General features: G+C 34.2%; 1 protein-coding gene across 1 annotated transcript; it reads left to right on the top strand.

Moving 5' to 3' along the window:
- Nucleotides 1-48,028: 48,028 nt before the first annotated feature.
- LOC149571112 (caffeoylshikimate esterase-like) lies at nucleotides 48,029-63,433 on the top strand. The gene is made up of 8 exons (XM_089812674.1): nucleotides 48,029-48,608; nucleotides 52,115-52,144; nucleotides 52,670-52,796; nucleotides 52,927-53,073; nucleotides 62,366-62,496; nucleotides 62,631-62,768; nucleotides 62,954-63,052; nucleotides 63,131-63,433. Exons 1-8 carry the CDS (start codon nucleotides 48,342-48,344, stop codon nucleotides 63,353-63,355), a joined length of 1,164 nt encoding a protein of 387 aa, XP_089668800.1. The 5' UTR covers nucleotides 48,029-48,341; the 3' UTR covers nucleotides 63,356-63,433.
- Nucleotides 63,434-72,089: the final 8,656 nt, after the last annotated feature.

Genomic DNA, 72,089 nt, shown 5'->3' with positions numbered 1-72,089 from the left:
ACACTATAGTAGATCTATTTTCTCACTTCTGCAAATAAAATCAATACTCAATTCAAAATCTCGTACTTATCAAAATCTTCCTATGATACCTTCAACTCTCTTAAGTCATGCCAACAATTTACATAATCATTTTGATTAACAACAAAATATGAGACAAGATATAATTCAAAATGAATTACAAGAAAAATTCAAAAGTGCTTGTCATTGAATTTCATAAAATTGAAAGCTAGCACAAGAAGAGACAAGATCTAAATTAGGTGACCAAGTCTTTCTTCAATTGTATTAATTTTCTTGAAATAATACAACCCAAGTATCAATTTTGGTGAAAATAAATTTACTCAAGATAGTAATAATGCACTGGAACTCTAAACTTCCATTCAAATGAACTACACAAGACGATTTTTGCTACATAATAGTAGACCAACCTAAAAACATGAATATAACAAGAATTCCTTTTCAAAATTCAGACCCTTATCTAGCCTTTGGAACTCATTTATATAGATGAGTTACAAAAAGCTTTCGATGTAGAGATACTGGACACATGTCACATTTTCATTTGACATTTACAACTTGTTACATATAAGAAAAAATAGGAAAGAGACAACTGATGGAGATAGTTTTAAAAGTGAACAGCTGGCAACATATGTGTTCAAGATCATCTCTCTATTTGAAATTTATGCGTATCCATAGTAGGTGAACAACAAAAGTAAGATACCCTATTATGATGGTTGTCTTTCCTCTATTTTCTTTTCATGAATTTATTCTAGCTCTATTCAATCACTATGTCCATTAGGAAATGCTTTCATTTCTACTACAACTTCCCAGATGGTAATGTCAATGTTAATGTTTGGACATGTGGCATCTCTAACCATATTCATCTCATTCAGAATCTTGACCCATCTTGAATCTATTATTGCCCTCATCTTTGCAACTGCTTTGTTTATGTCCATCTCAGTTTTGTATAAAATATCAACTTCATAAAAATTGGACACATCAACATCATGATTACAATAAGATGTGACTCTTTGATGATTCAAAATATCCTCAAATGATGTGGCCCACTCCTACCATTCCTTCAAATTTCCATCATTATCAGAAATAGGGGGAATAAATTCATGTGCACCATCAGCAATAACTTTTATCTTATTTTGAATCAATTGCATATTTTTAGAGAAAAATCCATTGAGATCCTTTACATCACCAATCATTTTCCTTGTAGGAATAATAATTTCCTTTGTTAACTCTTTCTTTTGGGTTAAAATTGGAACTATATTTTCAAAGAATTCAGTATAAGGATCCCTCCTTTTAAATAAAGGAGATAATAATGAAAGTCCCTCAGAACATCATGTTTTAATCCTTGCAAAGAAATATATATACCATGAAATTTGAGACATATTTTGTAACACATTTAGCCTATGAGATAACATTCCTTTCATTGTTTTAGAATCTATCTCCCTTTTACTATCCCCTTTGTCTATATCCATGACTAATGTGTGTTCAATCATCATAGTGGATATTGCTCCTTCCTCATATGTTTGAATTTATTTGTCATTGACCTTTATGATAGGTTTGGTAGCACTTTTCAAAGTTCCTATTTCAGCCTCTAGTTCCATGATACTTTTCTCCATCACATATGTTCTTTTCATCTCTTCCTCATATTTTTTCCTAGTGGAAACATAGTCTTTAAAAGTTTGGTCTAATTGTTCCTCAATTTTAGATTATTTTATCAGAGCTCATTGAAAACACCACCTGCAACAACCCTAACACCTCCTTACCATGAGTAGATATTACACTCTACAAAATTGCATATCCTTGAGATGTGTCCTTTACCTCCATAAACTTTGGTTTATCTTATTTTGGAGCTATACTCTAGACATACAAGATTTGAGCATCTACGTTGTACCCTTCTCCTCTCTGCAAACCACCTAGGCCTAAAGCTTCAAAGGAAAATGGTTTTTCTTTCTTTCTTATCTGATCTAACATGAAAGAAGAACTTAAGTCCCAATCATGCAATAGTAACATGTCGCTTCTCTTCACCAAGTCCCTAGCCTCTTCAATAATGAGATTTTCATTGCTAGGATCATAAGCTTGCAAATTTTCAACTAACTCAGCCACTTTTTCATTTGAGTCCTCTACCTGTAATGTTAGGGAAAACTAATTTTGCTTCAATTTAAATAAGAAACTCTTAAATTCATCACTCTTCACAAAATCATCATCTTTCAAAAATTCTTGGGCTTGGATAATTTTGTCATCCAACCTCCTTGTTGCAAGCTCCATCTCATTAGGAGCTTTTTCACACTCAATAGGCTAGTTGATGAGATAAGTTTTTCTCATGTCTGTGAAATACTAACTTCTTCCTAGTAGAATTTGCAAGGCATTTTCCCTTTCCTTTTGGGCAATATTAATCAATTTTTGTTGCTTCCTCCTTCCCTGTGCCCAAGATGAAGATTCAGGGTGATCTTCTTCTTCATCAAACTCCAACACAACATCCAGTTTAGGGGAATCTAGGTTCACCTTTCTTCTTCTTGATCCCCTACTTCAACTAGCATATGCGTCATTATTTCCTTATAATTTTAAATACACTTATCAATTCTATCAAAATGTTTCTCTTTGTGATAAAATCTTGGGAAAGAGGGATCACTTATCATTTTTCTTATACCCTCATAATGTCTTTACATTTCAACTACCTATCTCTATAGACATCTACATATAAATAGTTTTCATTAACATTCTCCTCCCACAAGGGTTTACTAGGAGGTAAGTTATTTCCTCTCATCTGCCTTAGTCAAGTACTGACTACATCATTTGGATCATAAATTCTAGTGACTAAGGATAGAATTTTATAATTTCTAAGAAACAATCATATCTACTACATCCTTGCTAATATTGAAATCCCCAATTTTAATTTTTTTGCAAAGGAAGGTACCCTTTTTCCTTGCAAGGCCTAACTATTCTTTGTTCATCAAAATCAACTACCAAAAGAATTTCATGATTCCCAATAACTCTGGAAAAAATCTAGGTAATACATGTGGTAGTTGTGGGCATGCATAAACCCTAATAATAGTATAATTTTCAAACAAGAAAAGGTCTCCCCAATCATGTTCCATCTTATGATCACCATCATAACACCTAGATGGCTTAAGGAGCCTTCTTAGATTTTTTGGACCTCTTTCTAAATTACCACTTATCACATTCAAAATAGGGAACACAAATTTATTGTAAAATTAAATATAATTTACATAAGGGTAAATTCTATTACATACCCTTTTCCATCGTTGCATTGGTAAAGTTTCTCCCATCTCCTCAATCTTCTTGATAAAAATTTGACTAATATGACCAATATTTTTGTACAGGATCAGATGCATTAGCAATGAGTAATGATGGAGCTTAAAATTTCCTAATTCTCCTTGTTGTATAGATATAATCTCATTATGTATAACTATAATTATGTATTTGATATAGTCATACTCAACATTTGTGTATTGATCATGAATTTTGATGGCCATCACATATGTCTCACCAATAGCATTCATGGTCCCATCAACTCTTAACACTAAGTCCAAACTAAAAATAGTATTTTTGAAATAACTTATAACTTATTCAAGAGGCATGAATTCACCCACTTCCTTTAGAATTTCTCCCTTATTCTTCTTGTCCATAGGAATGTGTTGCCCCATGACTCATCCAGTGAAAAACTCTTTTGTAAGTGGAAGGTATTTTCAATATTCTCCAACTCAATTTGTAAACCTATTGGTCCCTCTAGGCCAAATGCCTCTATAAATGATTCTTTGTCAAATGAAAAAAGCACAGTTCTATCTCTCTTTTAAATGAGTGAGTGGCTAGATTGTAAGCTTTGATCAAGGCTTTCACTAGGTCTACATCAACAAAAAATTCAGGCACAATTAGCTTACCCAAGTTTATGTACCATAGATTTGAAGTCAAAGGATTCTTAAGCCTATTTTCATAGAAGAACCAAAAAATATCAGTCCCATTTATGTCCAACACAATTGCATCTCTAGAGGAGTCATAAAGATCCCTTACCATGTGTGAATTAGCACCTTGTGCATTTGAGGACCCCCAGAGAAAATATACCCATTCATCTATGTAAGGGCTCTAACTTCTAGCTTTACCCTATGTTGAACTTGATGGATCTTCTTCAATCTCTACTTGTGAAATTAATGCATCTTCTTCTACCACCATTTGTAAATCTAATTGACCTATAGAAAATCTTTGCGAATTCCTCCTTTCTACAAATATCAAAGTTCTGGAACTATAGAAATGGATTTTTTTGTGATAGTTTTAAAAGATTTTTTGAGTTAGAAACGACATTCGTTGCATCAAAAACATCTCATGCATGAAATCTTTCAAATTATCAGAAAACTCTTTAATTCATATTTTAGGCTGTGATATTGAGACCAACCTTCTATCAACCCTAGTCGCATCCTTGCAACTATTAACTTCAAAACCTCACTAACTTCATCAAAGTTGAACCTTGCTTTATTTCATATATATTTTCCTTTCACAACTATATATTGATCATGTCCATTAACTATCATGATGTCGTACCAGACCGCTAATCTTAATAGTTGTAAATATTTATAACCTCGCACCCCCAACTACTAATGTTTCTTATACCCCTATGAAGTCACACTCCCATTTAATCTCTACTTCTCCACTATTAGTTGCAGACCTTAAGATGAGGTTGAAATGTTGCACTTAACTATATATTTCTCATTTTCGTAACATCACAGCCCAATATCTTGATATTCAACTTAAGTCATGAAGTCACACCAACCTTTTCATTGCCAAATTGTGACATTATCTTAATGTTTAAATCATTCATAGTTTAATATTTATTTTTTCTATATTTTCCCTTAACATTATAGTCTATTTTATTAATTGGCTATATGTGTTATATTATTCTTTTTATTTAATTAATAAATTTATTTTACCTTCATATTTAAATGCTATAATTTATTAAACTTATTTGAATGTATTATCTCTTCATTTTCCCTTTTAAAATAAATTGTATTTATTTTATTGTTCTACTTGCTTGAAATTCTTCTAAACCTTGATTAAATTAAAATTATTTAAATTCAATCCTCTATACCATTTTCCTTATCTTGCTTTCTTGCTATTTTTTTAAGTTTTGATAAAAAAAAGGTGGATATCCTCTAATCATGTGCGTTGTCACAAAAACTTGCACCCTTTCCTAAAGTTTTTACCTAAAGGCAACCTTGTGAAACATGGAAAAAATCTCCAAGATGTGGGACTTGAACTATGAGATTGAGTCTCTAGAGAAGGTTGGCTTTCTTACTATTAGGGTGCACCTCACTACTCTTTGAGAGGAAAAGGGAGAAAGAATGCATGAAAGAAAACTACCCAATCTAATCTAAAGGGGGTGATACACCAAAATCATTTGTTCAGTCATATCTCTACCTAACAATGCACTATTCATGAATATGATCTTAGAAGACATTGATTCAACCTTTGTTTTGACTCAACAACCACATACAGATCAAAAGCCAAGTTGATATTATGAGAAAGGGACTTCACTCCATAACATTCAAAGGGAAATAGTAGATACTTTTATGCAGATTGAAGAATGAAAACAAATACATTAACAAAGGTAAGAAGGTTTTACACTTATATTAATGGAGAATGAGGCACAAAAGAGATTGCATTCACTCATAGACAAAAGGGAATTACAATATTAGAATAGAATACTACTGCTAGAGAACCAAAAAAAGATGACCTACCCTAAGAAGGGTTACAAAATCTACTTTTATAGTGCAAGCATAACTTAGATAACTTCTACCCTAAGGAAAAACTCAACAAATACATTAATGGTTACAGAGAATAATCACTACAAATTTGGGGAAGAATCCAATCATGGTACACATCTAGATGCAGAAAAATCATTCTATTTACCAAACATAACCTTAAGAAGATAGAAATAGTGATCATTAACACCCTGACTAGGTAGATGGATAACTAGGAGGTGAAGGGAATGTTCTTTGAATTTATCAGGTATGGAGAATGATGAAAGTGGTTGTGAATGACCAAGACGATCATATTCACCATTAAAAGACATATCTTTCTTTGGTATTAGCATACCAAGTCAGCCATATCATTAGTCAACTAGAGTCAATCCTTAGGACCTACCACATAGACCAATCACATTTTAACATTTTGCCACCCATCCATTCAAACTCATGTTGACCCAAGTTTAAACCCTAGTCACAGCTTTCCCACCTTTTTACCTTTATTAATTGTTAACCTTGTGAAACTACAAACTTAACCACAACTGCTTACTCTCCATCTGGGCCTGTTGAGACATGTGTCCACCCATCATTATATCACCATGGATAATGACCTCACATCTTTTGTTAGCAACATAATGACAATGCTTGATCTATATTCAATCTGATGGTCCTGAAGATGTATTGACCCCTGTCAGTACCTCAACCAATGAAAATACTACCCTATGCCAACTCATCTTACATTCTTTCATTTGCTTGTGGCCCACAATGGAAATCAAACCCACACCTCCACATGTCACATCATTGTTATCTCACTATGCATTTTCACCATACATATTTCCTTAGCAACTTAGTGATGTGTTGATCTTGGAAGATCAAACAATCATGACAAAGTCCTAGTTGACCATCCTTGTCAGCACCTCTGATTTATCAAGTACCACCACATTATTAGATTGCCCTGACTCCTTCCTTACTATGCAGCCTATGCTTCAAACCAGCCTCACTTGTCCACATGTAGGTATGTTTCTATCTTGCTATGCAAAATGTATGTACATTTATGCATAGCAACAAGGCAACAACCATTGATTGATCTCCAATCTGACAATGGACAAGGTACGTAAAGAACTATCCCACTTTCATAAAGCACAAATGAAACCTCACCATTTGTACATCATTTTAAAAACTCCATCAACTGTAGAGAAGGAAGGCCTACCTAGGATACATGGCATGTTGTCACTATGTTGCTTTGTTGCTATGACATTTGATCATGCACTTTTTCATAGTGATATAATGATAGCTGTAGATGCAGATCTTATCGACGGTCCACCTTGCTACCTACTGATTGTTGCACATGACTAAAGAGAAAAGACCCCACCCATATGTGTGTTATATTGTCACTATGTCATTATAAATTTTTGTCATGCAACTTTTGACAATGACAAAGCAACGGTCATAAATCAAGATCTAATTAATGTGTGAGAAGATGTGGGCCCGCCAAAAAAAATTATAACACATGACCACTAAAAGACTTAGGAAATAAATATAACCTAAGGTTTAAATGTATTTTTTATAATATTGGGCTATTTGAATATTTTGTTAGGATTAAACCATGAACAAAAATAACAATTACATGCAAATATAACCAATAACAAAAAAAATAGATCACACAAAAAAGAACACAAGACAACAAGATTTAATGTGGTTCACCCAATCCCTAGGCTACATCCAACAAATAGCAAGTTTTATATTATTACGATCTACTGATTACAACCTGATTACAATCTGTAATCTCTTACAACTCAATACTATTGCAAGAACTAATTTTGCACCACAACTTAATGAAAATAGCTAACCCTAACCCTTTTATACAAGTAATTTTATGCCACTTTAGGGTTACAACATGTTAGCCATATGTCAGCCATGGCCCAAAAAAAAATTTGGGCTGATGCCCTAAACCCCAAATAATTTATGAAGTATGTATAGTACTTTCCTTATTAGTCACCACAAACTAACAATCTCCCACTTGGAGACTGATCCCATAGCAATACTACTACCAAATGGGGCTCCCACTGGATCAAACCACCCTGGACTCTATTGTTCTTTTATTCATGTTCAGTCTAGAAGACCAACTAAAGCTGAAGAGGAATTCAATTGCTCCCTTGTCACAACCTTTGTAAACATATCTGTTGGATTGTCATCTATATTTATCTTGTCCAACTTTAACTATCCATCCTCCAAAATGGATCGAATGAAATGGTACCACAACTATATGTGTTTTGTCTTTGAATGCAGAGTTGAATTCTTCGCAAGATGAATGGAACTCTAACTATCTATAAACAAATGATTATCCTTCTAAGGGTGTCCCAATTCTTCCAAGAAGAACTAAAGCCATATAATCTCCTTGGCTACCTCTGTACATACTCTACCTCTATAGTGAATAAAGCATTAACCTTCTATAACCTAGAAACCCATCTCACGGCTACCCCACCAATAGAAAAGGCATAACTTGTAGTACTCTACCTGGTATCAATATCCCCTACAAAATTTGAGTCAGCATAGCTCTATAAATTAGTAGTAGAGCCCCCAAAGTGTAAACACTTATTGGATGTTCCTCTCAAATATCTAAGAATCCATTTGACTGCATTCCAATGCTCAATTCCTAGATGACTCATATACCTGCTAATGACTCCCACTGCATGTGCAATATCTAGCCTAGTACACACCATAGCATACATCAAGCTTCTTACAACTGAAGCATAGGGTACCTTGGACATCTTATCCTCCTCTTCTTGTGTCTTTAGACACATCTCCTTAGTCAGCTTCAAATGACTAGGTAAAGGTGTGCTGACAGCTTTAGCATTCTCTATAGAGAAACGTTGCAACACCTTCTCAAAATAATCAGCCTGAGATAGCATCAATTTTCTATTCTTCCTATCTTTGCAAATCTTCATACCAAGAATTTTTTTTGATGCCCCCAAATCCTTCATAGAAAATGCATGTGCTAACTAGCATTTTAGCCCCTTAATATGATCCATGTTAGACCCAGCTACAAGCATATCATCAACATATAATCATAAAATAATGTAGCTATCATCATCCAACCTCTTATAGTAAACATAGTGATTTGACATCAAGTTGCTCTAAATGTAAATCTTCAATAGCCACAAGACTTAAAACAGTATGGATATAAGTCATCTTAACAATAGGAGAAAATATCTCATCAAAATCAATGCCCTTTTTCTGTGCAAATCCTTTTACAACTAACTTGGCTTTAAATATTTTATTATCTCCTTCCTCTTCTTTCAACCTATAAACCCACTTATTATGTAAAGCTCTTTTATCTGCAAGAAACTTTTATAAATCATATGTCTTATTCTTCAACAAAGAGTCCATTTCATTTTTCATTGTAGACTCCCACTAAATCTTAGTATCCACCTACACAGCTTCATCATAACATTCAGGTTCACCGGCATCTATTAATAAAATAGAATACAAAGAGGGAGAAAATCTTTCTAGAGGTCTAATTTACCTTGTTGACCATCTAACATTCACTGGTGTGTGTGGTATTTGTTGTTGTGGTTGTTTCACATCATGAGGAATGGTTGGAACATCATCTTTTGGAGTATCATCTAGCATGACATAATCATCTTCTTTCTTCTCATGTTACTGCAACAGATCTTTGTACAACACTTTCTCATTGAATATGAATCCTTGTTTCTTACAATTTTATGATTTTCAAAATCCCAAAGCCTATAACCAAATTCATTAATTCCATATCCAACAAATACACATTTCTTTGACTTAGCTTCCAGCTTGGTTCTATTTTTAGAATCTATGTGAGCAAATGCTTCACAACCAAAGGTTTTGAGAAAAGAATAACTCACCTTCTTACCAATCCATGCTTCATCTAGAATACCATAGCCCAAAGGAGTAGAGGGACCTCTTTTAATCAAATATATAGCAATATTGACAACCTTCACCCACATGTGTAAGGGTAACCTAGCATGCAACCTCATGCTCCTTGCACGCTCCATTATAGTCATGTTCATGCATTCAGCCACTCCATTTTCCTATGGATTTCTTGGAATAGTTTTCTATCTATGAATACCATTATTGGATCAATAATCTTCAAATTCATGACTGCAAAATTCACAACCATTATTAGATCTGAAACATTTTAATCTCTTACCAATCTCATTTTCAACCAAGCATTTCCATTTCTTAAAAGTTTGAAATACATCAGATTTTTGTCTAAGGAAATAAACCCATACTTTTCTAGTTTCATCATCAATAAATGTAAGAGCAACCAAGGGAAGATACCTGAGCCGATCCCCATACATTGGTATGCACAAGCTCTAATTTCTCCTTTTTGTTTTCCTTCCCAGTCTTCACAAAACTCACTCTCTTTTGTTTTCCATACAGAAAACTTTCATAAAAATCCATATTAACACATTTTAGACATTGTAAAACTTTCTTTGAATGAAGTATTTTCATACCCTTCTCACTCATGTGTCCAAGTCTATTGTACCATAGTGATGTATCAAAATTTACAGCAACTATTTGTTATCCCTGCTCAACTGCAGCAATTGTTCCTAAACATTCATTTTTCTCTGAAACAATTAAAGTAGAAGGAACAATATGATCTATACAAAGATATAAAGTGCCTATTTTCACACCTTTTGCTACTACAAAGGAACCTTTTGAAACCTTCCAATTTTTATCATTAAAAGTAACTACACAACCCTCATCACCAAGTTGCCCTACTAAAATTAAATTCCTACTCAACCTTGGAACATGTCTTACCTCATGTAGTAGCCAATGATTTCCATTTTGCAACTTAATCTTAATTTTTCCCTTTCCAACAATCTAACAAGGTTCATTCCCCCAAATAAACAAGTCCAAAATCCCCTTGGACATAATCAATAAAATAACATTTATGAGGTGTAGCATGAAATGAAGCACTAGAATCTAAAACCCATGAATCATCAACACTTTCTAAAGACAAAAGCAAAGCATCCTCTTTGGATTTGTTACTTACCACATTTGTCTCATTGTCTCCATTTGGGTTATCTACTTCATTTTTCTTTTGATTCCAACAATCTTTCTTTTTGTGCCCTGGTTTCCCATAGTACTAGCAGTTGTTCGGTCCTCTCGATTGAGACCTCCTCCCCTTTAACTTTCCTCTTGATTTCCCACAATTTCCAAAATTAATTCCTCTCTTAGTTGTTCTACCTCTACTTTGTGCATTCAAAGCACTTCCTGATGTAGATCCACCTGAGGTTTTCCTATGAGTTTTCTCACTCAAAACAACACCGATCACATCATCATATTTTAGGGTACTAGATCCAAGAACAAAATTACTCACAGCCATTACCAAGCCATTCCAACTTTCAGGCAAAGAACACAAAATTAAGAGAGCCCTAATTTCTTCATCAAAATTGATACCCACAAAAAATAACTAACAAGTAATAGTATTAAACTCATTTAAATGATTTACAATAGATCCACCTTCTACCATTTCATATTAAATAAATGCTTCATGAGAAATACCTTGTTTGAAGCAGAGGGCTTTTCATACAGTTTTGCTAGGGTTTGCATCAATTCTTCTATCATCTTCATTTTTTTAGTATTAAATTCCACTAATGGTGCCAAGCATAATTGAATTCTTCCAACTACTTTTTATCTAAAAGATCCCATTCATCAGTTGACATAGATCCCTAATTCTTGTTTTTTCCTTCCAACGGCTTCCATAAATCCTTCTGATAAAGATATTCTTCCATTACTGAAAGTTTTGCCCATTAAACCTATCAACCCTCAGCTTACCCTCATCTACCATTGTTCCCACTCAACAATGAGACTTTCCCATAGAGGATAACTGAAAGAACAACCTTGCTCTGATACCACTTGTTAAGATTAAACCATGGACAAAAATAACAATTACATGCAAATATAACCAATAACAAAAAATAATAGGTCACATAGAAAAGAACACAAGCCACCATGATTTAACGTGGTTCACCCAATCCTTGGGCTATGTCCACCAAATAGCAAGTCTGATATTATTATGATCTAGTGATTACAAACTAATTACAATTTGTAATCCCTTACAGCTAAATACCACCACAAGAACTAATTTTGGATCATAACTTAATGAAAATACCTAACCCTAAGCCCTTTTATACAAGTAATTTTATGCTAATTTAGGGTTACAACATGTTGGCCATATGTCAGCCACAACGTCAACCACGGCCCAAAAAAAATTTTGGGCCGATGCCCCGAACGCCAAAGGAATTATGAAGTATGTATAGTAATTTCCTAATCAGTCACCACAAACTAATATATTTGAATAAATATGACCATTAGACATGTTTGACAGAAAAAACCTAATTTTTTGGTAGAATATTACTAACAATTCTAGCAACTCAAAAGGGATACTAGCCCACAAAATATATGATTAGTGACCTTAAGTATCCATTAGGCTATGGAGTCATAAAAAATAGGAATCTACTCTGCAAAGCCATAACACTGAAGAGCTACAACTTCTATAGCAACAAAAAACTCTAAAAACTTTGTCTTTGTCTCCTTTACAACCTCAAAACTTGCAAAACTTGGCTTATCTCAAAGAGAGATAACGTGTGCTTAGTACTTCTTGGAAAAATTGGAAACCAACCTAATATATACAGGAAACCCTAACCCTCACTAGAAATAGGGTTTGAGATAAATTTTATTGATTGGAATTGGTAGAACATCACCATTAGTCTAGGGCAATTGGAAAACATTGGGTGTAATTCTGTCAGCCCAAAGGGTTGTCTATTAGAAACAATAGTCCACTAAGATAACTGACAAGGGGGTGAATTGGTTATCCAATAATTAAACCACTTATTTTATTAAACAAACTTAACCATTCGATCAAAGTAAATAGCAACCATACAAAGATGCACATAGACAATTACACCAGATATGTTAACTAGGGAAACCCTTGATCAAAGGGAAAACCCCAGTGGGAATGATGCCCACAAGATGATGTACTAATATAAATATTCCTTGTCAGAGTATAGACCCCATTAGGAGTTTTTTACAATATTTAGTACAATGAGTCCCTATTAGAAGACTGTGATTCCCTATTAGGAGATTCCAACCCTGATAAGTGTTGTGGTATAATGTATGCAAGAAGAACCCACTACCCAAACATGCAATTTCAACTATAAGAAGAGCTCACTACTCAAACAAGTAATTTACTAGTATCTTCTTCTTTCCTCTATATTCCTCTATCCTATCAATTGGACCAATCACTTTCAGACCTTTTAGACTAGGTCACAAACCTTGAATCCAAATACCAAACCTTGGATCACTCAAAAAAACCTTGGCAGTGAAGTTTCCTTCACTTCTGCACTACTCTACTCAACTTCACATTATGTACTACTCTGCTACTTTCCAAACATTTCCAAGTTACATATTTTCATATTATGATAAAGAAAAATATCCTTCCTTTATACCAAGCCCATAAAAAAATTCTTGAGTTGGCTATTAGTCCTTCTCAACTAATTATTATGGAACTTTATTAAGAACACGTTACACATAGCGATAACATAAATCTTCTGCCTTACAACTTGAATAAATTTTTGTACACTCAATATTATGATGATCAAGCTTAGCCATTTCATCACCAACATGTCTTCTTCATGTTCTCAACCTCGATCATCAAGATATGAACTCTGCTAAGAGATATAACTAGTTTACTAGAACATGCCTCTATAAACTCTATCTCAGAACAAATATCACCAAAACTTACATAACTTCTTCTAGACTTTTCTTTTCTTCTTCTGATGTTAACTACATATACCAAATACTTAGAAGTATCTCTCATAACCTCAAGTGGTTATTATGCTCAACTAGCCATCCGTATTGACTTAATCTTTATGTTCTTTTGTTAAATACCACAGAAGACATCAAACATGCTATGTCGACATCAATGACAAACTTAGTCATGAATGTAACATATCATCATCAAACCAACCTTCCAACAATCTTTCCAATCTTCCAATAATCTCCCCTTTGGAATTGATGGCAACATAGATGAAAAACCATCTAGTTCTAAGAATACCAACAAAAGACAAACAATATTCAAATATTCTTCATCAATCATACTCCCCCATTATGTACTCTATACCAAACTGTTATTTCAAATTCATGCCACATTCTCCCATACTCATGCAAAACACCTTTTAGCATAATTTTTTCCTGGAATACTTCCCCCCCCCATAGTATAATGACAAACTCTTGATGTTTTTCATACCAAACTCTCCCCCATTGACATCAATGTCAATGTTAAAGGTTTTTGCAACCAACATCTCTACAACAATTGGTACTTACTTAGTTTAAGTGTCAAAAGACACTATTAAATAATATCAACAACATTGATAAGAGTCCTAAGTGACTCTGTCCATTATAGATACTCCCCCATATAGGAAGCATCAGCATCCAATCTAGGAAAACAAGGATGCCTTGCTATCCTGAACTGATGCATTCTTGCATCTTCTTACTTTGATGTAGGAAGGGGCATAACCCCAAGCATACCTTGCAAATACTCAAAAGTCTCTTTGGGAAGAGGCTTAGTGAATATATTTGCAATCAGCTCTTTTGTGCTCACATACTCCAATCTAATTTCCTTTTCTGCAACTTTTTCTCTCAACATATGATACTTAATAGAAATGTGCTTAGTCTTTGAATGTAGTACTAGATTCTTGCACATATTTATTATGCTTGTGCTATCACAATGTATAACAATAGGTTCATTGATTTCTATCATTATATCCTTCAACATCTGCTTCATCCAAATTACTTGATTGCAATTATTTGTTGCTGCAACATACTCTTCTTTTGTTGTAATTTGAGATGTACAATTTTGCTTCTTGCTTAACCAAGAAACAACTCGTCCTCCAAGAAAGAAAGCTCCTCCATTGGTGCTCTTTCTGTCATCCATATTGCCTACCCAATCTACATCAATAAAAGCACTTAAAGTAGAATCATCAAATTTGTCATACCATAATTCAAATTTTGAACTTCCTTTTAGATATCTAAATATTCTTTTCACTGTTGCATAATGTGCTTCTCTAGGATCAGCCTAGAATCTTGCAATAATTCCAACTATATTTTCTATATCCAGCCTTATGTGAGTCAGATATTATAAACCTTCAATCATAGATTTGTACTTCTTCTGCTCAACAATAGGTGTCTCATCCTTTGTAGATAACTTGTGTCCAGTTACCATAGGTGTTCCAATAGGTTTACATGTTTCCAAACCAATCCTTTTTAGTAAATCCTTCAAGTACTTAGTTTGAGAAATAAATATTCCTTCTTTATTCTGTACTATCTGCAATCCTAGGAAATATTTCATCTCTCCTATCATACTTATTTCAATTTTTTTCTTCATTTCTTTAGAAAACTGATTACTTTCTTCATCATTTCCTCCAAATATGATATCATCAACAAATATTACCAAAATCATCAAACCATTATCAATTTCTTTCCAATACAGATTGCTATATCCGAGCTTTGTCAAATTCTTATCCAACCTTGCATACCAGGTTCTGGGTGCTTGCTTCAATTCATACAATTATTTTCTTAGTTTGCATACTATGTTCTTGTCATCTGTCAAAGGACATCCTTTAGGTTGCTCAATGTATACCTCTTCTTCAAGTTCTCCATTTAGAAATGCTAACTTGACATCCATCTGATATATATTGACTTTCTTCTATGTTGCATAGGCTAAGAATAATCTTACTGCTTCTCTTCTAGCCACTGGAGCATAAGTCTCCTAATAATCTATTCCTTCTTGATGTGAATAACCTTTACATACAAATCTTGCTTTGTTTCTTACAAATTCTCCTTTCTCATTCATCTTGTTCTTGAATACCCATTTGGTTCCTATCACATTCTTATCTTCATGTATCATTCTTTACTATCTGATCCAATTCTTCTTCCATGGCTTGTTTCTAGTAGTCATCTTTACATGCTTCATCTATATTCTTCAGTTCAACTTGAGATATCAAGCACAGTTCTTTATTAACTCTACTTCTTGTCATCACACCCTTGTCTTTGCTTCTGATGATCTATTTGAATGGGTGATTCTTTATCATGTTCTTTCTTGAAGTAGGAGTTGTTATCTCAACTCTTGGTTCTACTGAAGGTTTCGAGATTTGTTATTGCCTTTTCTCCCCTTCATTATGCAAATCATTTTTATTTGTAAGAAATACCTCATCATTCCTTGGCTTAGTAACAACATCATCATCTGAATTGTAATTAATTATTCTCTCTTGCACTCTGAACTTCTGATCAATTCTTACATTAACACTTTCTATAATAGTCTTAGTTCTCTGATTGTAACATCTATAAGACTTATTTTTCAATGAATAACCAAGAAACATACAATCATCACTTCTAGCATCTAACTTACCAATGTCATCATCTCTCTTAATGTAACACTTACTTCCAAATATTATGAAATACTTTACTATAGGTGAGTGACCAAACCACAGTTCATAATGTGTCTTGTTTGTATCCTTCCTGACTTGAACTTTGTCCATAGTGTAGACTATTTTATTCACTACTTCTCTCCAAAATGTCTTGGATGCATTATTTTCTACTAACACAATTCTAGCTACTTCTATTATAGACTCATTTCTTCTCTCTACAATGCCATTTTGTTCAAGGGTTCTTGGAGCTGATAGTTGTCTTTTAATTCCATTTTCCTCACAAAACATGTTAAACGCATTTGAAGTAAATTCTCCTCTATCTAATCTTAAACATTTAATCTTTACACTAGATTCATTCTCAACTCTATTCTTGAATATTTTAACTTGTCAAATGCCTCAGATTTCTCTTTAAGAAATGCAACCCACTTCATTCTAGAAAAATTATCAACAAGAATCATAAAATACTTTTAACCATATAATCCTCTTGTCTTTGTAGGATAGCTGAGATCTATGTGTACAATCTCCAGCTTAACTATAGTGGTAAACTTCTTGCTAGGAAAAGAGGTTCTGTTATGCTTTGCCAAAACACACTCCTTGCAAATTGTGTTAGTAGGCTTTACAATCTTTGGCAAATCTCTAACAGCAAACATTTTACTAGTCCTCACAATACTATCAAAGTTTATATGATAGAATCTCTTATGCCATAACTAGCTATCATCTACCTTTGCAACCAAACATGTCATTTTAGTAGGATTCAACTAAAATACATTATCTCTAGATCTACTTCCTATTCCAATTACCTTTCCATCTTTATCTCTGATCATGCATGTCTTTTCTATGAACTGCAACTGATCACCTTTGTCTACTAATTTTCCAACACTCAAAAGATTGTGTTTTAAACCATCAACAAAGTATACATCCTCAGTATTATTTTTACCATCAAGAGTTATAGATCCAATACCTTTTACTTAGCATGTTGCATTATTTCCCACTCTAACAATTCCTCCATCTTGACTTTTGAAATCAACAAACTCATTCATATCACTAGTCATATGATGTGAACAACCACTATCAATTATCCAATTAGATTTCTTCTCAACCTATGATACCAAAGCTATCTTCTTTGGAATTTCCTCTTTAATTGCCACAAATCCAATTTCATCATCACTAGCACTTAATGCTTGATCATCAGAATAATTATCTTCATTTGCATACAAACAATCTCTATCTTTTCTAGGCTTATGACTTCCCTTATACTTTTTCTTCCTTTTGGACACTTAGATGCATAATGACCATATTCATTGCAATTCCAACACTTAAAGATTTTCTTACCTTCTTTTTCTCTTCTTACCAGAAGGGCTACTACTTCATCAATCTTTCTTTCTTCTTCAAATCTACTACTGCTAGCAAAATCTCCTCTAGCACTTGTGCTCCTTGATAGGTTAGGTCGAATGTTCAAGGTACTGAATGTTATTTCTATTCTAGTTAGTTCTCTAGACTATCTAAGTTCATTCTCAACTACTTCAAGTCTTCTAAGCAATGTCTCCTTTGTGAAATCTTTGTTTCATGATATCAACAACTGTATTATCTGAATTGCTGACTTGAATGGTGGTGTTAGAGTTTTTAATATCTTCCATGTAACCTCATTATCTTCTTTGTTTCCTCCTTGACCCTTAATACCTATAGTAATTTCTGATATCCTGCCTATATATGTTCTTACAAATTCATCTTCCATCATCTTGGCATCTTGAAATGCACAAATCCAACTTTGTAGCCTTAACTTCTTAGAATTGCATCACCTTCAAAACTATTTTCCAAAGCTTTCCAAATAAAATTTGAAGTAGGAAGTGATTTTACCTGATTGTACTCAGTTTTAGGAAGTGCAGTCAATAGTGCTTCTCTAGCTCTCATGTCACACATGAAAAGATCTCTTTGTCTTAGTGCAAGTTTCCAAATCATTTTCTTCAATGATTGTCTTCATTGATTTTGTCAAGATCCAATATCCCGGGCCCATACACAAAAAATGTGTCTTCATATTTTCCTTCTAGTTGTCATAGTTTGTTCCATAAAACTTTGGACTATCTTTCCTAAACATGTTCATCATGGATCTCCCAAAGTTGTTAAAATTTTTCTTCAAGGACCTGAGGCTCTAATACTAATTGTTAGAAACAATAGCCCACCAAGATAACTATGGGGGGGAATTAGTTATCCAATAATTAAACCACTTATTTTATTAAAAAAACTTAACCATTCAATAAAAGTAAACAACAACCATAGAAAGATGTACATAGACAATTACACCAAATATGTTGATTAGGGAAACCCTTGAATCAAAGGGAAAACCCCTTTGGGAATGATTCCCACAAGATGATGTACTAATATAAATATTCCTTGTTAGAGGATAGACCTTGTTAGGAGTATGTTACAAAATATAGTACAATGATTCTCTATTAGGAGACTTTGAATCCCTATTAGGAGATTCTAACCCTATAAGGAGTTGTGGCATAATGTATGCAAGAAGAGCCCACTACCCAAACATGCAATTTAAACTACAAGAAGAGCTCACTACTCAAACAAGTAATTTATTGGTATCTTCTTCTTTCCTCTATACTTTCCTTTGTCCTGTCAATCAGACTAATCACTGTCAAACCTTGTAGACTAGGTTATGAAGCGTAGATCCAAATACCAAAGCTTGGAGGACTCTGAAAAACCTCAACAATTAAGTTTCCTTCACTTTTGCACTGCTCTACTCAACTTTGCATTCTGTACTACTATGTTGCTTTCTAAACATTATAGGTTACATATTTTCATATTATGATAAAGGAAAATATCCTTCCTTTATATTGATTCCATCAAACAATTCTCGAGTTGGCTGTTAGTCGTTCTCAACTAATTATTATGGGACATTATTAAGAACATGTTACACTTAGCCACATCATCACCAACATGTCTTCTTCATGTCCTCAACCTTGATCATCAATATATCAACTCTACTAAGAGATATAACTAGTTTACTAGAACAAATATCACAAAAGAGATATCACCAAAACTTACATAACTTCTTCTAAACTTGTTTTTTGTGCTTTTGACATTAATTGCATATACTAGATACTCAAAAGTATCTTTCATAACCTCAGGTGGTTATTATGCTCAACTAGCCATCCATAATGACTTAATCTTTTTGTTGTTCTTCTGTTAGATACCATAAAAGACATCAAACATGCTATGTTGACATCAATGAAAAACTTAGTCATGAATGCATCATATCATCGTCAAACCAATCTTCCAACAATCCTACCAATCTTCTAACATTGTCTTCAACTTTTGATGCCAACAACTTTGGTTGTCCTCAATGTTCCTCCTCATGATTTTGAACAAGTTCTTATTGGAGGACTTAGCCAAGTCATTGCCTTGAGGGTAGTAATTTGAAGAGGTGCTCAAATAGATACCATGGTCAACTACCCAAGAGAAGATATAGGTCCAATAAAAGACTTGGCATTATCAGATATTATTGTTGAAGGAACACCAAATCTAGTTACAATTCCATCAAGGAATTCAACCACTGAAGTCTCTATGGCATTCTTCAAGGCCACTGCCTCTGTCCACTTTGTAGAAAAGTTAGTTTTAACTAAGATCCACTTGTGACCAAAGCTAGAAGGTGGATTGATTGGGCCAATAAAATCTAGTCCCCATTGAGCAAATGGTTGATCAACCTGAATAGGATGTAGGGGAAGGGCTGCTAACTTTTGTTTGCCTAAAAAGAAAGCACACTTCTCACATTTCCTTACATGTTTGTAACAATCATGGAATAGATTTTTCCAATAATAACTAGCTCTCATGATCTTCATGGCTATTCTTCAAGCTAAGAAATGGGCACAATCAAGACCATTATGAAATTCCCTAATCATCTTATCATTTTGATCAACGTTGATGCATCTAAATAGGGCTCCATTGAAATCCTTTCTAAAAAGAATCCCATCCACTAGGACAAAAGGGATAGATTGCAACCTAAATTGCCTCCTTTTAGCTCTATTTAATCCTTGTGGATATCCTTCTCCTAACAAGAAGGTTGTCATGTCTTGTATCCAATCATTTAGATTTCCATCACCTGTTGGTTCTACATTTTCTATAAGTAGAGCAACCTCCTCAATTGTCTCTTGGGATGAAATCATCTATTCACATAGTCCTTTACCTTTGATCAACTTGGTGATCTTGATATCTATGTTATATTCCATGACTTAGTAATCCATCTTGCCCTCTTCTAATTGACATCCTTATTTAAAATAAAGTCCTTCACACTTGCATGAGGAACCAAGAGTTGGATCATGTTATGTGACAAAATATGCCTAAACTTCTTTAAGGACCTTATGATGGAGAGGACCTACTTTCCATATAACTACACTTATCTTCATAGTCTTGTAGACCTTCACTCAAGAAAGTTATAGGTTTTTCTTCATTAGTACTATTCAACTATTTTAATATCTTCAAAACTAGATCTCCCTTCCTTTGTCCATGTAAAAACCATATTATTTTTTAGCATAGTTGTAAGGGGCTTAACCTTGGTAACAATATTAGGAATAAATCTTCTTACAAAATTAATTCTACCAAGGAATCTTAGTAGCCCTATCTTATGAGTAGGAAGTGGGAGAGCAAGAATTTCCTTTGTTCTTTCTGGACCAATAGTCAGACCCTCCTTAGACACAATATGTCCAAGAAATTTCCCTTGATTAGTAGCAAACATACACTTCCTTGGATTTAGGGATACACCATATTCCCTGCATTTGATGAACATTTGTCTTAGATGACCAAAATGATCTGTCACATTTTTGGAGTAGATTGTTATGTCATCAAGGTAGACCAAAACAAATTTCTCAATCTTATTCTTGAAAGCCATCTCCATTGCCTTTTGAAAAGTAGCACCTGCAATAGTTAGTCCAAAGGCATCTTACTATAGGCATAAGTGCCCCATTTAGTAGTGAAAGCAGTCTTGTATCTATCAGACTCTTGGACTAACATTCGATTATAACTAGAAAACCCATCTAAGAAAGAAAATCTCTCTGAACCACTAACCTTGGACAAGATTTTCTCCATGGAAGGGAGAGGATGGTGATCTTTAGTAGAAGCCCTATTAAGGTCCCTAAAATCTACACACAATCTAATTTTTCCATTCTTCTTCCTAACAGGAACAAGGTTAGCTACCCAAGAAGACTACTTGATAGGAAAAATAATATTAGCCTCTATTAATTTGGATAGCTCATTTCTCATAATAGGCTCAATCTTAGGTTTAATTAGTCTTTGCTTTTGTCTAATAGGTTTAGCATTTTCATTCAAATCTATGGTATGTCAGAACAAACTTATGTCAAAACCCTTTAAATCATCATATGTCCATGCAAATAAAACATTGAATTCTTGACATAGATGAACAAAAAAATTCTTGTTCAACTTCAGAGTATACCTTTCCCAAATTGAGAGTCCTTCCATTAGCAATGACAACTGGTACGTGATCATATTTATTTGTAGCTAGATTCAAACCTCTACTCCTTGCTTGATCATCTAGGTTGAAGATGCTCTCCAAAGTGATTAGGCCTTTAGGTAACTTGTTTGAATTGAGGTTCATGATTTGATCACCATACTGGCCTTGTAGTCTAGATTGATTCCTCTTTGAGAATTCTACCTCATTTTGCAAAAAATTGAATATCTGCACATCAGATTCAAAGACTTTCCAATTTGTATTATTGTCTGGAACTATAGACCTTACAACCACCCTGATGTTTTTCTCTTTTTCATCTTCAATGTGCTCTAGTATGGTGGTGTTTTACACTACCAAGTAACAAAATACTTGATAACAAAATAGTGAAGATCAAAATAACCTAAGGATTATCTACTTCCTATGTTCAACCAGATAGTCTTCATATTTGGATCCAACTTCAATAAAATCATAAAGATTTTCTACTCTTTTGGCTCTGCAAAACCAAGGTAGGTGCACCTGAGGGATGAAAAGATTTAGAACTAGATACTATCTTCACACTTCAATCATTTAATGACATCGTATTACAATATTCATCCCTACAGTAGATTGGTCATAATTCTTCTCTGATTTACAAGTAAATCTGGGTAACAATAGCTAACTAGAACACAAAAATTATACGCAAACAAGCATTGACCAGCTATGATATTCTTCATACTTTTAAAGTAAAATTGAATTTGATTTTAAGATTTTTCTTGATGTTTATCTATGATCTCTTCATATGCAAACTGAAATAATTGATTAGTGCCTCATCCATTAAGATTCAAAGTCTATCCAACTATTTTGACCTAATTGATTGCATTACAATCAATATCATCAGAAATTATCCCTAAAACTAATTCTTATGCATATCCTTATTACCTCTTGGGGATCCTATCATATCATTGAATCATTTACAAAATTCATTGAATCAACAACAATAGTGAATTAACATACAACTTATTCTACTTGGATTAAATTGAACAAGCTTTTCCCATACAATCTCAAAACAACTAGCCAATAACAATGGAAACAAAATTAAGAGAAAAAGATATGGTGATAGTTCATCTTTGTATTAATTCTCTTTTAAAATTATGTAACATTGGAATAGAACTCAGAACAACTCAAGATTAAACAATCTAATCCTTCAAAGCTAATGTATCTTCAAATTTGCAGAGAAAATACATTATAGAATTTTGACATCAAGGAAAATTGGACCAAATGCAAACCTAGCAAGAAAACTAAAATTTACATAATACTTCAAACCCTTTCTCTAGCCTTGGAATCTCATTCATATAGTATGAGATGCAACAAGCTTCAGGCCTAGAGAGTATTGACACCTATCCTTAAGACATAAAGATATTTACAAAGTTATTGTCATACAAGACAAAAATTGATGCAAAAAAATGTTTTACATCATGAATATTCTTTTGTGGGACCACTTCTACTGCACCTTTTTGTTGCTAAGGAGTTTCATGATTCGATTTAATATTGTTTTCATTCCTATGAGGGTGTAACCAATGAACTTACTTGTGGTGGACCTCATTTTTATGTTTGTAGACCTAATTCAACTTGAGGTTCTCCATTCACATCATCATTTACTAACAATATAACAACTACATCTAATTATCCTATTACCAAGTCATCAGTTTGGACCTCTGTGCTTGTTACTATAGCTGATTGTTGATCTTTGTCTTCTTCTACTTTAATTGATGTATCAATTGTTTGCAATTCATCTTGGGCCATCTCCTCGTCATTAGTTTCACCAATCACTAACTATTTTGAGTGTACAAAATCTTCCATCCATTTGTTAAAAATTATGCCATCTAGCCAGTCAAAACTCAAAACCTTGTGTTGCTTCTTCGAAACAAAGTCTCCTAATTTATTTCAAAAAATTCTTCTCTGACAAAATTATTAAAAAATTGAACTTTAACAATTTCTTCAGTTATTATTGCCCACAATATATGCCCCTTTTTTCATTTATAACCCCATTAATTCTAAGGCACAATAAATCATATAATTATTTTGCCCATTCCTCCTTTTCTTTTAATTTATATAACTTTTCTGATTGCATGGGGGAAAGTTCAAAATTCTCGGCAAGATACTTTGAGAAACATATTATAAACCTTTTCTGTACTACAACCCTCTTATCATCAAAATCAAATAGATCATTGGTCATGTCAAAAGTTTTTTCTATATGTTCACAAGACATACTAATCATTGAAACACACAAAAGGGTGACATCCTTATCCCTACTACCCCATTTACTCATAATGGGTTTCAAAGCATCTTCACTACCTTTTATTTCATTCCACATGTCCATTATTTTTGCCAATTGTTCATAAAATGTTGGCCATTCAATCTTATCTACCAGATACAAGATTTCTTTTCTAATTTTATCCTTGTTTAGATCAATTAACTCCACATGTAATGCCTAGAGTTTATTCTTCACCTCTTCAAATTCCTTAGCTATATAAATTTCTAGTCTCTACAGAGTATCTGGTATCTCTATATTTCAACCCTTTATGAGCCTGCAAGACGTCCTCCTCGATTTTAAACTAAGTATCCTTTGCTTTCCTCATAGCATCAAAAAATATAGCATCAGTTATGTCCCATTTAGGTAAAATTAAAATTCCTAAATCCTTCAACAATTGTCTTCCCCCCTTAGGGGTTATTTGTGCAAACTCTTCCATGAAGTTGGCTTTAACTTCCTCCTCAATTTTAGAGTCCTTTTTGTTAGGTTGCTCTACTTTGATTAGTTTACACCTAGCCTCAAAATTATTAATGTTTCTCCTCCACAAAAATTGAGAAAAATCTCTAGATTTCACAAAACTCTCATCATCAATAAATTTTTTGGAATCTTGTGCTATCGCAGTATCAATTTCTTTACATCTATATCTCCCACAATGAGATCTATTATAGGCATAAGAGGTTCTTCAGGTACTCCTCCTTTAGTATCTGCAGTTGTAACCACAATATCCCTCTCCCCTCTAATTTTTCTTAGTTGTTCCCTCAAGGATACTTCATCATCTATCCTGAGTGGGGTCTAGGTAGGTGAGTACTCTTCAACATTAGAGGATGACACTTGCTCCAATTTTTGTTTCTTAGGAGCATGTGTATCAGGTGAGCTTTCAGATCTTAGTCTTTTATATAGAGGAGTAGGTTGTACACTCCTACCCACTATATACTTGGCTCTTTTCTACAATGTATATTGTTGTAGGTTCAAAATAATTTTGCTTGCCAACCTCCTTTCCACCTCAATGGCCTTCTTTAGGTATGCTTGTGTCAAAATTTCTTTCTTTTCATTCAACGTTTGCATAATCCCAGCAAAATTATCCATCAACATATCTACTTTCATAACCCAATATTTCCTATTAGCTAGGGGATCATAATTTGCCTCAAAAGCATTTATAAAGTCTAGGACTTTACTGTATACTTTCCATTTTTCTTTTCTAAGCTCCTGCTCTTGTAATGAAAATTTATTTCTAACTATGTCATATGGAAAGTATACCATTTTCTTTTGAGCTTTTACCTTAGTTCTTTCTCTGAAGATGTCATAAAATCCCTCTGAATTTATGAAACGGGCATGGAATTGAGCCATTTGATATTTATACAAAAATTTCTCCAAATTCCTCCATCCCTTCTTAACAAAGACAAAATTATGAACAATAGTAAGTTGGGGAAAGAATGTATCTTCAGATTTACCCAACAACTCTCTCTCCTCAACTAATCCAATTTTCCACAAAAGTTCAGCAATTTGTACCTTTAAAGACACTTGATAAGGTAGCACATGTGGTTTTCCCAAAAATCCATAAACTCTAAAAATAGTAGACACTGCATATAGGATAATATCTCCATATTTATGGCTACCCATCAATCCTTTAGCATGATCTTTTGGTCTGGTCAAGTCTAATAGAGGTTGTGGTATTCTTGGGCTATCCCCTATTAACAATATTCTGAGCCTAGAAGAAAAATATCTATCAAATTAGACAAAAATTGCATCAGTTACCTCCCATGTCATATCTACACTCCATAGTTGGACATAGAGCTTTTCTCCATCTCCTTCCAGTTCCAACTTCATTTCTCTAGAGAAAAAGGTGACTCCCTTATAAAAGCATATGTACATCAACATGGAGTTCCAACAGATGGGCTTATCAACCTTAGCCTTTACAATTCCTATTAAGCCATTATGAATTTCTTCTGCCAAGTGAGTAGCAAAGTCAAAAATTAAACTCATACCATACTAAAAAGTTTAAGCAATAATGAAAACAAGGGAGACTGGGATGTGGTCTTGCTCATCCATGCCAAAGATTTTGTAGAGAAGAAAATACAATGCCTGTGCTCTAGGGTTGAAATATTTCTTCAACAGAGGCTCGAGAGTATTTTGTGTAACCAAGGGCAATGATCCAATTTTGACAAAATACTCCTATAATGGTCCTCCCCTTAGATATACCCTTTGTGCATCATACCTAGGTTAGAGGTCTTCCATTTCTATCTTTTCATGAATTGCATGGTTAGGGTTTAGGTTAAACACTCCTCTAATCAGTTCTGGTGAAACCCTAAAATGATTATCACCTGTATGATTCTTTACAATTCTAGTAATTTGGTCATATTTCTTTGCCATTATTTCCAGTAAATCATCATCGAAGAAAACTCCTAGAATGATAAATTTGCCTATATCAAACTCTCATACATTGTTCAAGGGAGTATCTAACCTTATCTCTGCAAACCAATTTTGAAAAATCCCTAATCCTCTAATGGACACTTTAGCATCCCTCAACCAATTTTCTTTATCATAAAAACCCTCACTGACTAATAACCTAGGGCTTTTCATAATAAGATCTTTTCCTGTAGCTAACTCATTCATGGACTGTGGGATTCTTTCTAGGAAATCATCATACATGGCTCTTTTCAAATAATCTACTTTCCGCAAAAAATTCCTTCATGGAGGCATTTTGAAAATTATCATATTGCAAATATAGTTCCTCAATTTTTGAGAAGCTCAGAAGATTCACCTGATTTTCTTGCTTTCTCTTCTTTGAAAATCACTTAGCAATATATCGAAACCCTTAGAAATTATCGCCCTTAGCTCTGCAAATCTTTGCTCTTTGAGAATTATTCAACCTTACTACTTGATAATGTAAAATTGGGATTTTACTATGAGATTAAGCTTGCACAAAATAGCATTGATCATAATTAATAATTCAACAGTCATATTTTGTGTCATGCCATGAAGTTTGAAATTCCACCATCGATCTTCAAGAACCAGATGGCTCAGTTTGAAACCAAAAGACTACATTAACCATTTTTTGAAAATGGTCACATGTCAACAAGGCACTTCCCCACATTTATTAAAATTTGGGCACCTTCATATTGCAAAAAATCATTGATCGTCGATCTTCCAAAGATCAACGATCATGAAAACCCTTATGATTGTATAAGTCCACTTTAAAAATCTTGGTGCCACTAATACAATTGCCTTCTAGCTCAATGAACACATAGACCACTCAACCAATCAAGATGAACCATCTCAGCATGCACTCCAACTCAGCATGACTAAGCAACCCTTTGAGCGACTAACCCCACTTGTCAACGTGGCAACCAGGCACTTCCCCGCTTTAGTTAAATGTCAGATACTTTCATAAAGTAGTAAAGCATCAATCGTTGATCTTTACAAGATTGACGGTCCCATACAACTCACCTTTTTCAGGATCTAATCAGTAGAAATGACCCATGAAATGAGTTACCCTTTCCACTATGTCCTGATAGTTTCCAATTGTACTACCACATTTTTCAAATCGGGGGTGCATGCCCTCACCAAATACATGTGTCACTAGGGCACTTTCCCACATTTCATAAACATCACACATCTTTACATTGTGGGGAAGTGCTCACCATAGATCTTCCCAAGATCAATGGTGTCATGTTGCATTTCTTTAAAAGTAACTTTGCTACTCAGCTTGACCAATGAGATGGCTTGAAATTTCCAACGTGCACTAACAACCATCTGACAGTTCTAAACTTTTTCTGACACACCCAATTTTTGCAGTGCATTAAAAACTGTCATTACAAAGGGCTACATGGAAATCAAGCACTTCCCTGCATTTGCTAAAGGTCAAGCAAATTCATAATGCAGGAAAAGTACTCATTGTTTTTTAAGATCAATGGTCAGCAAATATAAGCCCTGCAATGGTTAAAACACTTTGGAGCATATTAAGGATTTAACATAGGGTAAAAACCATGGTTAAGACAATGGTTTACGGGAAAAGATATATTTTTTGGGAAAGTAATTTAAAATAAATATGGGAAAAGTTAAGTATAAAACCTTAGAGAAAAAAGCTTCCCGCACATTTTTTCACATAAAACACTACTTTCTAAATTTTTTTGAAGACTAGGGCACAACAGCAAGGGTTTCATGAAATTTTAATGATTTCATCTAGGTTTTTTTAATGAATCTCACCTTTAAACATAGGACCACTAGTTCTTTCACTACAAAGTGTAACAAAATTGTGCAAGGTGAAAAACCAGGCCAACATGGTACATCATAAGAAGCACCAATTGTTTCAATTGTATTAGCATGTTTATTTTTCTTCCTAGAAACACTCTGAATGTTGAATGCTTGCAAACCTTCAAGAATATCCCATACCCTATGCTTTTATGATTTGAGGAGGTTTTTCTTTGTGGTATTTAAGTTCTTTACTTGATTAACAACCAGTTCAGTTTCCTCAAATACCCTTAGAGTCTTGATTCCTCTCTTTTGTGCAAGTTGGATACCTTGGATCAAAGCTTCATACTCTGCTACATAATTACTATAGCTGAATTGGAGCCTATAAGAGAAATAGTACTTCTCCAATTCAAGGTAAATGAGCATGACACCATCCCCTAAATCATTCTTATTTCTTGAGCCATCAAAGAACATGCTCCACATTCCATCAATATCTTATTATGTTTTCATGAGACTAGGAATAGGAGTATCCTTTTCTAATATGCAATATGTGTCAAGGCCCGTCTCTAGGGATTCTTGTATTGGATCAAACTGATAAGTAGTATCCCACTCATCTAAAAGATAATCAATTACCTCTACTAAATAATTAGTAGGCTCATTTGCTATGCTTTCATCTTCCTCTTCAAAAATAGTGCAATTCATGTTTATGAGACTTGGAGTATAGGTCTCTATATGGTTGAGGGCTAGAAGCTCTACTCTTATGGAAGCTTTTGTTTCATACCTTGTTTTAAAATATATATAAGACCAATCAAATGAAATATAGCCACCTATTTGTGCAGTGAAGTCTTTGGAAAGACAAATAAAAAAATGGGGTTTGACCTCAACTACTGATATATCTTGTAGCATAGTAAAACTAGGGCAAGCATGTAATGTTGTCTCTACATTCTTTAAGACTCCTATGGTCTTGATAGAACTACCATCTAATTGGAGCACATACTTAATACCTATAAGATCTGCTACACTTCTAGGCATTACAAAACTACTAGCCCCTAAAGTAATCATTCAATTATGGACTAATTTATCTCTTATGATTAAGGAAACATAAAAGGGAGGAAGCCTGATTTCCTTACTTGTTTCTCCCCCTTTTTTGGGTTGCATCAAGCTTGTTGCATTCTCTTCTCTAGGTGGTTGATATTTTACTTCTATGCTTTCTAATTCCTATTGCAATAGCTTCTTCTATGATAGTATAGTATCAACAACATCCCATATGGAGATATTAACATTAGTCATTTTCATTTGATCTACCACATTGAAAGGAGTATTAGCTGCTTTGATTGATGTCTTGGGAGCTGCATGGATAGGTGGTTGAATTTGAGAAGTCTGAGACTCGGTAGACTTTTTGTTGCTCATATCATGTTTCTGTTAAGGAGTGATATTAGGTTGTGTATTCATCACTAGCACATGAAGAGCAGCTATTGAATTTGAAGCTTTATTAAGTGAGGGATATGTAACCTCTTCAACAAATCTCCTTTTACTTCTAGTATTATGGGCTATAGCATCATGATTGGCATGACAATGCTCCTTTGATTGATAGTTCATGAAAGAACAATCACCCTGTTGTTGTATATGAGGACCATACGTAGGTTAGCTAACATTATATTGTTGTCCTATTGCTTACTCTTGTTTAGTCAATACTAAGTATGATTCTACCTTTTGGAACATACAATATCCATAGGAATAGTTACAAGAAGGATAGAAGTCTTGATCTTGAGTAAGATTATTTTGAGGGACTAGGGCCCTATTTGTATTTGCAGTAGGGGTATTGCCATTAGGTCTATTCTAATTGTAGGGGACATTGCTTTGATTTTGATTTGGGGGCCTATTGTGCATAGGACCTTGATAGTAAAGTAGGGTAGGCTTGTTTTGAGCTTCTTGCCTTCCTAGAGTCACCACTTTGTTACTCATCTTTTGTATCACTAAGAAAATATCCTCTAGTTTCTTCTCCTGACCTTGCAACTTCTTGTCTATGTTTTGCATCATATACTGCATCATATCTTTAATTTCATCTATGGGTGAAAGTACAAAGTTGTGTCACCTTTCAGGCTAACTAATCAGAATGAGAAAATTTGAGTATTCTATCTAAATATCATTTTTTTCAAACATATGATCTTGTTAAATTTATTCTACCTAAGTTATATATGGTCTCACACTTTTTCAATTGAAAATGTCTATTAAATACATTTTTTATAGTATTTATTATCAAATTACCAAAGAAATTAAATTATTTTAGAAAACTGATGTTTCAATAACTCACACTATTTTTTATGATATTGTTAATAACATATAAATACCATTTTATAGAGCTCAAAATCAAGAATATTCTCATATAGAGTTAAAAGGTTTTAATTAGATATAATCTATTGTAATTAAAAAAATCTACAAGTGCGCATTTTAACACTAGAGAAGATGTCAATTTTGAGAAAGAAAAAAAAAGAAAGATCATACTAGAAAAATTTTAAAATTATATAACGTTCTAGAGGAGAGATTCCTCTTCAAGAATCTATAATTTTTCTTTTGGTTGGAATAGATTTATTTTCAAAAATGTAGTGGGAGATGAAAATTGTCAATTTGAATAAGCTAAAATTTGAATCATTATAAAAAAGAAAATATAGGTATAAAGTCAATTTTTGTTTTTGATTGTGCTAGCTACATATATTATCTATAGCATAATATAATATCAAAAGGAAATAAGTTTATTTCCTTGTAGTTTTGTGGTGGGAACTAGATCCCTAATTTCTAGCATTTTTCAGCAACTAAAAGATTATCTTTAAAAAATAGGAAATCTATCATTTCTTTTTGCAAATAATTATTAAAAATTATAATCCCAAACTTCATCCATTTCTACACATTTCATTAGTTTACTTCATTTTTAAATTTTAAATAATAATATAAGATTTATGTAATTGAAGTTGAACAGTTATACTTTTGTTAGCCTTTTCCTTTGTAAAAGGGTGACACGAGTTTGTACTTTTACCCGTATTCCATTTGAAGATGTGGAGGTTGAAGGGACAATAGCAAGGGGCTGACTTGTAGATGTGGTAGGGATAAGGGCTACAGTAGGTTGATGATTAGGCATATTAGGAAACAAAGGCATTAGGGGTCTTGGAGCTAACTTCCCTCCTTGTATCAATATATTTTCTGCCTTTATGGCAATCTCATAAGCATCAAATAAAATATCCCCTCCCATAGTTTGCACTATAGTAGCTATGTCACTATTAAAGGCTCTGAGGTAATGTAAGAAAGCATTACCAAGGGAAGGCTTTACTGCAATAGGTATTCTATCCCATGTCTTTTTAAATCTATAATTAAAATCAGTCATATATTCATGGGGTGCCCTTTTGATAGTTGTTAGTTGCTATAAAAATGATAGGTGATCATTTTTATCCTCAAAATTTTTGCAAAGCCCTGTTCCTAACCCATCCCAATCAATGATAGAGTTATGAGGCAAACCTCCATACCATTGTAATGATTTTCCTTTTAGGGATGAAGCTAGAAGCCTAACAACAAAATCATCTTTTGTAATACCATGTATATTGCAAACATTTGAAATCTCTTGAATATGTTCTATAGGAGAGATAGAGGTTTCACCAATGAAATCAGTTATACTTTTGAGAGCTGATAATAGAATATCATATCTTTGAGCCAAAAGGAGAAGACTTCCACCATTGAAGGTGACAAATTCATGTGCTCTAGGCTATGCCATATGGAATAATGATATGTTTAAATGAAAGGATGACACCCTAGGCTGTGATCTATCAATAGGAGGATTGGAAAGAGATCTTGTAGGTGTATACATTACTGCTACACTCCTAACTAGTCATAGAGATAATCTTCTTCTCTTTCTTCTAGGGTTTGAGAATGAAAGCTCAGTGTATTGAAAATTACTTCTAGAAGATGCCCTTGTATGAACTTTGGGCATGAATCACAACAACTTTGGTCTAGGAACTAGAATGTAGAGTTGGAATTTCCAAGTACTTGGAAATGAGCCTCTTGAAGGCCTAAAATACTAAGAGCAACACTATCTTCTCAACATGAATTTGAAGTTCTCTGCTTTTTGACACCAACGAACTTAGAATGCTTCAAATGTTAGTGCCCCACCAGGCATGCCAAAACCTATTGTCACAAAATCTTGCACCCTTGCCTAAAGTTTTTATGTAAAGGCAACCTTGTGAAACATGGAAACGATCTCCAATTTGTGGGACTTGAACTATGAGATTGAGTCTCTAGAGAAGGCTAGCTTCCTTACTATCAGGGTGCACCTAACTACTCTTTGAGAGGAAAAGTGAGGAATAATGCATGAAACAAAACTACCTAATCTAATTTGAAGGGGGTGATACACCAAAATAGTTTGTTCAGACATATCTTTGCATAAGAATGCACTATTCATGAATATGATCTCAAAAGACAATAATTCAACCTTTATTTTGACTCAACAACCACATATAGATCAAAAATCAAGGTGATATTATGAGGAAGGGACTTCACTCCATAACATTCAAAGGGAAATAATATATACTTTTATATAGATTGAAGAATGAAAACAAATACATCAACAAAGATAAGAAGGTTTTACACTTATATTAATTGAGAATGAGGCATGGAAGAAATTAAATTTACTCATGGACAAAAGTAAATTACAGTAGCATAACAAAATACCACTGCTAGATAATTAAAAAAGATGGTTGACCCTAAGAAGGGTTACAAAATCTACTTTTATAGTGTGAGCATAACTCAAATAGCTTATACCCTAAGGCAAAACTCAACAACTACATTAATGGTTGCAGAGAATGATCACTATAGGTCTAGGGAAGAATCTAATTATGGTACACATCCAAATCTAGAAAAAATATTCTATTTACCAAACATAACCTTGAGAAGATAGAAACAGTGGCCATTAACACCCTAACTGGGTAGATCGATAACCAAGTAGTGAAGCAAATGTCCTTTTCATTTATTGGGCATGGAGAATGATGAAAGTGGTTGTGAATTACCAAGAAGATTAGATTCACCATTAATAGACATGTCTTTCTTTGTTATCAGCGTGCCAAGTCAGCCATGTCATTGCTACATGGACCAGTCATATTTTAACATTTTTCCACCCAAACATTCAAACTTATGTTGACCCATGTTTAAACCCTAGTCACAACTTCACCACTTTTTTACCTTTATTAACTGTTAACCTTGCAAAACCATGAACTTAACTACAACTGTTTACTCTTCATTCGGGCTTGTTGAGACACATGTCCACCTATTGTTATGACACCATGGATAATGACCTTGCATATTTGGTTAGCAACATAACGACGATGCTTGATCTGCATTCAATCTAACAGTCTTGAAGATCTATTGACCCCTATCATTACCTTAACCATTGAAAAAATTGCCTTGTGCTAACTCATCTAACATTCTTTCTTTTGCCTACTTGCCCATAATGGAAATAAGACCCACATGTCCATGTGTCACATCATTGCTATCTTGGTATGCATTTTCATCATACATTTTACCTCAGAGACATGCATTGATCTTGGAAGATCGGACAGTTGTGACAAAGTCCCAATTGACCATCATCGTCAGCACCTCTGACTCATCAAGTACCACCACATCATCAAATTGCCCTAACTCCTTCCTCACTATGTGGCCTAAGCTTCAAACTGACCCCACTTGTCCATGTGTAGGTATGTCGCTATCTCACTATGCAAAATGTATGTGCATTTCTGCATAGCAACAAGTCACCAACTGTTGATTGATCTCCAATATAATGTTGGATAAGGTATATCAAGAACTGGCCCACTTTCATAAAGCACAAATGAAACCTTGCTAGTTGTACTTTATTTTGACAAATCCATCATCCATTGAGAAGGAAGGCCCACGTAGGATATGTGGAATGCTATCGCTATGTCACTATGACATTTGATCATGCACTATTTCATAGCGATATAACGATAGTCATAGATGCATATCTGATCGATGATCCATCTTGCTACCTGTTGATTGCTACACATGACTAAAGAGAAAAGGACCCACCTAAATGTGTCTCATACTATTTATATGTCATTATAACTTTTCTCCATGCAACTTACGACAATGACAAAGTGATGGTCGTAGATCAAGATTTGATCAATGGGTGAGAAGATGCAGGCCCGCCAGAATTTGTTATAACACATGACCACTAAAAGACTTAGGAAACAAATATAACCTAAGGTTTAAATGTATTTTTTATAACATTGGTCCATTTGAATATTTGAATAAATATGACCGTTGGGCATGTTTAATAGACAAAACCTATTTTTTTGGCGGGAGGGCAAATATGACTAACAATGTGCATGGTCACCTTTTCCAAGATGGTAACCTCTTCATATTTTTTCTCCTCCAATCATTTAAAATTCTTCTCTTTTTTTCATAAATGCAAAGTTTGACTTTTACATATTTTTCCTCTTAGCCTATGTGGCTTTTATATGGATGTCACTTGGATGCCACCTCACTCCTTCTTGAACCTTCCCAAACCCTACCTAACCATTTTTTTACCTCTTTAAATTTCTAGAAAAAGGACGCCTCATACCTCATTGCATCCGTGTGCATCTTATGTTAGTTGAGCATCCTTCAACACTTGAGCACTCTGACATTCTTAACATTCTATTTTGATATTATAGTTTAGATTTCATTTCTTGAATGTATCTCACATTATATTCTCATATCTGAGTTCAAATCACTGTATTTTCATTCTTAGCATAGTTTTCATTTGGATCTAATTATTTTTCTCTTGAATTTAGATTCTTAGCAATAGGTTTTATATTTGGATCATCCTTTTGTAGATACTTAGGATAGGTTCTTCATACTTATCCTCATGTTCTTTCACTCATCCATTTTAGGTTACATTGGAGATTATATCCTTATTTAGATTTTCAAGCAATCACTAGTGGGATTATTGTATCATCATTGCATGTTCATTTTGAAAATGTCTAGTTTAGATTGAATCTTGACTTTGCATAATCTTGTGTATTTTTGGCTTGAAACACATAATTTGCATTTAACCTCGTATAATAAAATCCTACATATGAGTAGATTAAATCATGGAATGTGTCTTAATTCTATAACATTACATAGTAAAAAACACATGGCCTTGTAGACACCTAAATTCAATTACACCACTTTGGTAATCCTATTTAGCTATCTCTAAAGGCATCATTAATTAAATTCTTATTTAATTAATCCTTTGCCATCCCCTAGCTGATTAATTTAATTAATCATCTATAGTCTTAATTGATAAATCAAATAACCCATTATTTATCAATTAATCCTATTCTCCTATCTAATTCCAAATCCCAAATTTATTAAAATCAATTTAATAAATAAAAACCCTCAAATCTAATAACCCCTAAAGCCTATCCTTAATCCTCCATTTAGCCTAATCCACCCCATCCACCCATACTAACCTAGCTTAGCCACTAACTCGCCCACCCTCATGAATGCCATCCACTTGCACATCTCTAACATCCTTAATCTAATTCTAAACCAAGCCTAATCCCCCCCCCCCCCTAACCTTGTCACATTCCCTAAGTAAGCTTAAGACTTTCCTAAGCCAAACCAAAGTCTCCTCCCTCAAAATATTCCAACCATAAAACTTTATCCCAACCAAAAAGCCTTCAATGCCCTTACATGCTCTTAAAAGCTCTTACAAACCATTATGAGGGCCATTTAAGGCCTTGAGCCTCCTTTGTTGACTCATCCTTGCCCTTTCCTCCACCCAATGACCCTGTGACATGTGTCACTCCCTAATTGGTGCTAAAGAAGCACAATCCATGTGCTCTCCTCTCATGCAATATGAGCCCTCCATGAGCTTTTCCCCATCCTTGCATCTTAGCCCTCAAACCCTCAAGCCCTTAGCCTATAAATTGGATCCCCTCCCAAGCCATTTCATCACAATCCTTGAGCTAAAGTTATAATGCTAGTTTGAGAGACAAAGCCCTTAACCATACCCTTATAATGCCAAATTGAGAGCTCACAAAGCTACCAAATTGCCATTACCCATCCCCACCATTGAAGAAAACTTGAAGCTCTTTGAGCATACATACCAATCCTTTACTTAGACTCATCTATCAAGAAAAGAGCTAATTCCTATTGGGAGAGTCCATTCATTTGGCTCACATTCCTAATTAGGGGTTCCTCTTTAGTCTCTCTAAAAGTTTATATTGATTTTGTTGGTTAATGCTTTTGTCTTTCAATAGATTAGTGTTTCTTGCTAACATATTAGTGTACATAGGCCTGAGTAAGCTTATGTACACTAGTGAAAACATAATCTAATAAAAGCTCATTAGGTTATATACATTTTTCATACTAATAGATTTCTCTGCAAGTTTTATTTTCATTAATAATTTAAATATCAATTTAATAATTTGATTGGACATAGAAAAAGGGAATTTCTTTTCTAAACTCTATTTTACCATTATTGCAATAAATATTATCTAACTCTACAAGTTTTATTTAATTTGATCTCATTTTGGATATCTCAGATGTGGATTTTATTTGATTTTAGGTAAAGGGTCACACTTTGTCATAAATATTGATTAACTTTTATCATGCTTAGTTTATTTCATTTGATTTTTGGTCTAGTTATTATTGATTTTTGTTTTCTAATAGTGACATTTAAACCACTCATTTTGTTTCATTGAGGTATGGAGTGAGGTCATTTGATTTGACTTAAGCATGGTTGATATTAATTGAAATATTTAATATGTGAAATGATTCATACAAAGCCTAGAGTAAGAGAGTAAGTTGTAATATCCAATCAAAAAATCTCAATATCTAAAACTAAAAGTGATGGTAAAAGGTTCCAAAATGATTAATAAGACTTGACAAAGTATTTGAAAATAAAAATATACTAATATTGCATATGTATCTCAACATGTACTAATACAATAATTTTGTTTCATTATGGTTTTATTCTTTCATGTTAAATAATAGAATATAGTTGCTTTCAAGGAATAAATTTAGTTATGATATTAGGTTTCTTGAATATGAATTCATCATATTTTAGCTATGGGTCATATCTTGTAATAAAATCGATTAAATTATATCAGTTAGCTTCATTTTAGGTATGAGTATTGATTTGAGCGGACTTTAATAGTGAATTTTAAACCACTCAAATTTATTTCATAAGATTTGATATGGAGCATAGTCATTTGATTTGTCCAATAATATAAATCTAAATATTCAAAACTATATGATGAGAAAAATTATCCAAAATGATTGTTAGGACTTGACAAGGTATTCGAAAAAAAAAATGCATACTTAGTGTAAAACCTATATCAGTTACAATAAATAAATTTAATTATGATTTAATCTAAAAACTACTTAGATACATTAACTAATTTTTCTTCATCAACTAACATACAAACTTCAATTATAATTTTTTTTTTAAGGAACAATTAGATTAGAAGTATTATATTATCATAAGATAATAACTTTTGATTAATTTTTTTCCAATAATTAACCTAAAATACTTTATTTTCTTTTTTCTTACCATCCTTCTCCTTCGTTAGCCTCTTGTATATCTTTGGTGATATAGTGTTTAAGATGAGTCATTGCTTTATGTGAGCCCATTGATTATAGATTAATTAGCTCTTTTAATCAGAATATATTTATACAAAACAGATTTTTAGAGTGCATATTACAATTTACATGAAAGATAAATAGGTGTCAATAATGGTTAGTATTTGTCTATTAAATAATTATAGTTATAATATTCAATATAATTTTTTTTAATTGGTAATTCAAAAAATTTGTATTAATATAAAATAAAAACAGTAGATACAGGTGTTGGGCCAACGTGTGGCCAAAGAGAAACCACCATGCACAATCTACTACCACTACCCAGTCAAAGATTTACATCATGGAAAATATAACAAAATTCCAGGTATCCCACATAACCAAAAAAGAAAAGATCATGACCAGTACCCAAAGATCACTTGAACCACCCTTTAGCCTTCTCACATGAGAATTTGGGGATTCCATCATCACCACCTAAGTTAGAGGAAGAACCACCTACCCATCTAGTTGTACTACTAGATACAACCTTCTAGTCCACAAAAAGGGACACATCAACACTCAACACAACTCCATAGCTACTAGATGTAGAACCACCATCACCCTTCATACCTCCCTAATGCAGTTTTACATGATATTGTTGTCAAATCAATGGGAAACCATCTTCTCCAATGGGGATCGAGGACTTTAAGGGAGTAACTTTTCACTTCTTTTTTAGACACACTTATCCCTAGAGCTCGATCCTATGCATGGGTCCATAGGTAAAAAATAGCTTCCACCACCTTATTCAAATGACTGGCAAATGTACCTCCACTAGAGCTTCCAAAGACCAAACTAAAAGAAGTTGTAGTTCACCCAATCCACCATTGTTGAAGCACCATGAGCATTGTCACATGTACATTAACCTCAATTTTTTCCCTATTCACAAAATCCTACAATTCCTCTACCCATTTTATCTCAATCATTCTCTTACCAGACCCAAAAAATTCCACCTTAGAGTTAGCCACCATTAAAGCCGATTCCAAAAATAGGGATAAAATATCTAGGTTCATTTAGGGCCTCCAATCGTACTCCAAATACTCTTACCCAAAAATCAGCTTCACCGCCTCCTAGAAGTCTTCATCATCAATCTTGAAAATATTACATGGTCATTTAACAATGATCAACCCTTTTGATGTAGGGATCTGTTCTAATATTTGTAGAAAGAAGTTAACCTCCATGATGCATGTCCCTAAGATCTACAACCTTCACAATTTAGTTCTTGCACCACTGATGCCAAAATGGAGAGAGGACAATCATATTAAAGACTCAAACAAAGCCTCTAGAAGGAACAAGTTTTAGTAAACACCCTATTATTACTTATACTAGTCTGCATGCTAAATACATGGAAAATTCATATTTCAACATGTTCAATTATGCAATGTACCTATGGGATATAATATAATTGGAAATCAAGGTCTAATGGATTAATTGCCCTTAAGTCCTCAAAAAGTTAAAATGTGTTACTCAAGGAACCTTTAACTCCAACATTTGATAATTTCTCTAATAGAGAATTTGTCTCCCTAGGGATATGAGAAATCCTATATCCCTCCATGTTCTCTAGCAAGGTTTGAATATGTCTAATGTGCTTGTTCAAGTATGATGTATCCATTTCACCCATAACAATTCCATTTACCAATAATTGTGAATCCCCCTCAAGGTGAATCTTGTGGGCCCCTAGCTTGAGGCCAAGCACTATAGCTTCAACTGCATAAAGACATTTGGCTTGGTTGTTAGTTCTATCTGCAAATCTCTTTGCTACCAACTTCATGATAGTATTATCCTCACTCCTTTCCACAACTCCTACACTTGAAGGACTAGGATTCCCTTTTGATACACCATGAAAGTTTACCTTAATTTATCCCAGATCAGGCAAACTCTATTTTATCTTGTCAACACCTACTAAAAGAGGATTAACCTTCAATACTCAATATAATTTAATTAATCATACTAGCATATGATTTTATTAAAAGATAATAACTTAATAAGAATAAAGAGGTGTCAAAATATAAGGATAAATATTAAATTAATAATTTAGAATAATTATGTAAAACTATACATTACTTTGTGTGAGCAAAATATCATTTAGTTTAAATTAAAATAGTTATTTATAGAATAATTTTAGTACATTTTTTATATTTAGTTAAGGATAATTATTTAATATAAAATTTGTATACATTTATAGCCAAGAATATGTTAAAACTTTGACATGTACACTTTGGAAAAATCTTTTGAAAAATTAAAACTAAAAATACTTAATTGTAATTGGTTGAAATTAAAAAATAGTATATCATGTATATTAATAAAAAAATAGTTTACAATACATTTTTATTTTGTAATTGTACATTGAGATCGCATTATTCAAACAAAAAATGGCTCTTCTCAATTCAGTGAACCTCTTTGCAAAAAAAGATTTCTTTGGAAAAATAAAATATGTGATTAATAATACCCTTCCAACAACTAAAAAAATTGCAATTATACAAAATCCATCTTCCTCTATTCTTTCATGCAAGAACAATGGTCGAGGATATGGGAAATCAAAAATCAATACAACTCACACTTAGAGAAATCCAGGATTTGGATTCATCAAAAAGCAAAAGAATTTCTTTGATAAAATGAAATATTTGAAATTCATGTGAAATGGTACAAATCAGCTTCAAAATTCCTTTAACCTCCAACAAACAAATGGAAGAGGCAAATTGTAATTCATCCACCATAGGAAAAAGGCAAATCATAAACCCAAACTACTTCTTTTAGTAAATCAATAATCAGAGGATGAGTGGACATTAGTAACCAATGAAAGAAGTCAAATGAAAGACCCTCGAGTAACCCTAGCTTCCAATCCATTGTCTTATCACAACCTACTCATATTTATGAACCAAATAAGATCCATCTCAATCCTACCCGTAACCATTTTTCAATAGAAAAAAAGATAGATCACTCTACTACATCATCCCAAAAGGATAGACCCTTATTATCTATTAAGAATTTTCCTAGTAATCCTTACAATCTGCCATAAAAGCCTTTAACCAGATCTTATTGTAATAGTATCATCCCAAATACTAAAATAACTAGCTTCTCTCTACAACATCTTCAAGAAATTGAACCTAAACCCTTGAATTGGATGGAAAACTCCTATATCTATACTCCCCCACACAGGCTAGAAAGAGACCCACCCTCAATCTAGGTAGATAAACTTCATCCCAAATCAGATCTAAAGCCCAGTCTTAGTCGTGCAAAAAATAAATTTCAAAACAATTCTAAAGAAGAACATAGGGATGAAGGGAAACAAGAAGGTAGAACAACAAAATATAAATAATCCACAATAGTAAGCATCCCTAGCACCAACAATGTCTTAATAATCAACGATCGAAATAATGAAGATCAATGGATGGAATGCCAACACTGGGCACTCTTTGTTTATTGGAATGGCCCTACATAAAAAAAAACCCAATCTGATAAAATGGTTAAGGAATTTTACAGGGAATAGGTAAGTATATCCTCTATATCCAATCACTTTCTTTACATTCATTGCAAAAATAACAATATTAGAGATGATTTTCTTTCAGTTTCTCAATGCTATTACAAATCTTTTTCCTTGAAGTGTATTAAATGGGAACCAAATTTTAGTGAAAGCTTGGCTAAAAATCATTGAGCTCAAAATTGTGTTGTTTTTAAATTATTGCCGTCAAAGCTTATTTGGATTAAAATCTTAAAACACAAAAGAGCAGCTATAGGTGAATTAATACACATTGAAGCTAACAATGCAAACTCAGATGATATCAAGTTTCTAATAAATATGGAATTAAGGCAACATGACTTTGATTCATTAAAACTAATAACAAATAGATCAATCTATAATTTAAAATATAAAAGATACAAAGGATACACTACAAAAACATTAAATTGGATCCCTACAAGCTAATTAATATTAAGTATATTAAAAGAAACTTCTCCCTTAAGGAAAATTTTCCTATGATTTTTATAAGGAAAAATATATTATTAAGTGAAATCCAAATGGTTTTGGAAATCTCAATGGGAAACAAGATACTTGGGGGGGGGGGGGGAGGGGTGTGAATCGGGATCTATAAAAAAAATTCTAATAAAATAATTTACTGTATTCACACCTAATCCATCTCATATCTCATATACCATAAAAATAAACTTGTAATGTTGAAATCCATCTCATATCTAATCCATTCACACCACACCCCCCCCCCTCGAGCCCCCCCTTTTTGTCACAATCCCCACTATTCATCCTATTCGATCCTGTTTAATTCACAAGTCATGCAAAAATTCCAAATTATGTATTTTCACCCTTTTTTCATCGAGAAAATTGTGTAAAATGAGTCCTTTTTGCCCTATTTTCTCAAGGGCCCACTCTCCTCCCCTATCATCGCTATGACACGACTCTTAGGACTTCTCTCTTCTCTGGGGCAACTTATATTCTCTTTTCTTTAATGCAATGTCATTCAGACACTGCATCAAAGAGGAGTAAAATGTAGATGCTTAAAATAGTCTCAAACACTATATTAATTAATTTAATATATCCTATAACACTCTAATTAATTAATTGTATTTGTTACATTCTTCTATTTAATTAAATATGTTCATTCCCCTAAGGTGTTCAAATTAAACTCGAATGCATCCCCCTAATGTATGAAATTTATTTAATACAAAGTGCTCCATAAATCCCCCTTTTAAATAAATCTTATTTATTTAAATCTCTCCACATGATTAAATTTCTTAAGCCCACCATTAAATAAAATCCTATTTAATTTCGCCCTAAAATCCTACCTAAATCCTAGCCTACTACCCATCAATCTCGTCTTGTTAGCATGAATGCTATTGGTATTCCTATGGGTAAGTATCCTAGCAGTGTTGGAGACATGATTCAGAGGTTGTGTGTTGCATTCATGACAAAAGTTTGTCATTAATATCTATATTGATTATTTTGTTAAGACTAGTAGAGAAATAAACAAAGTTTGGCATTGTGTGGTTTGAGGATTGAAGATAAGCTTATGCATACTTGGGATAATGTTTTACAAAGTGTCTAGATACTACATTTAAGAGTGTGTATGGAAATATGAAGACTAGATAGAGTTATGAAGGTTTTAGTGAAGGCAATGTTCATATAGAGTTTATGGGAAGCAATTGTTGATGTTTTTATTATATCTCCTAATAGAGATATATTCTAGTTTAGTGGACTTGGATAGAGGTAGAAGACATGTTGAGGATGTTGTGGTTAATCATACACATACAAATGAGTAGCAAGTGAAGAGCTATGAAGACTATGAGTTGACATATTACTTGTAATTGAGAAATGATGTAATATTGTAATATAATGTGTAAATGTAATGTATTAAGTTGATCCTATATTATTATTGTAAATTGAGAAAGCCTCAAGGCCAACACAATAACTAATTCTTGGACTTGGTATAAAGGAAAGGTCATTTCCTTGGATGTAAAGTGTGTGATATGCGATCATATCTATTTGATGTATTCTGAGAGCTTATATGTGAATATCTTTTGGATCATAGAAGTGGGTGGTGCAGTTGAGGCACAATGAGCTTACAAGGAACTGTACTTGGCAAAGAAGTTGTTGTTGGAAAATATTGATGTAAAATTATATTATTCAGTGAGGATAGTACAAAGGCTATTTGGATAGTGGGTTCAGTGGTCTTTCTATAAACTCCTAACAGGGTTGGCACAACTCCTAACATGGTTGGAATCTCATAATAAGGATTCAAAGTCTCTTAGCAAGGACTGGTATGTACTAATTGTATTCCATTGACTCCTAACAAGGCCCATCCTTTCACAAGGAAATTTTATATTAGCACATCATTTTGTGGGTACCATCCCCATTAGGGTTTTCCCTTTGATCAAGGGTTTCCCTAGTTAATAGATCTAGTGTTATTGTGCATGGTTATCTTTCTATGGTTGTTGCATCTACTATTTACATGTTTCAAAATTAATAAGAATATTGAGAGTTGTTTTAATTGCATGACTTATTCACCCCCCCCGTTATCTTGGTGGACTTTACTTTCTAACACATTCTTCTAAGCCCATCCACTACTAAATCCCACTTATTTATCACAAGTACCCTTTTAATACCTTTTTAGCCTATAACATGTGCAACTAAATTCTAGGGATCCCCTCTTTTATTAACTTCTCCAAAATTTACTCTTACACCTTTGCTCCCCAAGATTGCTCACACATGTGTGGGCACACCTTGAGCCATTCAAACCTTAAAGGCTCTTTTTGACTTTTTGCATGGCTTGTTCTTTAGCTTGTGTATCTCCCTTGTGGCACCTACGTGGATTGTTATTGTTGTGGAGTCTGACCAATCTCCAAGTGGGAGAGTTTTGTGATGTGGAACCTAATCAGACTTGGAGGTTTATACGGTGCAGTTCCCCCCAAATTATTTCTACATGGGTTTGGGGGCAGTGCCCCCAAGACAGGGTCTTGGGGTAGTGCCCTAGGTATGCTCCCTATCACAATATAGGGTGAGGTCAAGGGGCAATGCCCTCATGGAGGTTGCCCCCAAAGCCAAAAAAGTCTCTACTATTGTAAAAGGCATCAACTATTTTTTTTTATTGAACGACTTATTCTAGCCCTAATTTTGTAAGCGACAAAAGCTTGTATAAAAAGGCTTAGGGTTAGGGATTTCATAATGTATGATAAGATTGTAGCTTCTTGCGATGGTATTGAGATGCAAGGGATTGTAGATTGTAATCACTAGATAATAATAATATTGGACTTGTTCTTGGTGGATATAGCTCAAGGATTGGGTGAACCACATTAAATCCTTGTGTCTTGTATTCTCTTATGTGCAATTTATTATTTTCTGATATTGGTTATATTTGCATGTAATTGTAATTTTTGTCTGTAGTTAATCATAACATGAATCCACATAGATGCCACCTCCTCAAGGGCTCCCTCAAGCCTATAAATAGAGCCCTTGTCTCAAGCATTTCTCATCTCCTCATTTGCATTGTTATCATGCTAGTTTAGTGCTAGAGTTTTTAGAGTTTTTATGCTTAAAACTAACCCTCTGGTATTTTTTGGATTGTTTCTTTGATTCTCTTGCATACTCATCATATATTTGCATTGTTAGTTTGATTATCTTGCATCCATCTCACAACTTTTGAATGCTCTCAAGAATGGTTGCTTCCATAGCCATTTATTGAGGTGTTCTTCATTCATTTATCTTAGTTTCATATCATTTTAATAACTTGGGGATTCAATAGTTGTGTTTGAGGAGACCACATCCACATCCCTCAATCTTGAGCAAACCCACTAGGTCCATTTGGGTTCCCTTGTTGAGTCGCTTCGAGGTTGTGTGTGACTCTATTTTATGGTTGCATTGCTTTGTAAAACTCAAGTTCATTAGTTTTTTTATTTCTTGAATTCAATATACACATGTGTGCTTTTACAACTAACATTTTCCTTGTTTAAGCATGCTCCCAACATGTAGGTTTTTCACATATACACAACCTTGAAATGAAAATAAAGGAAAATAATGTTATCATGTAGCATAGCTAGATTTAGATAATGAAGTATATCATACCTTGTGGATACATTTAAGTTTTTAGATGTGATCAATTATGTTGATGCAATAGCTTTGACTAAACACAAAAACCCAAAATGAAATCATGCGAGACAAACCACATGGAATAGAAGTTGTAATTGGCCACAATGTTTGATTGGGGAAGAGGGAGAAAAATAAAGCTTCATGGATGAATGTGGATATCCTTACTTGATAGAAAAATCATTTGCTTGGCCTCCAATAAGGGAAAGTAGATATGTCTATGTAAGAAAACACCTTGGTTGCATGAGAGGAATGAATACTTGACTCCTTGATGGCTCTTAATGGTTTCGTTTTCTCTTGAATGCTTGAATGCTAACTTGCTTAAATAAATAATGGATGCACTTGCATATATTGTGGATGGCTTGGTTGCATGATGATGGATAACTTGCACTTGGTTGATGAATGACAAATGAGGAGAGAGAATATCCTTTTATACCAAACTCCCTCTACTTCTACATTAAAATTTATCCATGCTAATTATAAATCTAAATCTCAAAAGAAAACCTTGCCATTGGGCCTCATGAAAAAATTGGGAAAAACTCAAGGACATTGTTAGAAATGGTGACATATTCCAAGACACTATTGGAAATGGCGACATGTTCCCAATAGATTGTTAGAAATGGTGACTTGTTCCAAACAAGTTAGGTTCAAAATTTGTGGGGATATAAGGGAAGGTGAAAAGAAGTGGAGGGATTAAATACAAGTTGTTTTGATGTTGGAAAAGGTCCTAAAATTTGAAAATAAATGAATAGGTCCTAAGTAAGGAAACACATTATGGGTTTGAAATTGAAATGGAAAATCAAATCTAGAAGCAAGAGTGAACCTTGAGTTGAAGCAATATTGAGGAAGGAGGAGGACCATATTTGAATTTGAGTACCTTTTAAGTGTTATATGAAGTCCTACAATCAAACACACTAATGTAGGCACAAAATGGTCTCAAGGAGCAAAATTTAGGTGCTTACTTTTTAGGATGATACAAGATGTATGTCATTACCTGGAAGTGACTTCCCATCTTTCTATTTCGTAAAATGTTTCCTCTTAGTTTGACAATAACTTGTGTTGTGCTGAACTTTGGTGTTGTTGAGTGAAGTAGAGGTTAATATACCCTTGTCCTACACCTTGTCTCAAAAACCAACAAATTGTCATCTAGACACCCTTGGTTGGTGTCAATCTTTTAAATGTGCTTGGGAAATTAGCCAAACCAATTAGTTAGAAATTGTAAAAAACTATTTTATTATTTTTAATTCAATTTTTTGAAAAAGTCTTTTAGGGTTCAAAATAAAAATAGAGTTGACTTTTACACTTAACATGTTTTTGGAGTTTGGGCGAGGGCCCTAGCTCGGTTGGCTAAATCTTCCCTGTTGCAGGGGGTTGGTCACGAGTTCTAGTCTCCCCCGTCCCCGTGGTACCGGTGGGCGTGTCGCACTAGCGCTATCGGTCACATTAAAAAGTTTACCCGGCGCATTAAAAGAGTTAAAAGAAAAAAAAAAAAAAAAAACGAGTTTTTGGAGAGAAAATGCAGGAGAACAACTCACTCTTGAGAGGGAATTTGTTTTGTTCAATGTGGGAGGATTGTGCACCAAATTAAATGAGATTAGTTGCATTTGGTTTCAAGTTGTCAGGGGAAGCATTTGCTCTTCTTGTACGTGCCTTCATTTTGTGCAATCAAATTTCTTTGTGTTTGAAATTTGAGAATTGGAATGAGATATTTTGTTAAATCTTTTATCATACTTTTTTATTTGGATCAATTTTATTATACCTTATTTTAGTTGTTTTGGAAGATGCTAACATTCATATGTGTCCTTCATTTCATTCACTTCTTCTTGGCGAGTTGCTCTACAATTTAGTCTTTTCGTTGATGTCACCTTGCTTGTGCAATGGTGAGGTCTTGTGTAGTCATTCCTTTGTGTCATTATGTTCTCACAACTCGTGCGTGCATATTGTAGTGTGAATGTAGCAAGACATTATCAGACCTTTAGTGTTGTTAGTTATTGTCCACCATAAAAGTTGTTTGTGCATTGCTTCTTCCCATCCATCTTCCAATTATATTTAGCTATACACACATTTTCAGTTTGAAGATAAAAAGTCACATTTGAACTTTTTTTCTCTAAAATATTTATATTTTACTTTTTTGAAATTCTATCATAAAAGAAGAGTTATTTTATTTAATTTTATAATTTTTTTTTTTTTATATATATATTGACTTATAAAAATATTTTCATAACACCATCCACAATCACTTCTTACTATATGACTCTAATAACATAGTTAAACTAATATTCGTATATAAGAAATACCTACATCTATCTAACTATATGAATCAACTCTCCATTGAATGTTTTTAAAAAACAATTTACAATAGACAATCACTATCATTTAAATTCGAATATTTATATTAAATATAAAATTATTGTTATAATAAATTATATATAATAATTTAATATTTAAAAAAAAAACCACACTAGACTTCTACCGTTCATATAATTAAAAATAGGCCAATCTGTATAAAAAGTGCACGTTTGCAACACATGTAATCAGCATGTGGTGGCAAGGGGAGGATCATTTCAGCCTTCAGGAACCTCCTGTTTGACTAGGAAATTTGTTCTGCCAAATCTTCACCGAAAATATAAGCGAGTCAAAATCGAACAACCAAAATTTAAAGCCAATAACATCTTCCAAGCCTAACGCGTGCGCAACTCTCGTGCACCTACGGCCCAGATCTGTAGAGACCCCAAACAATTTCAACTTTAGCTAGACAACTGGCAGATTTTTACAGTTGTTCTATCTGACAATCTCATATTCAGTACAGCTCGAACCAACGATCTCTGCCAATCCTCGAAGACGACCTCAATTGGTCGGGTGTAAAATCAAGGAAGGAAATACCTTTAATTATAGAGTAGGTAAGAATGATAGCAAACTAATGAGGAATTTGAATACATTTGTTAGCGTGGTGTGTAGTCCTCCGGGGGCCGTGGCAGCTGTGGCAGTTGTGGTAGTTGCATGCGCTCTGAGATTAAGTAGGTTAAATATCAAAACCAGGGTCACGGCCCCTATCGTTCAAATGGAAGGTCTTGATGACGAGAAATGTTCCCTTGCTCGGATGAAGATGGATTATTCTCCCGCCAGGAGAAGAGTCAGGCAGGCATTTATTCAAATTCAGCAGAATCTGGATCACTGCCTCTTCAAGGTTCACATCTTCATTGGATTGGTGTCCTTCTGTTTTTCATAGGGGATGAATTAGTTCTATTTGATGTTGTTTACTTATATTTGAAAATAGTAATAATTCAAAATTTGGGGGCCGCCAGAGTTTGAGACAATAATGAAAAATTAGAAAATGATAAACAGCTAAAACAATTTCAATAGAAATAGGATTCTGTCATCATGCTTTTTCGATCAGGATTCCCAAACAGCGAGGACTCCCTTTTATTTGGGAGTGGCTTGTGAGGCTGGCCGAGTACTGACTGTGAATATGGCTAGATCCAAACGTAGAACTTTGTTTCCTTTTTTATTAATTTACCCAAATGGTTACTGTTTGGATTTCGTTATGTAGGTTGGATGGACATGACCCAGATTATGATCAGATTAATTGTTAATTTTTTAATTCAGTATAGCACTTTGCGCGAGTTTAAAGCTCGAGGTATCTCTTTTAAGTTCATTGAAGGATAAGGGCTACATACCGCTTTGTAAAGATCGTTCCTTAAAAAATTAAAAAATAAGAGATTAAAAATTAAAAGAGCTTTTTATGTGTTTTTTCCAGTTTGGTCCGCCAAACGCTTTTATTATAACTTTTAATCATTGTCGTGTTTTCTACACCTGAGTGAGTAATGAGCTGTTTGGAACATTGAGCAATTTGGATTGGACGACTAGTCGAGTGAATTTTGGGTGGCTTCTATTTATTTATTGGATTTCGTTTTTGTAGAGGGTATTGGTCACCTAGATAATTATTTAGACTCTGGGATTTTGGTTATTGTTTTTTTGGGCTTTACTTGTATTCTGAAATTTAGATACCTTTTTAGTTAATAGTTTGCAATGCTTCTCAAACTATCCATTCTGTCTGGGTAGAGTGGTAAGTCAGGGTGCGTCCGTGAGAAGAGCCAAGCTGCCCTTGTTGTGTTTGTGTGTGTGTCCATGTTGACTAGACATCTTCTACCCTGGTTGATGAAACGGGCTTCTCTAGATTCAGTTTGAAGTGTGATAGGTGGGCATGTTGGCCCGATTTTAAAATATAATTGGTTAGGCGTTCTAGTTTGTGCTGAATGAGAACCTTTGTCTAGTCGTCTAGATGATTAGGGACGAGAAAATGCAAGATGGTATTTTGAATTTTTAACCTCCTGCAGATCAAAGTGGCCTGCTGGGGCCTATAACAATATGTTTACTTGTGATATTGCTATCAGAAATTGACTGTGTATATTTTAAGTCAAACTCATTGACCCATGTTTCAATGTTTACTTAATTAGAGGATTTTTCTTAGTGTTTAGCATTGGAATAAATTTCTGAATAACAGAGCTTTGTGGGGTTTCGTTCTTTTAAGATTTTGTATACTAGGTTATGATTGAAAATATATTTAATTTTACCCAATTAATAGATAGAGTCCATATGATCTTGCAACTGATTAAACTTGAAAACTGGCAGATCAGTGGAATTAGCTGGAAATCATTGTCCACTCTTGCCATGATTTTTTCTTTTGTAATTCAGATCAACCCATCAGTTACAAGAGATATAAGATTTTCAGGAGATAGAGAATTGCACAGGGATCAGTCTTAAAAATCGTCCAGTATCACAATGGGCATCCAACACAAAATAAATATACTTGATAAGTGTAAGGAAAATGTTCAGAGAATAGATAGGAAAACACACGAATCACTCCCAAATGGATCCTGTCTGCATTATTTATGCCAATGCGGGTGTGATTAGTGTGCTTAGTTATCATACTTAATTTTTCCTTGATTCATTATCTGTTTGACACAGAATGGAATGGGCCCAGATCAACCACTCACAGATGGATCTATCGCTCCTTATCCCCTCTGTCCCTAAAAAGATTGTTCTCCATTCGACCATTCATGGCTACATCCAGGGTTGAAGGTACAACATTCATAAGGAGTCTCACAATCATGAGTTTTTTTTAATCAGTGTAAACTGTAAACCATCAGCTGGTATTAACGATGATAGAATTCTAGCATGCTAGCATATGATCATGAAAATCTAGGAACATATTGAAATAAAGCTGCCACTCTGAGGTTTATAAATGAAAGGTTTGAATTTGAATGGAAACTGCAGGCAGACAGAATTATTTCTAGTAAGAGAGAAAATTGACAATGCTCAAGTTAAAATTATTTTGCATTATTTGGGTATAACATTGGGTGCTTGGTATGCCTGGCTGAGTTAATCTCCAAGTTTGTGGAAGGTTTCTTACCATTTATATTTGCTGAAAAAGTTAATCTATACTTAGAGGATTTTGAAGAAAATTAGATTATTATTCATATTTAAGATTGGGGTCCGAATAGATAAATTGTTAAGCTAACATTCATTCGTACATATATGGATGTCAGCATAGAAATGGCATATTTTCAAAATCCTTGTATATGATATAGCTGGGATACAACATCAAACATATCAACAGGAGGCAGATGGATCACTAACATAGGGGCCAATATTAGTAGATCAAGCATTGCCAAAATCTTACTGCAATACAAATAAAACAAGAGATTACTCTAACTAGTTTCCTTTGATTATTCCTGTTTAATGATTTTAATATTTTGCTAAACATTAGGTTGCTCAGCAGTGCTTGTGAGAAGCTCATATGACATCAATTGAAGTTGGTTAAGCTTCTTTTATCCTTCATCACTCCTCATGCATCAAAATCACACTTTCATGTCAACATAGTGTAGAAGTCCTGATGCTCCCGGGAAGTCCTGGTGCTTCACCTCTGTGAGCATCACCTAGATATAATGAGTGCTAAGTGTTCCATTTATTCTCATGAGAGATGAATTCATGTGTGAATCACTACTCTGAAACATGGGTCAATGAGTTTGACTCAAAAACTACACAGTAAAATTCTGATAGCAATATACAATGGTTTAGAAGGTTAACTGGTTTATATAAACCACTGTAGCATGGATTGTATGGTGATGCATTAGGATTTACCAAGGTTTCATTAGAGTTCAATCCATGAAGTTATATAGCTTGTATAAGTTTGATTAATTATATCCTTTTCTATTGGCTAGGCCTGTGTGAATGTCAGTGTGTAGATGCATAATGTGAGTTTTGACCTAGTTTGCATTGTGTTTTGTTCAACTGATGAAGGAATGGATGAAAACTTGATGCCTCTTTTAAATAAAGTACTAATAATGAATGTTGTTGTGGTAGTAATGACCAAACTCAAGTTTTTCTCTTTTTCTTTTCCAATTTTTTTAGCTGATACACTAGAAAAGACAAACAGGATGTTTGAAAACCAATGGTAATTGGTTGTAAGTCTATTATTTTCTAAGTGGCTCATTAGGATTTTCTGCCACCTAGAGAGTGCTTATTTAGTTTGAATTTATAAATGATGGAATGGAAATTTAACAGCTTAAATAAATATCAAGGTATCTGAATTGCATGCATTTGTTGTGTACAGTAAGTTGTGGATAAGTGTTAGTATACTGTGTAACAGCACTGTTATCTGAATAAGTAATTTATCACATTTTCTTGCAGATGGTGAAGTCTGGAGTAAAGACCGAGGAGGTATACTCTTTATAAACTTATAATTCATCATTGGTTTTTAATTTTAACCATTAATAAATATAAATTGTTAATTTTTCTGTAACAGCAATTTGGTAGGGCCATTTAAGACAATCATCATCTTTGTACTGTCTGTTGAGTTATCTGCAATTAGTTGGGATAACCTAGTTGTCATTTAAACTCTAAATGACATTTAGCTTCCACTGTCTGTTCCAGTTATCTACAATTAGTTAGGATAACTAGATTGTCATTAAATGGTAAATAGTTTTGCCTTCTGTTTTTCCTTTCTACAAGGAAGGCTTACCAATACAACATCCAGCAATAAAAGACATCCACAAAGATGTTTAAACTTATCACTTTAATTTTCTGTCATATAGATTGTCAACTTTGTCTCATTAATATTAACATTTTAGTATCAACAATCTCCTTGAAATCTCACAAAACAATTTTTCAGAATTTGGAAATTTCAAAGAATTTCTTTAGTGAATTCTTAAGAACTAAGAAAGGGAGTGTTGGTGCTATGAACAGAGATATGAAAAAAATTCAAGAGGTCAAGAAATCTTCTCCAAAAGTTGGCTTCCAGAGTTTGATCCTTTGAAGGCCATTGTCTTTTTCTGCCATGGATATGGGGATACATGTACCTTCTTTTTTGAAGGTAAGATAATTTGTAAATTATGTGAAAATTTAACTTTGGTTAGATTGTGGCTGAGGTTTTCTCATTCTGGTGATTACGTAATGCTGAGGAGTTCATGATATCGATGCTTGAAGAATTGCACAACTTGCAGGAATTGCTAAGAAACTTGCAGTGTCTGGATATGGTGTATTTGCAATGGATTATCCAGGATTTGGCATTTCAGAAGGTCTACATGGTTATATCCCAAGTTTTGACAGACTTGTGGATGATGTTATCGAACAGTTTTCCAAAATCAGAGGTGTGTAGTTCAACTGCTTTCAGAAGGTCATAGATTCTTGCTTCTGTTTTCTGCCCACAATTCCTCTTTCATGCTGATTACTGTGCTCAGTCATTCCATAAAAGGCAATAGGAGACATGCTTCATTATTGATGTGACTAACTGGAATCCTAATAGCTCCATTTGATCTAAATGTAAGGAATCTAGGGTTTGGGTAGAATCTGGAAAAGGAGTCTCAGGACAAAACCTTCTGAATTTACTGTTACTGTAACTCATTATTTTCTGTACTGTCCTTGTATGAATGAAGATGGATTTCTTTCAACCATTTTAAAGTTCTCACCTGAATATGGTCAATCCTGGGTGGAGTGTCCACAAAAGTAGCTATATGCGATGTTAACTTGACAACCATGAGCTTAGGAAGTAAATGCTAGAGGATTTCGGAGTTGATCATTCCTTGAATGTAAGGGTAAAATCACCCAATCAGAGCAAGAAACTAGACAAACAGAAACAATTTTGGGCCCATAACCAACTCTATCATAGCTTTGAACCAGCTGATCCGAGTTGCAGTAGTAATTTATAACTGGTGCTACTACCAGACCCAATCTCGTGATCTATTGTCATACCCAGCCCAATCTCATGGTCTGTGGTAAAGCAAAACTGTCTTTGTGGTCTCTGGTGGACCAAATCATGTTTACAGCCTGCTGTACCACCAAGATCATATTCTATCTAGGCAAAGCTTGGCTGTTGGGTCCCCTTATAATGCAGTGGTTCAAGACATCAGCAATTGTATCTCATGGATGTAACTTTGTTCTCCTCTTTTTTGGGTTGGAGCCTTAAATATGACTTGTGGGGCGTAAAGCAATGCCCTGTACGCCTGACTGGACCATTAAAATATGATGCAGCTCAACTGATGGAAGTTATAGAGTAACGTTTTCATCTCCCAAAACATGTCTTTGCCTTCTAGAGTATTGTATATTCATATGAATATATGGAGGGAGTTAGGAAGAAAGGAGGGAGAAGAATATAGCCATTCATCTCTTTTTTGAGAACGTAATTAATGTAACATAATGATTAATGATATCTTCATTGTGGTTCCATGTCTTTCCTAAGTTTCATTTCTGAATCTTTGATCAATTTCACCCCGTACGCCTGAATTAAAGCAATTTAGAGTTCCATCTGCCAGATATCTCTTCAGTGTTAGGTAACAAATCTCTTTTCTATAAGTGATCATATATCAAGAGATATTGATATTTTTCTTCACTCTCCTAGCAGAAATGATAAAGCACAGGGGAGTGAGAATACATGTTTTCTTCAGTGACATTCGTGCAAGGTCAGTTCTTGGATAGTTGTAACATTTCCTAAAATATAGCTTCCTGGGTTACCCCTCGTCATTTGATTTTATTGCATTCAAGCTCCTTATGAACTTTAATAATCTGCGCAGTGTAATTCCATTTTTTAAGAAATGCTGCTTTTCATTGTTGGAGTGTAATGGGCCTAGTACATTGTCTATAACCTAAGGTCTGATTTTTCAACTTCCAGGATTCAAATCAACACAGCTATAAGATGTATGCATGGTTGGATCTAAAAACAATTACTGACAGTTAGACATCAATGCTCTAGCAATGTATTGTTTGGTATAAGAAGTCTTTTATTCAGAATTGTGACTGCCACAGCTCACTAAGACTGCGGAAAACCCTTGTATTACATAAGAGTTTACAATTACACTTAATATCAGGAACAGAAGTGATGATTCCTGAGTTACATTAAAGTAAGTGCTCACACTAATATAGAGCCTTGGATAGATAATAACAAAAATATCAGAACTCTTAACAAGATAGTGAATTGATGGGGATCACATCAATAACAAATGCAACATTAGGCATGTGTATTGTTAAATGCCTGTAGATTTATATGAGGGTTGCCAGGCTTAACTAGTTAGCTCCTAGATTTCAGGGAAGATGATCCATTCCCACACAGTCCTCTTAAACTTGTGCCCAGATCTCTACTCGCACGCATGCCAAGATTTCTCTATATTGCACACAGATCTAGTAATCCATTCTCAGAATTCATGATATGAATTGTTATCAGAAAGATGTTGCATGAAATTATCCCTTTCAATGAAACTGCTCTACTACACAAGCTTAGTACTAAGACTCTCCCTGATTGGTTTCCTGATAAGCGAACCACTGTCTGCAAAACCTCTGGATATGACCAAGCCTCCCACAATAGTAAGTGATCTTTTCTTGTAAGCCTCTAATGCATGCTATCCTTTCTGCTGAGTGAACACACCTTTTTGCCTTTAGTTGTGGCAGTAAATGCCAGTTCCGCACGAACCATGTCACTGGTGCTACCAAATTACTGTCTCCACCTAGCTTGTTGCGCAATTCATCAAATTTCAAGTCAACATTAGTGGAGGTAATGTTGAGCATCTCAATAAAATGTTCATAGGACCATGGTAGACTCTACCACGTCCTTCTCCATCTTCTGACCAGTTGCCTCTAGTTGATTGCGTATTTCCTTGATCTTCATAAAATGCTTCCACAAAGACATCTTCTTATCCATCAGAAGGGAAAACAGCATATTCTTCAAAAAGAAAGCTTGGCTTTTATCTAATGTTTCATGGAGACTTTTTAAGTGTGCCCGAATCTCAGCAACAGATGTGCCCGATGGCCTTCCTGGAAGCATCTCATTGGTGATAAATAATGTCAACATTATAACAATCTACTTCTCGATTGCATTTGTCAACATTGTCCTGATCTTTGCTTGCAGCTGTAAGACGAGTATAGTTAGCCAGAAGAAGCTAGTCCAAGCACTGGCACTCAAAAATCAAGAGCATCTTCTATTTACATGCAATATAGCTCTACCGTTGAATTTTTAGTTGCCCTCCAACATGATGTTGGTCAATGCTGCCATCCTTTTTGTTTTCCCATGCACAAAAAATGAGGCAAAGTTGAGCTTTTAGAAAATTCTGATATTTCTATCAAACCAATGAAAACCTTCAGCTCGTAGCTGGTAAAAATGCCAGAAAATCTGATTTTCTGGTTAAAAACAGTCAAACCCTTGCTCAGAAACTTTATAGAGGGTGCAAAAATCGAAAAAAAATCTGCACAAATTGCTGTCTGAAACCCTAGGTGCTGAAAGACTGCAATAAAAACCAAATATGTATGTAAAATCCATCTACAGAAAGGTTTTGACACCTTAGCCGCAAGCACCCCATTATTAAAAAAAAAAAATCTCAAAACATGCATAAAAGAGGTCCATGCTCTGCAAACTGTAGCTGCAATTTGCACAAACAATTAGGAGTACAAGAACCAGGGGCGAACTTCTTCTCATGCACCCAAAAAGTAAAACTTTGCACGAACACCACTAAGCATGAGCAAGCTTACATGTCCAGACATGTGTTGTTGTGAGCAGGGTTGTAGAACTCTGGGTACGACCTTCTGTAAATTGCAGCTAAAAAAACAAACACTAATGTCTGCACCTCGCACAGGCTAGAACTAGAGGGTCTAATACTAGAAATCTGCACTGGCATGACTGTGCCTCCTTGCTTGGTATGTCTAACTCAGTCTGTGGCTCGTATAGCTCTGTCTCTAGCTTCTCTTGACACTAGCAATGACTACTCATTCAACTCAATGTCATCCAATGTGAAGCCAAATCCACCCACTACTCCATAGCCCACTTATCCAAATCATTGAAGTCATCCTCTTCATAAACCACCTCAAATTTGCCTCAAATCTGCTTCAAGTAAATAGAAATCAGTTTGTAAGTGTTTGGAAGACTATTTTCCCCCTCTCAGCAAAATACAAGTGAAGAAAAGAGAAATGAAATTAATTTAGACTGTTTTTTGTCTTTAATAGCTGTTATAAAACTACAACCCAGTTTTTGCCAAACAATTTGGTGAGTTTTTGGTGCCAGTAAAAGTTGTAAAAACTCACCAGGCCAGAAAATTCAGCCAGTTTTTGCAACTCGGCCAGTACTTTGCTAGTAGTACATCTATGGATCATGAAATATCTGCATGTTGGATAAAAATCTTCTATTTGGATGATGTCTGGTTCTTCTTCTGTAGGCCACTTTTAAAGATTTGTCTCTTTAGAATTCAAATTGATAGTAATGCTGGTTATTGCATCCAACATCAAATAACTCACAAAGTTGATCAATTCCTGGCTCATCCTATATATATATATATATATATATATATATATATATATATATATAGGCTTTTGGAAAGAATCTTAATATTTTTCTTTTGTCTTTCCTGAGAATTTTTCACTAATCCATTCATCAAGAATTTCCAGTTTCGTATCAATGGGAGTGGGAGGCCTTGTAGGTTAGGATTGTGATAAGTGATGGAGGAAAGTATAATGAAAACTTCCTCTTCTTGAAAAGCATTTGAAGTATAAAGGGGATCCTCTGCCTCTTTGTTCCATTTCTTCCAAAGGCTTGTTCATCATTGTAGTTGGGATATCTTCTTCACGTTTGCCTGCTAGAGTTTCAAGGTAATCAGATTCTTGTTCATTATTACTAAGGTCTTCAACCATTGGCTCAATAACATCTTCCCATAGGTACAGGGCTTAGTCTTCATCAATTACTTCCCACCATGTTGCTCCGTCAGTGGTATAATGTGATTAACATCCTTTAATTTTGGATAATTACTTGAAAAGTGAGGTGCGATGTGGCTAGGTTTGTTGCAAATATAGTAAATGATATATTGTTTGGAGGCCCAGGAGTGTTACACTTTCTCATATAAATATGTATAGGTATATAACTATGACAATTGGGAAAAGAAAGGTTCAGAAAGAAGTTATTTAGAGTTTCTCTTATGGGAAGAATGGTGGTTTTTTCAGGTTGGATAAATAGGTTACACCCACATGTTTGGGTTTCTAGAAAGCTTAGCTTGACATTTTGGTAGACTTGTGCACATAATGTTGATCCTTGATGAAGGCAAGAATTCTAGTTTTGAAAACCTCTAGCTTAAATAATCATTGACTTTACGATGGATGCCATAAGAAGCTTTTATAGGAATTTATCTTAATAAAGATATATCAGAATTATTTGGACTATATGGCATAATTTCATGAAGAACAGAGCATATTTTACAATTTTATGAATTATAACGTTTGATATTTGTTTCACATTTTCTGCTTGAAGGAGGGCAAAATTTCACGACCATTAGATTTGTAAGGCTCATTATGAGATTTTGACTAAAGTATTCATCTCAATTTTCAGTGTTCAAATATTTTGTTTCCCATCATTGTGCAGTGATTCCTTGGAGACATTCAACTGTTAAAAGTTTTTTTTGCAACACCATCTAAAAGACATAAACCTGTAGAGAGTAAATGTATTAGAATAGGCTCTAATTTGTTCAAGAGGATCCAGTGTGTGGTCTATGTCTAAATATCATGACTTTACAAGTACACTATCTCCCATCATGAGAGTAGATGGTGGCAATTCTGGAGATTGCTTTTTAGAATTTCTTTTCATAGATCAGATTCCTCTCTTAATTTTGCAAATATGTTTGTGGTAGGAGAAACTAATTCTTTTGACATCTTTTTCCCCTCTTCTTCTTTTTCCCATCAGTTTAAGCTGGCTTATAAGATAGCTAATTTGTTATCAAGAGGACTAAGAGTGTCTTCTTTTGACATCTTTTTCCCCTTTTCTTCTTTTTCCCATCATTTTAAGCTGGCTTATAAGATAGCTAATTTGTTATCAAAAGGACTAAGAGTGTCTTCAATCTTATAAACATTATTTCCTGTGGGATGGAGATTATTCAAGGATTGCTGAGCGTAGATCCTTGCAATAGAACAATCTTTCATGATGGAGAGTGTATATGATTGTTGTTTTTGGTAGCAAATTGCAAACCTTAATCGCACTTCAAATTTATCTTATTTGTATATCTGATATCCAATATTTTTGCACAAATCACCAAAATTCTCTTGTAGATGAGTGACAAATATAGCCAAGTAATTTATGTTATTATAATCTAGGCAAGGTTTTTTCTCTTCTGCCTTGGAGGGCTAGAAGACATACTACAGATGGCTAATTAATCTATCAACAATCATATGGTAACTATTTAGTAGTGGCCATCTTCCTCCTTAGACAAAGATATATTACATTTTATTATTTGTAAGATTCGAGTGTTTCTCTTAGCAAGGGCATGGACATACATGCAAAAGAGAATGCTTCATCATTTGTGTTTCCTAGTCCTTTTCTTTTCTGGTTTGGATTTGGGCGTTGGTTTATGAGCTTGCCTTTTATCTAAACATATGGGCTTTGTGAGTAGAACTAGAACTTTGTCTAGAGTCAGGTCTCTTCAATAAAGATCTTGTAGATTGGAAGCTAGGAGAGGTTACATTGGAGTATTTTTGTGTTATGCTTCTTGGAAGCACATACATAGAAAATTCTTCTGATGTACAGGTTTCCAATGAGCTGCCATCCTAGGAGCAATATTTTTGATTCAGTGTATCTTCCTTTTATATGGAATTTCTTGAGTAAGATATCCTATGTGCAATTGAACATCTCCTTATAAGCTTTTAGCATATGGAAATGCCTTTGATATCTTAGTGTGATCTGTATTTGTCATAATATGCAAGGCTTGAATTTGGACAATGGCAATACTTCAAAGGTCCAAACATATTTAGACCATAGATAAACCTCAACAGTCAAAAGATTCATGCCAAATTTGAAATTTCTTTACCTTTTTAGTCTGTTGCAAATATAGTAAGATTAGGATAATAGAAAAAACAAGCAAAAAATTTGCTTAATCAAGACAGTTAAAACCTGGCAAGCATGTTCGCATTTGATTTGTGCTTTATCACTGATAGGTATAGATAGGGCACAGGTCTAATGTTCTCTGGAAGACATGAACCTATGTATACAATAATTGTGTGAAAATGGAAATTATTTACATTCTTGTGACTTCTGATATACTCTTAGACTTGGGAAAGACTAGGAAAAGCTTTGTTTGAAAAGTTTTAGTTGGATTGTATTGAAGATATAGATCTATGGGTTTTATCCTAGGTTAACAATGTTAAATGTAGACTGTCACCCAATATTCTTTAACAAGCTAGGATATAACTTTTTATAGACATCATCCTTAAGACCAGGAAGCTTGTATGTAGTTAGCATATATGAAAGAAACTCTTCCATGACTTCAATGTCATGCATTTTGAGTAGTCACATCTTTTGTAGATTCCACAGGAGGAACTTTATAATAGCCTTCTAGTGATGCTAGCTTAATTGTATCCACACTATCTTGAGTGCAAGAAATGTGTCTAAATTTGCCATTTCAATAATCAAGTATACGAGACAAATAAACAAAAATAGTGGTCATAATATCAACCAGATTCCTGGGATCACCTTGTGGTGTAGTGGTTTTGTGGTTGCACTGTTAATGGTGCAACCAAGGTTCAAAACCCCACTTGATCCAAAACAGTGTTAATGATGGTTGGACCCACCTTGGTTGTCGTGCGTGGTGGTGGATGGGTGCACATTTATGGTGAATTAATGGTGATGGAGATTATGGTGTTCAGGCTGATCGCTGATGGAGATGGAGATAACAATGGTCAAATCTCAAGATCGTCACTGGACTACAAGGGCCCGTGGACCCAGTGACGAACCCATGTTGGGTGTGTTTGTTGTGCCCCTCGAACTTGGCGTCCCTGCTGCGCTTCTGTGTTTGCAGGTCTTGGGTGTTGGATTTGGGGATGAGGCCTCCCAGGTCTGTGGCTTCTTTGGTTTGTAGCTCCAGTCAAAAGTGAAATATTACTGATAAAAAAAAAGTTTCAACCAGATTTCATAAGAGACTTCCCACAGAACTGAAGTTCCTCTACAATTCAATAGTCAAGATTTACTAGGCTTTGATGCCATGATAGACCACACATGATTTAGATTATGTCAAAGATGCTAAATAGGGAAAACAGTGGCGGAGATTGGGGTAGAATGGCTGTTGCTTCTTAGTATTATCACAACAAGAAGAAGTTTACAACTCCCTTGACAATTCAATAATCAAGATACACTAGGCTTCAATACAGTGGTAGACCATGTATGATTTAGAGTTAGACAATGTCAAAGATGTGAAATGGGAAAAACAGTGGCAGGGTTGGGGTAGAATTGATGTTGTTTCTTAGTATTATCACAAGAAGAAGAAGCTTACAAGTCTTTTTGACAAACTTGCAGAACATTTTTCTGATTCTTATACAGCACAAAATGCAGAAGAAGAGCACTTGATTGCTCACTGATATGCTTAAACTCTAAAGAATCTGTGAGTCAAACACTATGAAACTGGCATAATTTTAGGATTAAAATGACCTAAGCATCCAGTAACACCAAATTTTATCTAGATTACTAGGGTTAATACGCCAATGGAGATTGCCATTTCTAATTGGTAATATATCACAATGATAGAAAATAATTTTGAATTTAAAGAAGTGATAGACAAAACACTCAGAGTATCCTATGTAATTCAAATGCAAATTGTACTGTATGGTTATTGAAGCAACAACAAGAAGTGTAATGACTGAATTGACCCAAATAATTTGTATGCAGCTGATAGAAGTATCACAAAGGAGTAGGTAATGATGTGAAAGTTGTCGTTACTTGTTGTCTCCAAAAGCATTTAGATTACATGATCGTATGGTATAATAACTTGAAACTGTATGTCATTTTAATCTGCATGTTTCTTCACTACATGGGAATGAACTTTTCACTGACAAGTTCAGGCTAAATGTGTGATATTTTCTGGCCACTGATGTGTTTGGCTTTCTGTAAAAACAAAACTAGGATACATGTTCAAGGATACACAATTTCAGGGACAAAAATGTGTGATCAGAATGCAGAGGGGTATTGATGTGTCATGGACTGATCATGTGTGGATGATTGTCAATGGTCATTCTTGGTTGTCATGAGAGAAACACAGCACATTGACCATGGGGTTGGCTAAAGTGTCGAGTGCTTTGAAACACAGAATATGACAGTAATTGCTGAGTTTTTGATACAGTTTTCATTACAGCTGAAAATGTCGTCAAGTTTGTTTTATGAGTATTTTGAATTAATTTTTGTGCTTTCTCTTCCAATAATGTGTGCTTGTGCTGCTTTATTTCTTTTGCCAAAAATAAATGGTTTACCCCAATGAGAATGTTAAAGGTTGATTTAATAGCTTTTCAGCTTAATATACTGAATAATCATTTGAAGCGAATCTCCTATCTGCTTCATCAAGGCTAGAATACATATGCGAGGAATTTAGCTTGTTATTTTTTTTTTCTGCTTTACAAGCAAGTTTCACATCTTAGACAAATGACGGTTTCTATGACTTGCAGCCATGCCAGAATACAAGGATCTACCGTGCTTTCTTTTTGGACAGTCCTTAGGAGGAGCAGTGGCCCTAAAGATCCATCTGAAGCAACCCCACGCATGGGATGGAGCTGTTCTAGTTGCTCCTATGTGTAAGGTGAATTTATACATTTGAACTTCTAGATTGAAGCACTATTTGACTTCATTCTGCATCAGTTTTTAGCTTCTTATATTTTAAAGTATTAGTTTCTGGTGTTTCGGCACGACTTATTAAAAGCCTTGAACTGTCAGCTTGCAGATGATATCACTCCACCTTGGCTAATGGTGCAGATTTTATTGGTCATAGCTCGAGTCTTTCCTAAAAAGAAATTGGTTCCTCAGAAAGACTTAGCAGAGCTAGCATTTAGAGACATCAAAAAGAGAAAGCTGGTTAGTGTTCTACGTCACCTTGAAAGTACAAAATTATGTACTTGCTCTTATTAGGTTATTCTGCATGTACTTCTTAGTCTTTAAACCTTTTCCACGGAAAACATAAAAATTTTATGGTAACGAAAAATCTTATTGCACAAAGTCAAAGTAAACTCTAAAATGGCCTTGTTATATATTTCCTCCAGGCTGCTTACAATGTAATTGCCTACAAGGACCGGCCACGACTCAGAACGGCTGTACAGATGCTAAGGACTACACAAGAAATAGAAAAAAGAATGCATGAAGTAAGTGTTAAATAATGGAGTAATTTTTGCTTCGATTTGAATTTGCTTTTTGTGGATGCTTAAAAATATTGTTTGCAGGTTTCTTTACCATTGCTAATTCTTCACGGAGCTGCTGATGTCGTAACTGATCCCTCTGTGAGCAAGGCCTTATATGAGAAGTCACAAAGTGTTGACAAACAACTGAAACTTTATGATAATGCATATCATGCTATTCTAGAAGGTGAGTCAGATGAGAGGATTTGTGAAGTCCTTGATGATATTGTTTCTTGGCTCGATGCACACTGTAATGTGAAGCAAAGGTAGATGGTAGAAATATCTACCTTTTTGTATGATGTAAACTTTTAATATCTTATTTATTAAAAATAAATTAGTAATTGCCCATACTTAGCCTATTTGAACTGATGCTTGATAAGCATTTGTTTAATCTATGTTTATGATGCAGTCTAAGTTTTAATTCTAGAAAAGAAAGGATATCTATGTGTGACTAGTCAAAATACTAAAATAGTCTTAAAAGTTCAATACTCGGCACAACTTCACATACCTTTGGTTGTGTAATATTTTTGTCTGCATGTTCTACTAATAATGTTTTTGCCTACGTGGCTATCCACTTTATTGGGATTTTTGGGCTCCTGTCTCGCTTTGGATTTTCTAGGTCTTTCCTGAGCCACAATGAGTTAGAGATTTTATCCGAGTTTCTGGAATTGGGAGATGCTGTTTTGGGATGGCAAAAAAGTTATTGGATTTAGGTGTCAGTCCAAGGAGAATGATAAAATAACTGGAACAAATCAAACGTAGGTAAAAAGAAAACGATATTTTGAATTTGTTAGGGCAATCCTTCCCCTATATGGTTTATAAAGGCTTTTTGCAATTTTATTTGTCATATAAACTCTTAAAAAAAATTTAATGCACCAAATGGAAGGAGCTTTTCCGGTTTATAAAAGCTCCAGGTTTATACAAGAGCAATATTCCCTCTAAGCTTGACTTGAGTAATAAGGTTATACAAACAAAATATAAGTTTCATGTAGTGCATCTATCTTTGTGTATGCCTAATAACCAATGGAATTAAAGTGCTTTTTAATTATTAGCCAAGAGAATATCTCATAGTTATAGTTTAATAGAGTTCAAAAAAATCATAATTTACCTTTTTTTAAAAATAAAATAATATAAAAGTAATAATATTATAAGAAATCATTTATTGTATAGTGAAATGGTTTAGGTGGTGTGTTGTTGTTGTCAACAAGGTTAACTTCTATTAGGTTATTAAGATCACATGTATTGTCTTATTGATCCAATGCGTCCACAGGTATGAACTTTAGCATTAAATTTGTGGACATTCATATTCTTGTTTGTGGGATCCAAATCCTTGTTGGGTTGGTGTGGTTGTGGACTATGTGCACTTGCTAGGCTATTGGGTTTGTGAATTTGGACTATTGGGTATGTGCATTCATAACAAGGATAAGGTACACCTTGTTGGGCTATGTGGCTCTCATTTGGCTCAAGCCAAGTAAAAATTTAGTATTGATTTAATTTTCTATTTTAGTAAAATGAAAAATGTAAGTATTCATGGATGACTTTTGTTTTCCCGAAGAAGTTTCTATAAGGTTGGATAAAGGTTTATTTTTAAGCTAGGCCACATTGCCTACATTGGGCACCTCCAAGTGCTAATCATGGACAATAACTTAATTATTCTATTGTAGTTTCTTATTAGTTAACTTTAATCTAATTAACTATCAATAAAATATAAAATATATTGCAATGACAATAAACATATATTGACATGAACATTACTTTTCCATTCAAATTACACTAACTGTGCTTGCAATCCCAAATTAGTCCACACACACACACACACAATACACATGAACGTTACTTTTTCATTCAAATCACACTAATTGTGCTTGCAATCCCAAATTAGTCCACACACACCCCCACCTACCCACACACACACACACACACACACACACACACACACACACACACACATTCCACACACTCAATACACATGAACGCTACTTTTCCATTCAAATCACACTAATTGTGCTTGCAATCCCAAATTAGTCCACACGCGCGTGCGCACGCACACGCACACACGCAACGCTACTTTTCCATTCCACACACACAATACACATGAACATTACTTTTCCATTGAAATTACACAATACACACACACACACACACACACACACACAATGTTACTTTTCCATTCCACGCACACTATACACACGAACGTTACTTTTCCATTCAAATTACACTAACTGTGCCTGCAATCCCAAATTAGTCCACACACACACACACACACGAACATTATACATTCAAATTACTCTAGGCCTCTCTTCTAGCCTTTCAAGGTTCTTGCACAAACCTTAACTTAGGAGGATCGGATCACACTCCTAAGCCCTTCCTCTTTCAACTTGTCTACACCAATGTAAAACTTAACATCAACCAATCACTACTCCTTAGATGCCTCACTGGTTCATCTTCAACAAACACCCACACATGGTCACAAACTACTTAGTATGGAGAGAGAGGATTGTCCCTAGGGTTTTGAGTCCATTCCAATGTCCATCCACCAAAAACCCATTGAAATCTCTATTGCTTTCAAGAAATCGCTCCAATTTAGGCCTAGAAGGCTACAATGAATTATTAGGCCTCCAAACTCACCTTTTGGCACTTAACTTAGAAAAGGGCTTAATGAAGTGGCATACTAACTTCATAGCCTGATACCCTTTTGGAAGACCTTTGAGATTCACTTGGTTTCACTTCCCCAACTTGTCTGTACAATGGGATGTTGATTTTAAGCCTAAATTTAAGGGTTTGCAAATTTGTTGACAAGATTCATAAGGGTTTGATCAAATCCCTATCTAGGCATGTCACCAAGAGGTCTCCTTTGGCACAAGACTTATCCACTCTCATGTCCTTCTCTCCACCCACTTAGACTAAGGCATTCATTGCACTCAATCTCATTCATTGCTATTTCAAACTCTGTGATCCTTAACCATGCTCACTTGGCTTGCCTAGGGCATCACTAAAAAATGGCCATACTTGCTTTCCAAGGCCTAAGCTTTTGCATGCTTATAGTATAAGGAGTCACCCCACACATCCCAAGATATTGTATGGATGCCATTGTGGAAGGTGAGTTATGACCCCATCTTCACAAATTGCTTGGTTCAAGACAACAACAATGCACAAACCAAAATATTTACAAAAAGGAAATGAAATGGATTCTACAATCTGTCTAATCACACACAGAACTAGTTACATCTACCAACACATGAACAAGGTACAATACTGAACTCAATCCATCCAATACCCTCAAGGAGCAAAAATGTGCTGTGGTAAAATTAACACTGAAATATGCTTGCTCGTTATATAGGTCTATTACACTTGATCCAACCGCTTAGAGGTGGTTACAGAACCATATGATTGAAGTTGTACTTTTTTGCAATAAAGTTGTCATGACAACTTTTGTAATTTTGCAAAATTGTCAAGCAACTTTACAAATTTTGTCCTAGTTAGGCCAAACTTGGTCCAAACCCTATGAAACTCTACCAATTGCCTAGATATGTCACTTATGACATGAAAACATCATTCCACCCCTTCATTGACTAATCTAGCCCTCTAGATACACAATTGCCATTCTTAGCAATAATGACAACAATTTGAACATCACTTAACAACTTTGGATGACTAGGTAGTAATGAAGATCCAATTAGCCCTCCTAATGGCCAAGTCCTACTCTAGGACTCTCTATCCCCCTTTATTTCACTAGTGGCTTGGCTAAGGCCACTACAAGCCAAAACTCAACTACGAACTCTAGGTTGTTAGATAGCCTTACCTAGGTGCTCCTGCACCACTTACTTATCAGACAAAATTTAGCAAAATTAGTAATCAAGAAGCTCACATTAACTTAATAACTTTCAAGAACTTCTTAAAATGTTTCAAAAACAAAGATGAAATATACATGTAGCTCAAGAACTCCACCATACACTAATCTTCATCACACAAACTTTTCGGATAAAAGCAACTCAAACACTACAAGAGTAGGTTTAAATACCTTTCAGATAACTCTACAATACTCAAAATTAACTTCAAATAGTGTTGTCACATAACAACTTGTTCCAATAAAAAGATTGAAAGCACCCTGTCTCTTTTATTGATTAACAATATCATATTTTCACAATCCATTTCTAATGCAATATTTTGTTTCTGGATTTGATTATGTATTCTTTTTTTGACATAAACATTTCAGATCACTCTTGGTGATCCATCATCATGATGACAGAGAAAGAAATGTAGAGAAAGATAAATATACATACTAGCCTTTCGAAGCATAAATAAAAGGACCAGAGTAGAAAGGGCAACACACAACATGAAGCAAATATGAAAGGGAAATAAATAATAAGTAAAATTAAATGACCCCCTAAACTAAAATCTACAAACCATAGGAAAAATTAAAAATTAAATAATGAGAAAGAAGAATGCATATATACATACATAAAGGAAGTTTAAAACTCATATAAATAAAACTAAATAAATATATTAAAGAGATAAAGAGAAAGATACTATAATAGGTTTATATACATCTAAAATCAAAGTTTTAAAATTTCTAATTTAGGATGTGTGCTCTCATATTTATAGAGGAGAGGCTATGAGCAAAAGGAGAGAGATATAACTAACTTTGATTCATTCCATATTATAGTTCTAATTTATTTTGACTTGTACTATTATTACATGTAATAACCATTTTTATTATTTGTTACATAATATGTCTAAACAACATTACATAATGCATGAATACAAAAATAAACTTTTAACTATGTGCAAACATAAGTTTATTAACACCATCTTCTATGAAGGAGATCTTTAACTTTTTTCAAGAGGGCTCGTGCTTTGCAGTCTTTAGGTTCCAAAATATGAATGAATGCATCTAGAATAGATGCTAACTATGGTTTCAATAGATTCATGAAGTTGAAAAAAATCCATGACAAAAACCAGATGATGACAAAGGAAAAACCCAACACAAGGTAAAAATTGACTAAGTCTAAGAGAAGTTACAATTCGAGTTTTAAACCCAAATTGCAGCTAACAATACAAAAATATAACATGTAATTGGGTTTTAGAAACCCAATTACATCTTAGCTAAGAGAAAGTTTCCTTGCAGTCATGTTTTAGAAACCTAATTGCAAGTGAGTGCAATAGATGGGAACACACAAACAAGTGTTAGAAACCCAATTCCATATATGCAATGTGTGACTTGACAAGCAATTGGGTGTTGAAAACCTAATGAAATATTGGGAGATGTAATTAGATTTTTAGAATGTGATTACATATTGACAGATCTAATAGGGTTTTCAAACATCGTTTACATATTGCAACATCTAATCGAGTTTTCAAATCCTGATTACATATTGTGACATGTAATTGAGTTTTCAAAGCTCAACCACATTGTTGGATATGTAATAAAGTTGTTAAATGCTGATTATATATTGTGACATGTCTATAAGTGTAAGAATTTGCCTAAGGGAAATGCCAAGATCTAGAAGCACAAAAGATAGCACAAGAGAGACAAGAGATGATCAACGGAGAATGGATTAATTAGATAATTGGATGAATACATCATAGAAGTGCCATATATATAAAGACAATCAAGATGACTAGGAGTCATGTAAGAGATAAACACAACAACTATGCACATGTCCACCAAGAGTGGATTATCCTCCATTGTGTATGAATGTACATGCAACAATGAGAGGATAAGAATACAAAGGTGTATCCCATAAAGAGATGTAGTAGAAAATATGTGCTCAATTGGAGTGCAAACTACTATGTTGTCTACATGACAACTCATATGAATATAAAAACTCCTAGGTGTCTACATGACAACTAATATGAAAATGCATTAACCTAAGTAAAATTAAGTAAAGTGTAAATAGTAAATACTTATTTACACCAACACCCCCCCTTAAGTGCAACTTAGGGGAATGCACTTAAGCTCACAAAAGCTAGATAATAGTGTAAGATGGGTCCTAACTACTAGGCCATGTTAGGTACCCATGTACAAGATACAAGTGCAAAAGACAGATGCAATGCAATCTCTCATAAAGCAAAGAAAGAGGGAAAACCACATGGGAAAACCCCCCCTCCAGAAAGAGAGATAAGTACAATAAGAGAAAATGATAAAGAAGACCTCATGTGAGGAAAAGATCCCCCCCCATAGGAGAGAAGAAGAGGAGGACAGACCAAGTAGCCCCCCCTTAATGTTGAATGTACACCTGTGGTAGATGCTCGAGGCTCGATGTAGAAATTGTTCTATAAGTGTAGAACAACATTCCTCCCCTCAGGAAGAAAAAAAGACAAAGGTGCATCAATGAATACTCCCACATATGTAGGAAGAAACCTCAAAATGTATGGAATCTCTGAAACCTACTCAAGTGTCCCGATTTCAATACCAAAAAGTGCCTCCTCCATATCATGTGAACTATGCCACTTTGCTGAAAAAGACATGTCAAGATCAACTGAGGATTGATGTAGAACATGAATCAAAGACTCAAGTGTCTCCTCTAAAGAGAAAGTGACCCCCTCCAAGTGTTGTATTAGTATCCACCATCATGCCAACCTCAAAGAATGATCAAGTACAAAATGAAGTTGAGGATCAGAGTGTTCCCTCACAATGATTGAAGAAGGATCATCTTCACCAAAGAGAAGATGAATGCCATCAATAGTGTCTCCCAAATCTATAATGTAGGACTCCATAAACAAACATGCAATGTCTGTCAAGTAGACATCCCATAGAACTAAGTTTGGAAGACAATGAATATCCTATTGCACTAAATCACTTGAATCCATGGCTATGTGAATACAAGTATCATCAGGAACAACAATTGACACAATATCAATAGGAGAATTAGTAGCTTCAACTGGAGTCTTTGGATCATCAAAAGTTTGAATCTTCCATAAGGTATGCTCATCATAGGGAATGTTATCTACATCATCAAGTGGAAGGAGACAAACTCCAACTAGATCTTCTTGTAATGAAGAAACATGAGGATCTCCAAAGTGTTCCCAAATAATAAGCCAATGTGTGTGTAGGCACTTAATACCTTCTAGCTTGCTATCAACTTCAGAGAAGAAAAATGGACCAAGGCTATAAGAAATCAATCCCCTTATATGCATATTCCTATCTCACCAAGCTAACTTTTTGAACTTTGACTTGGGCTTAGGAATAAGTCCATAAAGATTAGGCAAGAGTTTTATCCATCTACACTATGTAATGATTCCCTTTGGCTATGATACATTATTATCCCCAATAAAAAATACAATTGTAGGATGGATTGTCCATTCCATGACTTTAGCCATGATGTGTTTATCTCATGAAAAATAAAATTAATGCACTCTCCAAAATGCAAAAAAAGAAATAACCCCCCCAAAATAGATGCTTTCGCACTTTATACTTAGTGCATGTACAATTGCCACTTGTCAAAACGAACCAAAGTGGACTTCTAGTTTTGATGGTTACAACAAGAAATATGAAGCTATATCAAACTCAACAAGATAAGACACAAGATCTCTCAAGGATCTAATTAATTACAATGGCCAAAATGGGCCAAAAATGACTAAATGTTGAAAGTACTATGTCCACTCAAAATTACTCCAAATTGATACCAGATTTGGAAAGAAGACAAAAACTTATGCACTTTTAAAACAAATAGCACCTAGATATGTGTCCATATGAGCCTGAATGAAGCCTTTGAAGTTGTGAAAATCAAGATTTGCCATTTTAAGAAAAATTCAGGAACATGGATTACAAACAACCTTTGTAATTATTTTCCTGAATCTCTGTTGTCACACCTCCAAAAATGAAATGACTCTAGATTTCACCTCAGATGTTCTATTTTGATGAAACAAAAGTTGATTTAGGGGTTTTTCGACCTTCTAAATGTGATGCCAACATCTAATTTGCACCAAAAAGCTCCAATCTTGACTTGCGAAAAAAAAAAAAAAAAAACTCCAATGGCCATGCAATGAATGCTCCTTTGGCTCTGATACCATGTAAGAATTTGGTATAGCTTTGATACCATGTAATAATCTTCCTCAAGCTTTCATACCATGTAATAATTTTTCTAAGGAAAGAATGAAATGCCAAGATCTAGAAGCACAAAAGATAGCAAAAGAGAGACGATAGATGCTCAAATGAGAACGGATTAATCAAACAATTGGATGAATACATCATAGAAGTGCCTTGTATATAAAGGAAATCAAGATGACTCAGAGTCATGCAAGAGATAAGCATAAAAACTAAGCACATGTCCACCAAGAGTGGATTATCTTCCATTGTGCATGAATGCATGTGCAACAATGAGAGGATAAGAATACAAAGGTGTATCTAATAAAGAAATGTAGTAGACAACATGTGCTCAATTGGAGTGCAAACTACTATGTTGTCTGCATGACAACTCATATGAATATGCAAACTCCTAGGTGTCTACATGACAACTAATATGAAAATGCATTAACCTAAGTAAACTTAATTAAAGTGTAAATAGTAAATACTTATTTACACCAACATTAAGTAACAGGGTTTTTAAACTTTGATTACATATTGTGATATGTAAGTAATCAAATTTTCAAATTTTGATTGCATATTGTCACATGTCATTCTGGTTACATAGTGTGACATATAATTGGCTTTTAAATCCTCTCATAAGAATTCTTTTACAGGAAAAAAAATTACTCTTCAATCTTTCTCACAAGAGAAAATTATCTCCCATTCTACCTCTTATGAGATAAAAGTGCTCTCACTAACTCTGTTCTTCTCTCTAAACCCAAATGCCTTACAAAGACCTCCTAAGCCCCTTTTATACAAAAGAATTAGCCAAAAATGAGTTGTAATCATTCATTGCAAAATAATCCCTTTCAACTAATTCAATCTTCATAATAAACCCTTTCCATTTTATGAATGTGGTCTTATCCAATTTTTAGGGGTTAGTTTTATCCATATATCCTTAAATAACCAAGGATAGGCGGGATGAGATAAGAA

Source organism: Cupressus sempervirens, chromosome 2 (genome assembly GCF_028749045.1).
Source record: "Cupressus sempervirens isolate cs-2001-9-10 chromosome 2, ASM2874904v1, whole genome shotgun sequence".
Classification (NCBI taxonomy): Eukaryota; Viridiplantae; Streptophyta; class Pinopsida; order Cupressales; family Cupressaceae; genus Cupressus; species Cupressus sempervirens.
The sequence above is the reverse complement of the archived record's forward strand: the minus strand, read 5'-3'. Positions and strand labels throughout refer to the sequence as shown.

What these genes read in the sequence shown, in the direction of transcription:
- LOC149571112 (XM_089812674.1), top strand. Translation starts at nt 48,342, where the DNA reads ATGAGGAATTTGAATACATTTGTTAGCGTGGTGTGTAGTCCTCCGGGG. An exon ending in ACATCAAAAAGAGAAAGCTG is followed by an intron (nt 62,769 to 62,953) that starts GTTAGTGTTCTA and finishes TATTTCCTCCAG; the next exon opens with GCTGCTTACAATGTAATTGC. An exon ending in TAGAAAAAAGAATGCATGAA is followed by an intron (nt 63,053 to 63,130) that starts GTAAGTGTTAAA and finishes TATTGTTTGCAG; the next exon opens with GTTTCTTTACCATTGCTAAT.